The 72,089-nt window shown below is 42.1% G+C and overlaps 2 protein-coding genes across 2 annotated transcripts; both read right to left on the reverse strand.

Moving 5' to 3' along the window:
• Nucleotides 1-30,449: 30,449 nt before the first annotated feature.
• On the reverse strand, nucleotides 30,450-34,736 carry LOC117878031 (homeobox protein HMX2-like). Its single transcript, XM_034771882.1, has 2 exons — nucleotides 34,490-34,736; nucleotides 30,450-33,110 (listed from the first exon to the last, which is right to left on the reverse strand). The coding sequence occupies exons 1-2, from the start codon at nucleotides 34,734-34,736 to the stop codon at nucleotides 32,494-32,496; spliced, it is 864 nt and encodes a 287-aa protein (XP_034627773.1). The 3' UTR covers nucleotides 30,450-32,493.
• A 10,979-nt stretch (nucleotides 34,737-45,715) lies between these two features.
• On the reverse strand, nucleotides 45,716-48,280 carry LOC117878477 (homeobox protein HMX1-like). Its single transcript, XM_034772684.1, has 2 exons — nucleotides 47,980-48,280; nucleotides 45,716-46,305 (listed from the first exon to the last, which is right to left on the reverse strand). Exons 1-2 carry the CDS (start codon nucleotides 48,278-48,280, stop codon nucleotides 45,716-45,718), a joined length of 891 nt encoding a protein of 296 aa, XP_034628575.1.
• Between the last annotated feature and the right edge of the window lie 23,809 nt (nucleotides 48,281-72,089).

A 72,089-nucleotide genomic window follows, 5' to 3' on the forward strand; every position in this document is an offset into this window, starting at 1 on the left:
GGGCCAGAAGGTCGTGTTAACCTTGTGGTTTTATAGCAAAGTGCAGTGGGAGACAAAAAAGGTCCGATGTTTAGAAGTTTTGCACATGGGTAGAGCCAGAAAGTCTGGCTGCTATCTGTTATCCTAGCATTAGCAGGCAAAAGAAAAAGCGTTAATGGGGGTTTAAGGAAAAGATTGGTAACCTAATATTAGTGAACCAATATGTCTGTCACTTCTGTGTTCATTAGTTTGATCAATCTGTCAAAACTTTAGGAGACTGAATAATGGTAATAAACCTAGCAGTTCGCATTCAATAGCAATCACAATTCTACTTGTATATGGTCCATTTCAGAATTTACCATCTATGTTTTACTGTACAGTGTTTTGTCAGACGCTGCACTACTGCATATATCAGGTTAGGCTGACAAGTGGGTACTGAAGGAGGCAGAAAAAAAATTGTCTAATAAACTGAATATTACTGAGGGAAAATACTGAGAAATCAGATGTATCTTCTTCTGAAGTTCTTTTGGTATATACAATGCAACAGTAATACCAAAAGAAATAACTGTCTCTGTTAAATACAAACAATAGCAATAATGCTATGCACTTCTCTAGCATCTTCAGTCCAAGGATATCAAATAATTTAACAAACATTAACACATTTATTCTCCCAACATCCCTTGGCAGATAGTATTTTTACTCCCATTTCACTGATAAGGACACCAAGGCAAAGGGACATGCTTTCAAAAGGGAAGCCTACCTTTTGGCTTATGCAATTTGCACCCACATTTTCATTCCAATTAAACTGGTGGCATAAATCTTAGTATTTTCACCTTAACTACCTATCTGTTGGCACTAAATAAGAAGTTAAAGGCTCCACTACTCTGATATTTACTTGCAATTCATTCTGTAGCTGCACATTTTGCAAATGCCAATTGCACTTGTGAGATAAGTGGTTAGGCTTCAGCCCTGGAAATCTGTGGCATAATATAGGTCTCCTGAATGCCAATCTTCTCCCTTAATCCCAAAACCACCATTCCTGCCCAAAGCAGGAACAATAAATTGAAGCTGTTTCCATAAAACTTTTGTTGCTACCCACTTTCAAAACAAAATTATCTCTTTCACACTCTCCCGATTCCTTCAATCTGTTTCCCTGCATAATGAGCTTTATGACTCATTTTAATGGCAAAACCAGCCTTGAGCTACCTTTAAAAAACAAATGCAGGCAACTGTGTTCCTCCACTGGTGTACACATGGATGTTGCTGTCCAGCTGTCTTGGTCAGTGTCTGTCCAATATTTGGGATCATAGAGGATATTTACAAAAACACTTCCCCTCCCCCCCGACCTCTTAAAAAATCACAGAGGCTGTGATTCTATTTTTCAAACACCTCATTCTAGAGAGAGGGCTTCAGTACAGTCTGGGATTTCAAGAGTTAAAGTAAATGGGTGAGCACTAAAGAGTTAGACAAAAGTTTGGGGGTCTGCTGCTGCAAATCATTTACCCCGCAACAGGCAGGCATTAGGTGATGGGACTGGCAAAGTAGACTCCCAATCTGAAGAAGCAGGATGAAGTGACCTAAAGTAATAAGGGGTGGACAGTCCCCAGGTCCCCACACTTCCCATAAGCCATCTAAAGTTAAACAGTAAGAGAAGCAAAAAACATGTTGGAGGGATGATGAAAATGTAGCCTATTACTAAGCTTAGACAATTGAATTTGAGGATTTCCTCTCTGGTCCCACCATCCTGTAATCTCTGACTTCCCTAATTCTGCTCCCACATTGCTTTTATCAGGGGGTAGCCATGTTAGTCTGTATCCACAAAAACAACAAGGAGTCCGGTGGCACCTTAAAGACTAACAGATTTATTTGTGCATAAGCTTTCATGGGTAAAAAACCTCACTTCTTCAGATGCATGGAGTGAAAGTTACAGATGCAGGTTTTTACCCATGAAAGCTTATGCCCAAATAAAACTGTTAGTCTTTAAGGTGCCACCGGACTCCTTGTTGTTTTTGCACATTGCTTTTGTCTTCACTCAGCACTCCCAGGGTGCTTAAAACTTCCTTAGACTTTACAGAGATACTTTCCTGATCTTCTCCTAACATCTTCCCCTACCACTGCAATTTTTTCCTGTTTCCTCTGAGCCTCAGGCTGATTCAGCAACCTAGGTCACTTTCTAAGGCCTAGAGAATAGAGTATGGGCCTGATTCTCCTCTCACTGACACTGCTGTATATGAGGGATGACACTACTGAAATCAATGACATTTCTCCTTAGATGATGCTGATCTGCACATTTGGCTTCAGATGCTCTCTTATTCCCATCTCACAATGGGCCTGATCCTACAGAGTGCTGAGTGACTCCTGAAAGGTGCTGAACATCCTCAAAACCCACAGAGGTCCATGGACGTTCAGAGCACTCAGCACCTCACAAGTCTGGGCCCAAGGAAAGTGTGCTCATGGCTGTGGTATCTAATCTTTAGTGTCTGAGGGATAAATATGATAGTTCAAAATGGCTAAGGGCCCACAGTCTATACTTTAATTATTTGTACTGTAAATTGTCTGTTAGCTTAGAGTGTAAACTCTTTGGGGTACAGACAGTCTTTGTATAGCACTTGACACAATGGGGATCTGCTCCACAACTAGGTCTCGTAAGCACTACCACAGTACAAATAACACTGCTCTACAGCCAAAATGCTTCTGAAATAAATGTAGTCAAACTTTACTAATTCTGGGTCACTGAGAACGAAAATGATGCTTAAAATTGTTGATTGGCTCTAGTTTTCAAGATATGCTATTGGGTCAGTATATACGACCCTTGACTTGGGAATGGCGGAGGATAAGTGAGTTATAAAGGGAAGGGATCTCAATTTAAACCAGAAATGACTAAAATACATCTTTGACTGGATCTATGAATAAATCTATGACTGGGTTTGGACAGTACTTACTTTTTAGGCAAAACAATGAATGATGCAATCTGAAGCTGGTGTTGCGTCATACATGATATGAATTGCATCATGTTATTCCTAGAAGTCATGGATGATGCAATCATAACGAAGCTTACATCACTCTGCTGAACAAATTGCCCTATATCAGTTCTAGAAATCATACAGTGTCGTGCTCTCTTATTTATCAGTGTTTGATTTTGCAAAGGGATACATTTCTTTTTAGCCAAAGTGAGCAGAGATGCCTCGTACTTGTGTGAACAGTGCAGATAACTTCTGCTATGTTTCTGGTGAAGTGACTTTTGCATCACAAAAGTGCAGTATAACCACTATGGTTAAGAAAGCCTATCACCTTTATTCTGGCTGCAAAATTGGAGATCAGGACAAGAGGTGGGCCCCACACATATGCTGCAACACTTGTGCAACAAATCTTCGCCAGTGGTTGAACAGGAAAAGGAAATCTATGCCTTTTGCAGTGCCAATGATTTGGAGAGAGCCAACAGATCATACCAGCAATTGTTACTTCTGCATGGTGCCTCCAGTTGGGAAAGGTGTGTCAAAGAAGAAAAAGTGGACTGTGCATTATCCAAACATTCCATCAGCTATATGCCCAGTACCCCACGGAGAAGGACTGCCAGTTCCTGATGCACCAGAATCATTCTCACTTGAGTCAGACGAGGAAGAGGAAGAGGATGAAACTTCTGGTCCTGAACCATCAATGTCACAGGACCCACATTTTCTCCCATCCTCCTCCTCTGAACCACACCTCATAACACAAGGTGAACTGAATGACCATGTCAGGGATTTGGAACTACCCAAGAGTAAGGCAGAACTGTTGGGTTCCAGACTACAGCAGTGGAATCTCCTGGCAGGTGATGTTAGGGTTTCCATATTCCGTGACCGTCAAAAGGATCTTGTCCCATTCTTCTTCATGGAAAGTGATCTTGTAGCCTGCAACAACATTGATGGTGTGATGGCAGCCCTCAACATCGTTCACGATCCAGATGAGTGGAGACTGTTCATTGATTCATCGAAGACGAGTCTTAAAGCTGTTTTACTGCATAATGGCAATGTTTTGCCATCAATTCCAGTTGGTCATGCAGTCCATATGAAGGAAACCTATGACAACATGAAACAACTTTTGAGGTGCATAAACTATGACCAACATCAGTGGCAGCTTTGTGGCGATTTGAAGGTTGTTGCTCTCTTGCTTGGTCTGCAGACTGGATACACAAAGTACTGCTGTTTTCTCTGCAAATGGGATAGTCGTGCAAGAGATTCCCACTACATCAAGAAAGACTGGCCACTCCGACAGTCATTGGAGCCTGGGAGGAAAAGTGTTCAGCATCCACCACTTGTTGAATCAAGGAAGATTTTGTTACCACCCTTACACATCAAGCTGGGTCTGATGAAGAACTTTGTTAAGGCCATTGACAAAACACAAGCAGCTTTCAAGTACCTCCGTGGAAAATTTCCAAGGTTAAGTGAAGCTAAGATAAAGGAAGGTGTCTTTGTTGGTCGTCAGATTCGTGAACTTCTTCGAGATGATGCATTTGACCATGCACTGCGTGGCAAGGAAAAGACGGCATGGAAAGCCTTCCAGTTAGTGACAATAAATTTTCTCTGAAACAACAAGGCAGACAACTACAGGTTGTTGGTGGAAAACCTCCTCAAGGCATACAAAAGCCTTGGTTGCAACATGTCACTAAAGATGCATTTTTTGCACTCTCGTCTAGATTTTTTTTCCACCGAACAGCGGAGCAGTGAGCGACGAGCACGGCGAGCGATTTCACCAGGACATTGCAACAATGGAGAAAGGCTATCAGGGCAAATGGAGTCTATCAATGCTTGCAGACTATTGCTGGACAGTGACAAGAGATGCTCCATTTAATGAATACAAGAGACAAGCCAAGAAGTGCTGAGTAGACACTGAATAGGACTAAACAATGTACATAATAGTTTTTTGCCTTTTGTTTCATAATAAATTTTATTTATATAACCCTTTTGCTGATTTTTAAAGTGTTACATAAACAGGACAGGTGAAATATTATCATGTAAAGCAACCATAAACACATGAAAAGACCTAGGTTTACAATTTATGATTAAAACTCTACTATCTACACAATATACATAGACATAAAATGTAAAAACTTAAATATCTTAGAAACAGTAGCCAATCAGTTGTTTTAATTGTCATATTTGAATTCAGCACATCAAAATACATAATAAATAGCACATTTTATCTCTGAAGCAGACGACTTCTCAAAAATTGTAGACCAGTGTAACAAATAATTGCCAAGACTCAGGAAGACCCAGTCAAACTCCTATCCTGCTTTCCCTGGGGCTTCCTGGGTACATCTACACAGCATTTAAATACCCACAGCTGGCCTGGGTCAACTGACTCAGGCTCGTGGGGCTCGGGCTGCAGGGCTGTTAAATTGCACTGTAGACATTTGGGCTTGGCTGGAGATGAGGTCTGGGACCAACCCAAGCCCAAACATCTCTACCGCAATTTTTAGCCTTGCAGCCTGAGCCCTGCAAGCCCAAGTCAGCTGACCCAGGCCAGCCATGGCAATGCCTTTTATGGTCTTTTATTCCCATGTAAACATACCCACACAGGCCGGGAAGCAAGTAATGGAGCAGCCAGAGCTGCTTTCCCCTCCTTCCCCTTTCACTTAGAACTTCAAGGTGGCAGTGGAGGTACCTTAGTAAGCAACAACCCTGATTCAAACACTTCCATTTAAAAATTGCAGTGTACAGCCAAGAAGCACATTTTAAATTCACATTCAAATACAAATGTCTTTAACAGAGTTGCCCTTGAGGCTGGACTCCACTGAGGTATATTACAAAGCTAAGGGTGTTTAATTCTGCCACCATGAGAGGCCCCACTGATTCCAACAGAAGAGCAGAATGTTACTCAGTATGAGGAAAGGTGACAGAATCCAGCCTTCGGGAACCATTCACACACATGGATTCAAACAAGGAGCGAGGAATTAAAAGGACCTGACTTGGCTCTTTTCCATGAATATCTCAATTAACTCAAATATTTTTTTAAATACCATAAGTGCTTAGTCTACATTATGAATTAAATGCCTTGCGGGGGGGGGGGGGGGGGGGGGGGGGGGGGGAGAGGGAGAGGAAATCCTCACTAGAGTTTCATCCCACAAAGAAAAGAGTGACCCACCCCAAGCATAATGGTGCTAGTTGGTGCTACTGTACTAAGAAGATATGTTTAGCTTCCTAATTTGCTTGCACAGCACCTACAGTACATTAGTCTCTTAGTGAAACTCCATCATAACTCCAGGGCATTCAGGAAAAAGGAGGCAAGTAGTATCACATGACCCATACCATTGCTTATTTTGCATGGCCTTTATCTGTGCTTGACCTCAGCTTGGCCTGAACATTTACCAACTAACTAGAAAATGTTATAATAGCTGAAACTGGCAGGCAGCGCCTACATAACTCAGGAATTAACAGAAAAACTGACTTAAGGAAGGTTTTGACTGCTGATCAAAACACAGTGAAGGCACATGAGGGCAAGTCTGTGCTGCACAGGTTAGTTAGCCTATGAAACTCCCATTTGCTGTATGAAAAAGTTTCCTAATTCTATTTCTCCTTTAAAAAAAATCAAATTACAATGTTTGTATCTCCTTTTAACCAGTCACTATAAAAGAATAGTTTTGAAGAAAAATTATTGAGCAGGACTATATAGGCTGGTATATATATTAGATAGATAGATAATATATAGATAGCCTATTAAGTATCAGTTATCATTAAAATAATATGCATGCCATGCAGCATGGAAGGCCTCTGTAGCTCCAAACAATATTTATTTAGGGTAGTTGTGGTATCTAGAGCACAGCAATAGATGTTTATTTCAGATTACTGCTAAATAACTGTCCTGAATGGCGTGGAGTTGAGTGTCTAGGAGCTACACTTGTATAAGACAGAAAAGAGTCCCTTTCCAGGGTTGTCACTGCCCTAAGGAACAAGGTTCCAGGAGGCCAAAAATTAAGTCCCAAATATGTAAAAGGCCAGATCCTCATCTTCTGTAAATCTGTATCATTCCGCTCATGTCAAGCTACACAGATTTACACCAGCCCAATCAAGATCCAGCCCAAATAAACCAAATGCTGAACAGCAGTTGTAATTCTGACCATATAACACAGCTGTCTTTCTATGTCGTATTCCTTTGTGACTACTTATGCATTGTCAGTGTGGACAGAGCAATAAGCAAAGTTTCCATTTCTACGCTATACTAAAGAACTGTCCAAGCAGAACAGCAGTTATACCACCAGCTCTCAAAGTCCTTTTACAGATTCCACTCAGACAAAACTTCCACTGACCTCAGAGTCCCTATGGAATCTCTTTTTGGTTTGCATATAAAAATAAAACCATGGGCTGGATTCCTGTTCTGTTATTTGAAACTAGAAATATGCATAGACAAATGGCTTCCTTTTACTAGTCTGCTGATGTTTTTTTCTGAGATTGCTTCTTCTACAGCTATCTATAGCCTTCCAAGTTTCCCATTGGATCTCTTTGCAGCTCTCCTTTGTTCTCCTGTTCCTCAGAAAATCCTTGGATGGTAGCTTGACTCACCATAATTGCTTGAATCTCTTTCTTTATGAACATTTCCCGACACAAACACTAATTCGTATTATTTATTTATTTATTTGTATTGTAATAGCACCTAGGAGCTCCAGGGCCCCAGTGTGCCATACAAACACAGCATAAAAAGACTGGTCCTGCCCCAACACACGCTGCAGCAATCTTTTAACTCAAAAACACACAACAGGCAAACAGAGAGCTGGAGTCAGTGGCAGAACGCCTTTGTCAAATTGCTTCTATGGGATTTTAACATCTTCGTGCACTAGTTTGGCACACATTAATGAAATATCCTTGACTGAGGCAAATGATTGTCAGGGGGGGAAATGTCTTTTAGTTTCAACACTTTCCTTCTGCTGAAATCCCAGCTGAAACACAGATAATTTCTTCTAAGCACTCATCCAACTCAAACTTCCCCGTTTTATCTTGGACAACATTTTAGAGAAAGAAAAAATTTCTTTCCAAACCTTCCTCTCTGCTAGAAGGAAAATACATTCCTTTCTACAATACTAAAAACCCATTCTTCTCCCCACAGTAAGCAGAATTCAACATTCAGTGTCAAATTGGTTAAATTAGCATTGCATCCTGAAATTCACCCAGTCACCAGAGTCTGCTTAGGCCTGAGGGTCTCATTTTGAACATCTCAGATTCTAAGTCCAATTTCTTGCCTAAGTTGTGCACATATTTACCACAACTGTAAGCAGCAATCTGAGTGGGCACAAATGATCAGTTAGAAAAGTAACCGGGCATTTGGGTGTACAAGTGTCTCATTTACACACACCATTGTGCTAATTCTTTTTGCAACTTAGGAACTCAACTGTGCATATGTTTTGCCATACAAAATTATTCACACCTCATTCTGAAAACCAGGCTATTGGTAAAACCAGTCCTATCCTAAAACAAAACCCTTAAACTAAAAGGTGAGATTACGGTTCTGCTGCAAGAGGTATCCTCATTTCTGTTTGAGCAACTCCAGCTAGTCAATGGAACAATGTCCACATGATTTAGACAGGCAATTACTCCTGATGCTGCTACAAACCTATGGTTACCATTTCCCTTCAGAAACACTGAATCACTTATTTATAAGCTTAGCCAAGACAGTGGCTGCCTAATAACAAGTATATTCACAACCAAGAAGGATGCTCCGATGTGTTAAACTGATGCTTGAGGAACTGAGGGAGTTGTTGAATGTAGTTGCAGTATGCTTTAAGGACAAAAAGCTCTTCAAATTGCAACCATAATTTGGGGTAACTCAATAACTGGGCTAGGTGCTTTGATTAAACCTATAGGGCCCTGAGTTGGGACCCAGAAGAAGGGGGACCCAAGCTCACCCACATCTTGCACCTCCCTCCCTGTGCCCTGCCCCTCTGTAAGGGCAGAACCTCTAGGGGAGCAATTGGAGAATGTGTGGGTGATTGAGGTTGCAGCTGGGGCCCACTCTGGGAGGACTAGGCTGGCAGAAACTATAAGGCCATGACCTGACTACTAGGCCAGCTGGTCGTTGGACTTGTCTGCTATTTTCTGTCCACATCCTCTCTAGCTCTTTGGTTTGGGACTGAAATTGATCAAATTCATGATGGGGAATATCTTCAAGTGATTAAAGGCTAGATTCTAATCTCACTAGCGGCAGCAATTTTTGGGTCCGATTTCACCCAGAGTCAGATCTCACTCGCACCTGTGTACATCTGAAGTGAGCCTACTGACTTTTCTCATATTTTAACAAATTCACTTACGTACCATTTGGTTCAACTTTCTGTGAATATCTGCACCTTTGAGTTTTATTAGCATAAATGTTCATGGGAAAGGAATGTTAAAGCTGCAATATGCGTGGAAGCTGAATTCTCAATCTGCCTAAACAAGTATTCACAGATTAAGTCTGCAAGATGAACAGTCTTCCAGTCATGGACGGAAACAATATAATGTGACTCATCTTACCAATCACAGCTAATCAGTGCAGCTCCTACAATCACTCATAAAGAACTATTTGTGATCAATCCACAGAGTTACAATACCATGTGCAAAAATGCACTGAATAATTTCAAATAATGAATTTATTCCAAGAAACTCTGATCTGCTTCTAGGTATTCTATGAGAAGAAAAATCCTTTTGGACAAATAATTAGCTTGAATTATTATCTTGGTTATACTTGTGTCAATTTAAAAAAAAAAAAAACCTTTGCTGTAAAACCACATCTAGTATCTTTAGTCCATAATACAAAACTGCAGAAGGAGAAAGATGCAGGCAGAGACACTGGGGAAAGATGCTGTCTGTCACAAATTCCTAGACCATATAAAATCAGTCCTAATTGCAATAAAAAAGGAGCATTACAAAAGGGAAAAACAGTGATGGCAGCCACACGGCTGTATCGCACCCTCACATACTTTGCAGATCCTAGAATTTCATCAGCATAATCTGAATAAAAAGCGTATGTAACATTCTCTTCTAGTGTTACGGTTACAGCCAGTGTTCCGGGTGGGAGACTAAGCATCAAAAGAGAACTTGATGAAGACTGGTTAAGTGGCAGTTTTGGCTGGCAAACCTGACCGAAAATAGTTGTTCTATTCAATATACTTAGAACTAGCCTGACTCTTCCTCCTCCAGTAAACAAACTGTTGCCAAGAAGAGCTGCTAGGGAGGTAGTGAGAACTAAAGAAGGTGAGGCGTACTTTTTCTGCTGTGCATAAATTAACAGTATTATTGGTGATCCTTCACACCCCCAGTATCTACACACACAATCCTGATTCTCTAGATTGTAAACTCTTTAGAGCAGGGAATGTATTTTTCAGTATGTCTGTACAGTGACTGCTGTTAGGACCTCTGCAATGCATATAATATAACACCATCGTGATAATGTTAAAGGTATGTGAAGAAGGGTGGGAAGTGCAAAAGAAGGAATATACTTCTGAGTCTTCCAAGAAGACAGAAAACATACACAAACTAAAGGTGTGCGTGAGAGAAAGGATGGTCCCATGGGTAAAGCATTGACCCATTATTCGGAAGAGCTGCATTCAATTCCTTGCTCTGTCAGAGATTTCACATGTGACCCGAGACAAATCATTTAACATCCCTGTGTTTCCTCAGCTGTAGAATGGGAGAATAATACATTCTTTATCTGTCTCGTCCAGAGGTTCCTAAACTCTGTGCCATGACCTCAAATGGGGTTGTGCCTTCAGCAGATGGGGTCGTGGTGATCCCTACTGTGCAGAGGATGTCATTTTGCTCCTCACAGCATGACTTTGCATGTGCAGTGTATGTGAGGCCACAGTGTATGGAGGATGCCATTTTCCTCTACAGTGTAACCTCGCATGCACCATATGCATGAAGTCACACTGGGCAGAGGATGGCATTTTGCTCTTCAAAATGGTGTCCTCCCTACTGTCTGGAGTCCTGGTAGGAAATAATTAAAAAGAGGCAATACCTGCAAAAAGTTTGGGACCCCCTGGTTAAGTCTCATTAGGTTGTTAGCTTTTGGGGGCAGGACCTGTCACGTGTATGTACAGTGAATAACACAATGGGGCCCCCATCTTGGTTGGAGCCTCTATGTATACCAGGAAATAGTCGTTCAAATAAAAATAGTACAGTGATGCATTTAGATATATAGATTGTGACAAAATTCAGCTGTGTGAAACTTTTATCAGTGAGCCATGGCAGATCTACACATCATGTTGGCATATGAGTGGCTTTTATAAGCTAACCTACAACAAAATACCACCAGTTGCCATCCTGAGAAAGGTGCAGAGAAGAGGAGAAATTATAACTGTGCCATTGGGGCACCTACTTAATCAGACAGGTACTAAAAATGGTTAAACAAATGTACCTTATGGTGACTGCATGCAACTTTGGTAGATTTTTTCCAAATGAAGAATTTACGTGGAGGCAACTCCTCAGCTTCCCCTGCCCCAGACAGCATTAGGTCATATGCACACACTAGTAGGGGGATTTCAAGGTAAAAGTAACAGGCTTTATTGTAACAGATGGATAGCTAACACTACATTGAACTGGGCCCTCATTATGTGGTGCTACAGAAGAGTGCTTGTCCTAAATTTTTGTCTGACAAGTTGCACAGAAGGGATATAATGGGGTTGAGGTAAAAGAGAAGCTGGGTATCACAGAAATCAAGAGTAGGGCAGTGGGAATATGAAAGTATCTGGCTGGGTTATTATAAGACTAGGTGAGGAAGGATGGGCAAATGTAGGTAATGGGATTCTTCAAGGGTTCCAATACTCTCTGGGGTATCAGACAAATATTCCAGGGCTCATATGAATTGAGACTCTTGAGGTTCACCAGGCACTACCAGTGACTGAACTAGAGACATGAGAGCTGGCATCATGGCTCAAAGACTGAGCGCATTATGGAGAGGAATTATTATGAAAGTCCTATTTCATAATGGATACACCTGCAGACAAGGTGAGTGAGCAAACGAGCCCTAACACCATCTTCCAGCCTGTGTTAAGACTGCAAAATGAGGGCCAGATCCTCTACGGGGGCAAATCAGTGGAGCTCCATTTATTTTAATAGAACTATACTGATTAACAGCCTTGAGAACATATCTGATTTTTCTCTGATTTTCCCCATCAATTTTATCAGTCCCTTGAGAGGTGGCTCAAGGCAAGTTTAACTGTATATCCCATTTGTTGAGCTTGATTTCCACTGCAGAGAGTTTGTGACTATTTTCTCTTTTTTTTTTTTTCCAGGAAGAGGAGTTCTTTTTATGTGAAGTTTTAATTCTTTGCAAGCTGCTGTGTGTAGCTCTGATCTTTACGCAGTTCCGTAATGTCTTAGATCAGTAAAAGTAAGGATTTAATTAAGCCTATGATTAAGGAAATATTAAACAGAGACTGCTATTAAGGAAATGTGATAGTTAGACTAGTGTATGTGTGTTCCTTGAGCCTGGGTAACATAACAAAAGACATTCTTACTTGTGTTGCAGATTAGTCTCCTTTGTCTGACATGAAGATAAATTGTTCTTCAGGTTGTTTTAATCTATATGGATATATAGTAAAGCTTTTTTAAACCCATAAAATATGCCAGTATTTCTCATCTTAGGCCCCAAATCTGCAAGCACTTATTCACGTGCTTAACATGACTCACATGAGCGGTCCCATTGATTTCACTTTCATATTGATTTCAGTGGGACTACTCAGATGGTCAAGCTAAGCATGTGAATAAGTGTTTGCAGGATTGGAGCCTTAATCATGTTTTTTTGGATTTTTACAGACAGAGAATTCAGAACTCAGGTGATTAATCATTGGAACAAACTACCAATTAGAACGGTGGATTCTCCATCTCTTGAAGTCTTCAGACCAAGCCTGGATGCCTTTCTGAAAGTTATGCTTTAGCCAAACACAAGTTATTGGGCTCAGGAGTAAGTGGGTGAAATGTAATGGCCTGTGACATACAGAAGGGCAGACTTGATCTAATGGTCCCTTCTGGCCTTAAATTCTATGAGTCTATGAAAAATGTGTATTTTCATTCCTAAACAACATTCAATGCCCCGCACCTCTCTCTCTGTAGATATCGTTTATTTGCATTTCACACATACATGTATATTTATACAGAGTATATTACAAATTATACAATTAAGAGAAATGTTTTGTAAGAGATTCCTGACATCATGTGAGATTCTTTTCCATAGCAATTATATGTTTGTGATATTTGAATATGAAAGGCACATTCAGCAGATCATTCAATTAACAAAGGTATTAACTGCTACCTTTTCCCTCATTCATTTTTACATTTAGGGCTGTTGCTTACCCCCCTCTTCAAAGTTCAAACATTAAAAGGAAGTCCATTTCTCCGTGTACATTATTCCACCCTCATATGCTGCCCGTGCTCAAGAAGCTGCATGAGGAAGTGTTTTTTGCTGAGAAGGAGAATATGAAGGAAGAAAGAATGACCAATTATAAACTCGGTTGTCTTTAGATGAAAGAACCTTTTTGTGGTATTCTTCAATCTCTTGTTTGGGCTGTCAACAGCAATTTGATAAAGAATGTTCCTGTGTCTGACCTGTTTTTTCAAGATGGTAACCTATATTGTGTATCATCTAAACCCAGAGGATAATCATCTATTATACTCTGTATTGCAGTTCCTGCATGTTGAACTTAGCCTTTAAAACTCAGATAAATTGATTGATCATTTTGTTGAGCAAGCTGCTACTAACAATATTTTACTTAAGGGAAGAAAAATTAAAGTTTCTTTAATCTGATTCTTCCCCACCCCCAATGCACACTTCAGAGGCCAAAGCTCATGATAACAGTTTTGTGGTGAATGGTCAATTGTTACAAAATTCTAATTGGTTCTGGGTCAGTCCCTTTGAAATAGCTGCTGTGCTCTAGTAATTTTTTCAATTAATTCTTAACAACTGACAAAACTCTGGATCTTGTCAAAAATTGTTCAGGTTTTTATACTAGGTATGAACAAGGAGCAAGATTAGCTTGGATTAGGGAAGCTTCCTACATATATTATCACTGAAATTTCAATTGTAATTGAATTCTATTTTTTTTATTTGCTCCCAGGACAATAACCAAATTGTTTTTCTCTATATTTTACTGAGGAATTTTTCCATATGGACAAATTATAGAAAAGAATATGTATAGGCATGTTTATGAATAAATTAAGCAAAAGCAGCTAATGTGATGGAGTTTAGTTTTATAAAGTTATCAGATCTGAGATGAATTTGAACTATGGAATACAGTTCCACAGGGCTAGAACTTTGGATCCAGCCAAACTCTGCTCAGTGCGGGACCTAAGCAAGGTACAAAGAGGTCTGTGTGCCACTTTTACACCTTCGCTCCCACAATTCAGAGGCTGGCTGGAGGCTAGTTCAGTCCCTGGTGCAATTCAGAGCAGCCCCAGGGCTGATTTATGTTATGACCAGGTGCAACCATTCCAAAGGAGCTGTTCTAACAGCTGGGAATTAGTGGAGTACAGAAGCATTCATGCCACACCCCTTTGCCATACTAGAGGAATCTCCTGGCAACCAGTTATATCAGCTTTAAGCTTCTTCGTGCAGCAAAGGAGCAGCAAAAGTAGTTCATGATCTGACCACTCTATTTCTTTTGTTTGTAATGTAGTCCTATAGGAATGAACATTTCTCTGAATGGTTTTTTGTATTATGCTTTTCTTCTGCAGCAGCTTTGGAAAAAAAACTCATGCCTTGGCATGTTATCTTTGTTGAAATGTTAAGGTCAAGATAGCTGCAGTCCTTCAGTAAATCTGTTTAGATGGAGATTACCTCTCGTATATCTCAAAGTATTAGTGAATATTTTCACTGACAATTCTAAATTATCAATAAAAGATTGATAAGTTAAGACGAAGCCAGTCGATGCTCATGTAACAAGCATTTGCTACTTCTTTATGCAAGTGCAAAAATTTTTTTATATCTGGGGACATTCATACAAACAGGACATGGGTATGGCTCATAGGGCTAGCACAGACTGGCCTAATGGGTAGAGCACTGGACAGTAACTTAGAAGAGTTGGGTGTTAGTGCTGGCTCTGCCACTGGCCTGCTGCTTGACCTTGGGCAAATCACTTCACCTCACCGTGCCTCAGTTTCCTTGTCTGTAAAATGGGGATAATGATACTGGCCTTTGTTTTGAGATCTACAAATGAAAAGCATTGTATAAAAGTTAGGTATGATAACAACTTTTGTTAACCTGAAACAGTTTTTAAGATTTTTACCTTCAGGGGCCTCTCAGAAGATGGGCTTATCTGCAGGTCCTTCCCTCCTCCTGTATCTGTCATCGGGGTGATAAAAAATGAAACTAACAGGGTAAGATGCAAATACAGTAAGATTTATTAGACCAACATGGTCTTAAAAGCAGAACCCTTGTTACAAATAATAACAGAGCACAGGTAAATACAAATGGCACTAGTAATAACAAATGGCACAATTGTTAACAGTAAATGGAAATGGACTTGAAGTCCAGAGCCCACAAACCTGATACACTGGCATCTTTAAGACTAACAGATGTATTGGAGCATAAGCTTTTGTGGGTGAATACCCACTTCGTCAGTCTTAAAGGTGCCACAGGACTCTCTGTTGCTTTTTACAGATCCAGACTAACACGGCTACCCCTCTGATACTGATACACTGGGATAACCAAAAGACAATAAAAGGAAACTACAGTACCATCTCTCTCCTTGTCCTAGGCACAAACCCTGTTTGTCCCAGGAATGGACCCCGACTGTCCCATGGAACAAACCCCGACCATGACGAGGATGGTTCTGGAATCCTGGACAGAGCCAATGAAGACTGGAGACGCTGGACCACAGGAACACTGGAACACACTGGAATGATCACCAGATAAGTGGCTTCTCTCTTCTTCCTTCTGTCTTCCGTTCCCTATGCATTGTCCTGAGTGGTAGTATGCGGACTCGCAGGTGGAAATGGAAACGGATGCATGCAATGTATGACACCTGATGTCATTAATACCATACGCTACAATTCTGACCTAGCTGGACTCCTTCCTCAGGCTGGTAGTGTGGGAAACACTGGCTGTTTCTAGGATGGACAGCCTGAGCAGCAGTGAGGCTGTCACCTATATAGTCTGCTGTTGGTAGGCAGACTATGCAATCATCATTTGTTCTAACCACTCCCTGCCTTTCCTGCTCTAATTTGAAAAAGGCAAAGGGAGGGGCAGAAACCTCTCCATGAAGGTCATCCAAAATGGAGTCCTACTTGTTGTTTTTACAGAACAAGATGGAGACTAGAGGAGAAACATACCAAACCAAGATTTTTACCCCAACACTTTGCGCCATCTTTCATCAAGTGTGTAAATGCAGAGTCACTCCACTGAAATTATTACACTGACTCCATATTTACACCATTGTCATTGAGATCAGAATTTGGAGTCCAGACTCTCAACCCTTACTATAAATCATAGTCATTACTCCAACTCATAGTCATTACTCCTGAGAGGAATAATGAAAGCAATGATACAACTCACAGGAGTAAGGACACCTGATTCTTTCCATTTTGTCATTTAATTTGTGCTCGTGTAATGTAACTGAATCCAGAAAGATTGGTGGATGAAGATGAGCTGGTTTGAATCATATGTAATTCCATTGACCCAGATCCTGATAGGACATAAACTGGTGAAACTCTAGAACAATTCTGTTGGCTTCACTGGACTTATTCCTGCCTTACAGTGATGTAGTTGAGTGCAGAATCTAGTCTACTGCCTTTGGAAGAGGCCCAAGTTTAAGATCCATTTCCCAGACTCTCAGCCATGACACGTTCCACACTTTTTGTTCCAAAGTCAACCCTTATGGTGGTTTTTTGCTCATTTTGATCACTGTTAATTTATCTGTACAATTACTGGAATTGTCTCCATAACAATATGTGTCGTCTATGTTATTCTGAAGTATGTTTTGATTTAGCAACAAAAAAATTCTCCATATTGGCTACATTTAGAAAATAAAGCTGCCATTCCTTAGCCTCTAGATCCTATAATTACAATGTTGCTTTCCACTCCCTTAAATTCTCATTCTATTATTCATCTTTTTGTAGGGCCTTCCAAAAATGGTGGATATTTTACTTTGTTTCTCGGAGTTCAAATTCTTTACCTTCTTTCTGGTACAATCTGTACTTTACTATTGGTAAGAACTTTTTTAATGTCTTTATTTGCTTCACAGGAGGAGAAGGGCCTGATCCTGAAAACTCTTTTTTTGTATGGATTCCAATTGTGGGTCTGGGTAGCTTCCAGGATCAAGCACTTAATTACTTAAGGGATCTGATTTCAAATGGCAATATGGTGTCTTTTCAGAATCTACAAATTACATTAAATTCAGCTAGTAATCAATCTGATATTTACAAATGAAATTATTAATTGTTTCCAAAGAGGTTTTGTATAATCTCTCCAATAGTCATAATTTCTGCTTGAGAACTTAACACAGCTTGTATTACCTCAACTATTTATAAAAGTGTGTGTGTGACTGCTAATTCTTCAGTAGGATTGCATGAGGCATGAGTAAAAACAACATGAATTCTCACTCTGTCTCCAGATGACTAGAAAAAAGTATGGAGAACTTTACATAATGTTAATAGACCTACAACCACACTTCAGACTTCTTATTTCATGCTCCACAGAGCAGTGTGCAACTCCGTCAAAGTGCACAAAACTGGGTTATTCGGTGCTAATTCTGGCTAGTCATCTCCAGCTCTCTTTGTTACGTTTGCACATAGAATGTTGCACTGCTCCTCAACCTTCTTGTTTTGGAGCAAATCCATGGAAGGGATCCAAAAAATAATTAAAATCAATATTGATTTGGCATGTCTTCATTAGAGCTAATTCTGAACCAACACCTTGGATCCAATCACCCCTTCAATTTTGGGAATGTGCATGTGTGTGTGAGAGAGAGAGACATACAAATCTGTATGAAAACTCAGTTTTATACCCGGCCTTTAGCTCTACAATAAACCAAACTAAAACCCCAGATTTGAACATCACCAAACTTGAGGTATGGAGGAAGGCAGGTTTCTTAAAGATCAGAATTTTGCAAGTTGGCCTATCTCTAGTCCTTATTGATTTTTAAATCTGTTAATTTAATCTCCATCATTGGTCACCAGGATGAAATATTAGGGCTGTGAAATCAATATATCTCTTATATGATTATAGAATGTTTCTAATGTAATTCTTATAAACATATTGTAATTGAACACATATACTGTTGGCAAAAATGAGTTTCCAGATCTGTGAATGTTTAATTTTTGGATTTTCTCCAACCCAACATCTCTTTGTAGTCAGTGAGTGTGTGATGTACAGTAACATCGAGGATGCACTGTTGGATCCTTCAAGATCCTACTGATGAAATGAATAGGACAATGTAGATAATTAAAGTTAAGTGTGTACTTAAGAGCAGTACCGTGCCAAGGCCAGAGTGCTCAGCTCCTTCCAGGAGTGAGCCCTTATTCAGTGGTGTTATGTGAGAGAAGGGCTGATAATTGGTTTGGTGAAATCTGAGGGCTTGTCTACACACAGTGGCACCTCTACAGCTCTGCTGCTGTAGTGCTTCAATGAAGACGCTACCTACGCAGATGAGAGGGCTGCTCCTGTTGGCATAGGTAATCTACCTCCCTCTTTACACTGGAGGTCAGGTCGATTTAACTGTGTCACTCAGGGGATGTGGATTTTTCACACCACTGAGCGGCGTAGTTATACCAACCTCGTTTCCTAGTGTAGACCAGGCCTTAGTATAGAACTCACAACCGATTTAGGGTTTGGGCCCTGCTTCCCAACAGTCTGCCCCGAGTCTGTTATTCACACTCTTGAGTCATTACAGGCCAGTGTCACACCTATGCATCAGCAATCCTATGCATCAGCAATCACCAGGCTGCCAGCCACATGCAGGAGCACAAGCTACACCTTTTCTAGAGATGTAGCAAAGACGGGAAGCATCTGAGTCCTCTTCCCTCCCATTCCTCCTCTTCCCCTTCCCCCCCTTCCCCCGCCATGTTTCCAAAGGCACTAGGAAAGAATTCTTCCGTCCACCTAGCACTGTCTCTGCTGCAGGTTAGGTCGACTTAATTACACTGCTCAGGGGTGTGGGTTTTTCACACCCCAAGCTACACAACTAAGCCAACTTTATTTTCTACTGTAGACCAGGCCTGACTGACACACACAGTTCTAGCTCTCAAACTCTTAAATGACTTGGCTAACATTTGTGAAGTGGATTGAGGTCCTCAAAGAGAAGCTACAATCTTAGTGCAAAACACTTATCTTTGTGCTCATTTTGATTAGGCCACATCCTGACCCTGCTCTTTCCTGGACACAGAGCTCTGCAGCTGGGACCCATAACCCCAAAGCACTACTCAGATCCAGGGTGGGAAGACTGTTGTATTTCCCTGTGGTTCTCCAGCCAATTTAAACATTTATATTGCGGGAGAGCCCTAAAGATGACAACCAAGATTGGCCCCCTTGTGCTGGGCACTGTACAAACACATCACAAATGATAGTCCTGCCCTACCTTCTACACTCACCCATAATACTGGGCAAGTCTGTTGAGGGAAGTGCTACCTGATAAAGGGGTAAGGCCTTCTCAGGGTGCTGAGCAGCTCCCAGACTAAGGACTAATATTGATTATTTTTAGAAAATCAAGCTGCCATTCTGTATATATGGAGCCATAGCTTTGCAAGATCTCAAAACCATGCTCATTTGCAAGTAGAAAATGTGAGGTCATTGATATGTTAAAGGAGGCTCAGATACTATGGTGCTATAAGTGTGATAACTTTCTATCTAATTTAAATAAAATGTGGGGGAGGGGAATAAAAATAAAATGCTTTATACTGAGCAAAATAATAGATTACAATAGGTAATGTCTTGCAATGCAAAGCTATTGTAAAAAAAAGTAATGGGCATAGAGCAGTCTCTTGTAATATTGCCATTTTACACAGACTGGTTATAACATTATGAATATTGCTCGCAGTTTTGGTCCCTACATTCTGAAAAACACTACCAAAGAACCAAATGCATACAGAGTTTGAGGGGGAGCTCAGCTGATGAAGCCTGAGGATTAAAGAGCTGAAAAGCAGGTCATGATAACATTGTAAACATCACCCGAGTAGGAAGAAGCACGTTCATGCTGTCTGAAAGTGATCAAACCAGGGGCGATGGCCTAAAACCAAACATTAAACGATCCGAGCCACTCATTAGGAAAATTTTCTTATCAGACAGAGTGATTAGGAAGTGGGAGAGATGTAATGGAGGTAATTGAGACACCATCACTACAACTATTCAATAATAGATTAGATAAGTAGTGGGAAAAACATAGGGAAATATCCTGAATGATGTAGGGGGTTGGGCTTAATCACCCAGGAGAAGAATAATTGAAATTATAGATTTGTTCCCTTGTAACCTAGTAAATTATGGTGTCAGGTGCAAATATCACTTATGTTGAAAATTGGACTGGAATTGCACATACACTACAACTTATCTTAGAGCAACTCCTGTAGTACTAACATTTTATTTAAGGAGGTGACACCATACCCATTTCACTGAGCTTTAAATCTTTGTGTTACTTTGACTTTGTGAAGTCAGTGGACCTACGCTGATTGACATCAGTTAAGGAGCTGAGCCATCAAATTTGTTGAAAAAACATTCTAGCTGTGTCATCCCTATCATACTGGGAGAATACTAGGGATTCTGTAACTGCTACTTGTATTGTGAATTTTATATTTAATTCTATCCACTACCACTTTTGCACTTTAGTAAAAAAAAACTTTAAAATAATCTGCCAAAATTATCAGTTTATTTCTATGGGCCTTGTAACAAGAAGCAAAACCAGTATCATGGAAAATCAGTTACTCCTTGTGGCATAAGCTTTCGTGGGCTAGAACCCACTTCATCAGATTCATGAAGTGGAAAATACAGGAGCAGGTATAAATACATGAAAGGATGGATGTTGCTTTAACAAGTGTGAGGTCAGTCTAACGAGATAATTCACTTAACAGCAGGATACCACTTCATGCACCTGATGAAGTGGGTTCTAGCCCACGAAAGCTTATGCCCAATTACATTTGTTCGTCTCTAAGGTGCCACAAGGACTCCTCGTTGTTTTTGCTGATACAGACTAACACAGCTACTACTCTGAAACCTAATACCATGTAAAGAATCTTCAACATATTCCAGAAAGATGTATGGGCTTCAAGTTTTCTACCAAATGTTATTTCAGTTTTCCGGTGTCTTTGGTCATAACACACCTCACTTGTACAACATGGGACAATCCTTTTCCCATTGAATTCAACCAGTGTTGTGCCACTGCCTTTACTAGGAGCATCATCAGACCTTCTCTCAGAAGTGGTCTGATCCAAAACTCATTGAAGTCCAGGGCAATCTTTCTTGTGACTTAGTTAGCTTTGAATTGGGCCCTATTGGATTTGTTATATGTGCTCTTCATTTTCCAGGCTTGTTTGTTAAAGGTGTAGTGATCTAATCAAATCTGACAATACTACTTCAGAGAAGTAAGGGAAAAAAGATTAATATTGCAGTTTTGGAAATGCTGACATTTTAAAATCATGGCTTTGCATCAAATTGGGGAAAGATTTATACATTTCCCTAAAAGTGATGCAGTTTTGCATTTGTAATGTTTCAGATTTGTCACATATTGTGAAGTTAATGAGTCCAACAGAAAACATGAGAATCCATTGATCCTGACATCTGACCCAGGTCAAAAGATTACACAATAAAGGGACAAGTAGACATATTAGGGACTTTTCTCTATTGATTTAGATCAGAGTTGAGTGACATGATAAAGGAGACTGATGTCCTAAATATATCAACCATCTGTTAGTTTTGACAGTGATAGTTGTAGTTACTGTGTCTCTTTTTAAGCAGACAACCATTTAAATATTGAGTAAGTGCAAGATTTGGCTTCCAATTTTGAAAGACTGAATAAAGGGTAATAAAATATTTTAAATAACGGGGAGTTATTTTTAATTTTATTTTTAAAACGATTTTGTACTTCCAATCTCTACTTCTTATTTTCAGGAAAATACATTCATTTGAGACTGAAATTTTATCTAACAAAGAGTCAGCATGGAAACATTATTAAAATACATTGAACCCATTCGGCTTTCTGCTACCCTTATGAACTCCTGAATATTAAGGGATAGCTTCATTTTAAAAGTGGAATTTTGTAGGTTGCACACTGTAGGCTGTAAGCGCATGACTTTAAACATATTTATTTTTTAAATTATATGGCCATGTTCTCATTCATTATATCTTGGCACTGATCGTGCAATTTACAATTCACTGACACTTGCACAGAGCCTCACTGAAGTCAATGGAGGAGCAGGGTCCTCCCACACATTGTAAATTTCAGGATCAGGATCTTAGAAAAGTAGCTGTATAGCACAGGCAATGACTATTTGATATCACAGACTGAATTCAGATATTTAGTTACAAATCCACAAATTAAACGCTCTTTAAATACACATGGACATCCTACCACATAACATCTATCGTGCAGTTAGAGTATATTGCAGCTATAATTTGCACATTAATGACTCCCTAAGCAAACATTGAAGTTGCATGATGATGTACCATAACAGCTCCAAATCGTCTCTCACACATTATGTGTGAAGGTGATTATGATGATGGATAGATGATGGTACACAAAACAGAAACCATTATATAAATTGTGTGTGTGTGTAATTTCAGAGACTGTTATATAGACTTTATTCCTATTGTTAATCATTTTTCAGTGCCCCCAAATGTGCTTGGCACCTCATAAAACATTCTTTTTTTAAAATATACATAAATAGATCACCTGAAAAAGCAGTGCATAGTAAATTATTTATTCATGCAATTAATCTAAGTTAGACACAGTACTCCAGCTGAGGCCTCAGAAGGGCCGAGCAGTGTGGGACAGTTACCTCATATGCCTTACATACAACACTGCTGTCAATACACTCCAGAATGATATTAGCCTTTTGAGCAACTGCATCACATTGTTGACTCATATTCAATTTATGATCCACTATAACATTTAGATTCTTTTCAGCAGTACAACCCCCGACCCAGTTATTCCCTTTTTTGTAGTGATGCCTTTGATTTTTTTCCCTTCCTATGTGTAGTACTTTGCACTTATCTTTATTGAATGTCATCTTGTAGAATTCAGAGCTGTCCTCCAATTTGTCAAGATGATTTTAAATTCTAATCCTGCACTCCAAAGTGTTTGCAACCCCTCCCAGCTTGGTGTCATCTGCAAACTTTATAAGCATATTTTCCACTCCATTATCTAAGTCATTAATTAAAATATTGAATAGTACTGGACCCAGTCCTGACCCCTGTGGGACCCCACTATATACGCCCTCCCAGTTTGACAGTAAACCATTGATAACTATTCTTTGAGTATGGTCTTTCAACCAGTTGTGCACCTACCTTTTGGTAATTTCATCTAGTGATTATGCGGTCAATGACACCTTTGGAACCCATTCTCTTCAATGGGTTTACCTGAGTGTAGCTGGCTGGAATTTAGTAAACAATTTCCCCTTGTAATGCACAATAATAAAACCTAGCTCTTAAACAGCACTTTTATCTTTAGACCACAAAGTGCTGTACCAAGGAGGTCAGTATCATTATCTCTGTTTCACAGATGGGGAAACTGAGGCATGTGGATAGAAATGATTTGGCCAAGGTCACCCAGCAGACAGAGCTAGGAACTGAATCTAGGTCTCCGAAGCCCCAATCCAGTGTCTCAACCACTAGATTATAAAATCCAGCTCACTCTCTCTTAGCTGAGTTGGCTCTGCAGGACTAACTAGTGTATAAAACAGTAAAAACTTTAGTTTTCTCACTGATGTCAGCAGATACAGCTCTGAGTACCCACACAAGGCAGATCTGCTGGGTAAGAAGGGGTTTCCATAATCACTTCATGTGCTGTTCATGGTTAGAGGTGTGGCTGGCAATGGCTGAGTGCAGTAGAAGTGCTGCTCCTGTTTGGGTAGATATTGCTTGTCTCAATTGGAGTGAGTGTGGGTCTTATTCCTAATCAAGGACTGATCCTGACCCTAATCTTACTCAAGAGCTACGCTGTGGCTTTGCTGCGAGCCCCAAGTAAGAGAAGCCGACACTCCCCCACTCCAGGCTGGCTCAGCTGCACTGGCCAGCATGCTCGGGGAGCAAAGTTATGACCCCATCCACTTTCCACCCCTGCCCAATCACCAGCAGGGGACAGGGCTCCCCTCCCCACAGAGGTTGCTCTCCCCTTCTCTTTGTAACACATGATGCAGGTGGCCCACACAGGGGAGCTACGTGGTTCCTTTTGCCTGCTTAATCCCCTATATGGGCAAGTACCACAGGTCACAGCAGTGTCCCAGAGGAGTTCCTGTTAGGGTAGTACTAAAAAGTATAGCGAAAGAGAAAATAGGTGATAACAAAGGTGCTACTTCTCTCTTGGCCCAGTCCTGCCAGTCATCCTTAACTTTAAAGTCAGTGGGAGCTGAGGGTGCTCAGCCTGCAGGATTGGGCCATGTTTTCGGCCTTTCTCGTGTGTGGTCTCTCTGCCTTGTTCCCTGGCTTTGCACTTCCCAGGATTCTGCAGTTACTCCGAATCAATATTTACTGGAATTCTACATTTGCAAGGTCTCTCCAATTGTTTATTCTCCGTTGCACAAATACAACAATAAGTCCAGCCTCATTTGATTTTGTGATACAGCTGGAGGTTTGTGCTGAAGCCTTCGTATGTTTTTTATTAGTGCATCTGTCTTCCCTTCATGTTCCATTTTTGTCAAAGTTGCTGATAACACTTAGTGAGCTGCATTGAATTTTGTATTAAGAACGATATCCGTGTTATTGATTGGTTGGGAATACAGTGGTGACACACATTATCTTCCATGTTATCAGAAGATTATGTGATCACATTGCTGAATGCCAGAGTGCATTGTCATCTCCAGTTGCCACATTTTCCTATGGCCTGTTACTATGGCCAGTGTGATATGGTATGGAAAATTGCATGGGAAGATAACATATGTCAGCTATATTCTTGTAGACCACAGCTTATTGTTATGAGACATTTTTTAAATAGCAGTCCCCTGTGGGCATAACAATGAGTGGCCCCCAAGATAAACTCCCTTGTAGTACTGTAGATTATTTTTGTATAATACAAGATGATCATGTTTCTATTTTAAGCAGTTTCTGTTTACAGTGATTATCAAATAGTAGATAAGCTCAATACTATGCTACAAAATATAGTTGTTATTTCACATCAAAACCAATGTGACTTATTATTAGATTATGTATATTAAGCATAAGAAAAACAGTAAGGACTCGGTCCTGCAAACTGATCCATGCAGTGAGAACCCCTGCATGCATGCAGACCTGCACTGAATTCTTGGACAAAACCCTTTTCCGCCACCCCTCCAAAAGGCTTGGTTAAAAAACATGGGGAGGGAAAGAATGAATCATCATGCCTGAAAGTCTGGGAAATGAATCTTAAAACTATCATCTGTCAAAGGCATTGGGCCAGATTATGCTCTCAGTTACATCAGTATAAATGTAGAGTAATGCCATTGACACCTGTGGATTTACTCTGGATTTACACCAGTATAAATGAAATCAGAAAAAGGCCCCTCATTTTTGTAATCTCTCTCCATTAGAAAGTCTTTCTAGCCCACGATGATTTTGGTTGCCCTTTCCTGCACCTTTCTGTGTCGGTTATATCCTTTTTGAGATGAAATGACCCAAACTGTGCAATATGTGCTACACAGCTCTGCTGATTTGCCCCACCAAAGGCCCTGGCCCACTATTAAAAGAGACTGCCTATCAATGATTTATATAAAGGTTTAGGTAAACTATGGCCTTGTCTGAACAACTCCTGCATTAACCCTGTACTGAATTTGTTTTATTTACCATAAACTTGATTGGGGGGAGGGATAGCTCAGTGGTTTGAGCATTGGCCTCCTAAATCCAGGGTTGTAAGCTCAATCCTTGAGGGGGCCACTTAGGGATTTGGGGAAAAATCAGTACTTGGTCCTGCTAGTGAAGGCAGGGGGCTGGACTCAATGACCTTTCAAGGTCCCTTCCAGTTCTAGGAGATAGGATATCTCCATTTATTTATTTCAATTTAGCTGGATGTGAACTGGCATTTACCTTGAAAGTAGGAAATGGATTCTCCTCTCACTTAGGCTGATGTGAGTATAAAACAGATTATGATCTTATTTATGCTGATATAAATCAGGGGTAACCCCACTGAAGAACATGTAGTTATTATAGAAGTGTGGTAGCACAGAGAGTCCTCGTGCAGGTCCAGGGCCCTATTGTGTCAGTCGCTGTACAAATACATAGGAACAGTCCTCGCCTCTTGTCTCCTCTCTGAGAAGAAGCTCCATTGCTCTCACTTTAGACCAGGTTCTGCCCAGCCCTTACAAGCATGCATAGCAGTGGGGAAGGGCGTAAGCACCTTCCCTTTCTAACATTGCTCATGTAAGGGTCAGGTAGAATTGCATCATCTGCACCCAGAGGAGTGCAGGGACTGCTCCCCCCCCTACTCCCCCAGGGGCACATGGGCCCAACAGGGGCAAGGAGGGGTGAAGAGGAGGTAGGGCCATGTCTCTGTGCTAGTCCGTGGAGCTGGTCAGCTACACAGGGGCTAGTAAACTGCATCCCATACATTATGGGGGCATAGCTTCTGCATGCCCAGGAGCTCTGGGAAGCAGCCAGCCACTCTTGAGAGTAGAGGCTGCAGTTTGGGACAGCCCTTATACAGGGGTGGAGAAGTCTTTATTCACTCCCTTCGGTGGCCAGATAAGGCCACTGTCCATCCAGTCCAATCCAAAATAAATAATTTGCTCATTCTCTTTGTCTTAAGAATATGGGCCCATCCTGAAATCCCCTGACCAGGAAAAATTGCTACTAAAAACCAATAGACCTGGTGCTGATCTCATTTACACCCATTTTAAGCAATGTAACGCAGGTGATTTATTCTCAGTTTACACCAACGTGAGGTCTGCTCTCTGTAAGCTCAAAAGCTCGTCTCTCTCACCAATAGAAGTTGGTCCAATAAAAGATATTACCTCACCCACCTTGTCTCTCTAATATCCTAGGACTGACATGGCTACAGCAACACAGCATAAAACGTGTCTATAGATTGTTAGATTTTTCTGGGCAGGAACTTTTGCTTATTATGTGTATTTAAGGCGCCTAGTACGATGAAGTCCAGTCTCATTTAGGGCCTCCAGGTACTATCCTAATACAAATAATAGGCAGTAGTACAAAATGTACATGTTGTTTTTGTTATGGGGAAGTATATTATAAAGAATTCCCTTGGGCCTGGTCTGCACCTAAAACGTAGGTTGACCTAGCTACGTGGCTCAGGGCTGTGAAAAACATCACACCGTGTGCCATAAGGTAGATGTAACCCCCTGTAGCAGGGTGGCTACCCACTCCAGCCCTGACAGGGTTAAAATCAGCCTGGGGAGAGGGCTGGGAGAACAGCCCAGGCTGAGTGGGAAGCAGGCTCAGCAGGGGCCATGCCCCAATCAGGGCCCAGCTGGCCCTATAAAAGCTTGAGTCTGGAGCTCAAGAAGATAGTCTCTCTCAGCTGTAGAGAGAGAAGGGCCTGGCTGCAAGGGAGCAGGGCAAGGCAAGGCAAGGCAAGGCAAGGCAAGGCAGGCAGGCAGGCAGGCAGGCTGGCTGGCTGGCTGGCTGGCTAGCTAGCTAGCTAGCTAGAGGAGCTGGGGAGCTCCAACCTGAAAACCCCCCAGGCTGTGGGCCTAGCTGAGGGCCTAAGACCAGTACTGGGGCTGCAGAGGGGCAGCCCAGCTATAGAGAGAGGCAGCAGGTCCAGCCCAACCTTGCCTGTGATGAGTGGCATATACTGCAGTCTGCCCCAGGGAGTGGGGCTAGATGGTGACTGGCAGTAGCCCCAAACTGAAGTGAGGTGGGGTCAGTGGGTGGGGGTTCCCCTGAGGGGGGGAGACCCTGAGACTGAGGGGTTCTGCAAGGGGGGCAGAAACCCAGTGAGGGGGCACCGGGGTCCTGGGAGGGACACAGGGCCAGCATGAGGTAAGGTGGATAACTGACCTGCAGAGGGCGCTCCTGGCTGAAAAATGATTCTAATTGAATCTAAAAATGACTCTAATTCCCAGAGACAACCAGCAGGAGGCGCCACAGGGGTGAGTCCAACGCCATACACCCTCGCTGTAGACTCTGCCAAGCTGATGGGAGAATTCTTCCATCACACTAACTACTGTCTCTGGAGCAGGTGGATTTGCTACAGTGATGGAAAAACCTTTTCTGTGCTGTAGCAAGGATTCACACTACTGTAGTAGTGCTGTGCTTGTGCTGCTGTAGCCTTTGTAGTACCTCTCTGTGGAAGCAGATGATCTCTTCTAACCACAGATTTGAAACTGACCCATCAACTAAGACCCTGGGGTCATTCCTTTGTGTGTGATAAACTTTGGCAGCAAACTTTCAAATCCCAGTTGCAGCCACTAGTCAACTGTGATACATGGGGGGGGATTTTTGTTTGTTTTTAGGGTTTGTCTACATGGGGACATCCAGGAAAATTAATCTGAATTAACTAAAGGTATGAAGTGGATTAATTGAATCACCTTAAATCCCTGTATGGATGCTGTTATTCAGATGGCCTTTATTTGGCTTAATTTAATTCACTTTGGAAGTGAATTAAGATAAACTGAATTAAAGCAACTTTAATTCTCAGTGAAGGTATCCATGCAGGGGTTTAATGCAGTTTAACTAATCCATTTCCAACTCACACCTTTAGTTAATTTGGATTAACTTTCCTGGATGTCCCCCCAATAGACAAGCCTCATTTATTTAATAGTGGGCAGGAGGTGGATTTCCTCTCTCATCTAGAATAGTAGCTAATTATCCAAAATAGTAAAACTCTGAAATTTTTCCTGGATTTCCAAATCACTAACAAAAATAACAGAGACTCCTTCCTTAGGACCCAATCGTGCTGTGGGATCAGGCATTGGAATGCTTGAGAGATTAGTTAAGGCTGGTAGTATTCTAGCTTCTCTCTGTTGAATGTGGATCAGATTATTGATTAGGGTAGCATTTATGTCAGTGATGAAGGTAACTTTTTCTTCCTTTACTTACAGATTTTACTTATATTTTAAAAGAATAGCAACTTCCTTAACACAGGGTAACTAACCATTTTCACTTACAAATATAATTAGTTTAAAATCAGAAAGAAGCTCAGTTGCATTCAGCGTAAATTTTAAAAAGTTAGATGTTTATTTGTGATTCACACTTTTTGTTCTATCCCATACTTGGTTATCTTTTAATTAAAATAATTTAATGTAGAAAAAACACCTTGCAAGTGGAGAACTGGGTGTATTATATTCAATAGCATATTATATGTAACAGTATTTTTCCATTGATCCAAATAATTGCAGTTATAGCTTGAATAATAATTATGAAAAATACTATTTCAACTGCTTAGGTGTTTTAAGAACAGGAGTACTCGTGGCACCTTAGAGACTAACAGATTTAGGTGTTTCAGTCAACTATTGATCCTAGCACTAGCTCTTTATGGAATTCAGTAACTTTGGAATAAACTCATAAGAAAGCTGCACAATTTTGGACCTAACATAGGACCTACATTACACTGAAGGTCTGTGTTAAGTCTCCTTTTTATATATAAAATATATTCCTTTAATAATATTGGGTGAGATTTGTATTCAGTTACTGATGTGAATCCAGAGTAACTCCACTGAAAACAGTAGTTATTCCAGATTCACACCGGTGTAATAGAGAGTAGAATCCGACCCTTGCATAATAACTGGTTTAATAATAACCTTGGAATAAATGGGTCTTAATTATCTGAAAGGATGGTTTTAATGTATTGCCTTTATCTGTTTCAAAGACATTTGTTGTATCAATACTATGAATGGGTGAAGTTATTAAACTCAATTTTACTTCCATTTATACCCTTTACGTCTGATGAAAATACCATTGCTGTGACCTCTGGAAAGGATGGTGGACTCCTATTAAGCTGCCGCTTGGTACCATAGTAATGCCATGGTAATAAATGCTGTATTTTGCGTAGCTATTACATTAACAATGGAAAAGCTGAGAGATTCCCCGCACGGGCTTCTTACACTGAACAGATCATCTGTCACCTAAATAAATAGGCTAGATAGTTGCACAGTATCAAATTATCCTTATAACTAAAGGCATCATCGCTTCTTTAAACACCCATCGCCAAATCTCTCCAGATATGGGGAGATTTGAGAGTTCAAAAAAAATCCTTAATTTACTCAGCCAAATACACAGACAGAGAATGAAAAAAGAGGGTGGTCCCTTGAAGCCCCAGCCATAATTTTTGTGCCCCGCAATTGAACTGTGAAGGTAGAGAGAGAGAACTTTTGGTGCAGTGTAAAGAAACAAGGAAGATACAATCAACAGAACTGGTTCGTATGCGTTATGTTTAATAATATATAAATTACTATTTACAGTGTAGTCTTTGTATAGTTCTTGGATCGTGGTTTATTCCTATTATAATGATCTGAGATAGAGGCCTTCCAGGACTTGGCGTCTGTGAGAGAATTCAAGATTGGCAATACAGTTTGGAGGGTCAAACAATGTTCCCATTTTATTAAGCCAGAAACATGGCTTAGCTCCATAGCCACTAAGGAAAGCTGTGATCCTACGGTCAAGCATTCATTTGATCAAGTGTTTACTTAGCAACTTCTTTGGCGCTGTAGTCAACCAAACGATATTTCTTTTAATAGAATTTCGTGGTTTGAAAAACAAAACAAAAGTTCCACACGGGACTTTCTTCCAATTACAGTCTTAACCCTCCCTTCTTTCTTGCGTCGGGTTCTTTCATCACAACCCACTGCTTACATTTCACACTCGGGCTGGGGCACGTAATTACGCAGACACTTATCTAGTGCATTGACTAACTGACCAGAGAGGAATGAAGAGGAAAAAGGAAGAAAAGACGGCGCTTTGCTAAAAATAATATTAAAAAAAAAAGTTTTCTCCTGCACTTCATTTGTCAACAGCCGCAGCCTCACGATGCACTTGTCAATTTCACCTAGCTGTTTCCCTCTTATCTTTGAACGTTCATTTCAACAGGTTTGGAAAACTGTCTTTCTGGGTTTTTAAACATTTTTCTTTCAGTGCTATTTGCCATAATTGAGCGCACATTTAAGGTCTTTGCCTGGTTGAGGTTTGTAACTAAAATATAGATCTAATAATAGTTGCCGTCTATAATAAAAAGTTCAACTATCAAATCATACAGTCTTTATAAAAAAGTCCTGAATCACTGATGGCATTTAGTGCAGAGGAAGAAGTGAATTTTAATAATACCACAAACGTATTTCCTCAAACCTTTATTTAAAAAAAATCCATCAGACATGCGCTAAGAAATATTATTTTTACACTGCTTAACATTAACTGTATTGAAAAGGCATGCATTTTATGTTTCTGACAGAAAAGATTTATTTTCCACCCTTTTATATAGTAGAAGCTTGAAACCAATATATGACAATTCCGTTTAGAAATCTATAAAAAATATTGTTTCATTATTCTAGTATAGCAGATAAAAATGTCCTACATTTCTGAGGGCCCAATACAAAAATGTGACCAAGGGCTTGATTTTTCTTGGAGACGCTGGAAGAGCCAGTTTAAAACCCCAAGAACCAGAATTTAGTCAAAATGTCAACAACTAAATAGTGTTAGGAAATACCTAGTTTTCGAGAATTTACAGTCGTAGAATTCTCAGGTATAGAAGAATGTAACCAGGCCTAGTGCTTTAGGAAAGGCGTAGAGGTTTCTTGTACTCACAGCCTCAACCACACGAGAGAGAGATTCAGTGTGATGCAGGACATAGCATTTGCTACTGAGACATAGATCTATATAGCAAATGAATGGTCTCCAGAATTAATGTCCCATTTTCTTTGGTTCTCAACAACTGGATCTCTACTAACAAGAAAAATCGGAATTGTAAACAAGACCTTTGTAAAAATACCCTTTGAAACTTTAACAATATTTTAGAGACAAATTCGCCTTTCACCTGAAAGAGAAAGCCAGCTTGTGATCAGCCACAGCTAATGGTTGCTTGGATTTATATTTTTATTCGTCTAGTAGTATGGGTGTTTGCATGTGTTTGGATAACATTTGAACTAATCAAACGACAGCGTTTCTCTTTTATTAAGGGTTGCTAGAGCAAGGGGGTTATCCACCCCCTTCGCAGGTGCCCGGTGTGGGAGAAAGACGGATACTGGGAACATGCAGGGTTCCAAGTTAAATGGATCCCTGGTTAAAAGCAGTAGCTTTGCATAGGACTTTGCTTTTGTCGCGTCTTTTTAATAAGTTACGGGCTGAAACAAGTGCAGGAAGACACACCAGAGAGCGGGGTGAAGGGATCCTATTGACAAGCTGTGCGTAGAGCGGAACATGCCGACTTCATCAGCCGCTAACTGGAACAAGGCCGTTCGGCTGCCGACGTGGAGGGCGGAAAGGTGCGGGGGGCGCAGCAGGATGGGAGGGAGGTTATACATCCCCATCCAAAAGGCTGAAATATTTGCCCGGATTTGGGAAACACAGGTACGGGACGGTGCTGCCCGGATAGAGCAGGGGGAAGGACAGCGGCAGTAAACAACGACGGAGGAAAGTGCTGTCTTTGTACAGGGTCGGGAAGGCGAGCGAAGCCGCAGCTGCCGCCCCCTGGGGTAGCAGTTCCCCAGGCGGCTCTGCCTGGCCCGGAGCGGGGCCCTCCAGGTCCGCAGACATTTGTCTCTTGAGCTTATTGCGGCGGTTCTGGAACCAGATCTTCACCTGGGTCTCGGAGAGCTGCAGGGCGCTGGCCAGGCCGGCTCGCTCGGCGCTGCTCAGGTAGCGCTTGGTGTCGAAGGCGGACTCCAGCTGGAAAACCTGGCTCTTGGAGAAGATGGTGCGGGTCTTCTTCTTGCTGGCCCCCGCCAGTAGCTTGCTGCTTTTCTTGCTGCAGCTCCCGCGGGCCCCGGCGGCTCCTCCTTCCAGGTGCGAGGGGTCGGGGCCGCGGGGCAATTCCTCGGGCAGGGGGGAGCCCGCTCCTCCTCCTGCTTCACCGCCGGGCCTGAGGCCCAGTCCTGCAGCCCGGTCCGCGGCCATCCGGCAGGTCTCCTTTCCTGCAGTGGCAAAGCACAACATCAGCCCTCCCCGCCGCAGCAATAGCCCGCGCCCCGCACCCCCACGCCTCCGGCTCGGAGCCCGATGGGCAGCGGGAACTGCTGAGGGCGAGTCTAGTAGTCCGGGGTGTCTAGCAGCAACCCCCAGGGGGACCCCCGAGGAAGGAGAGAGGGCGAAGAGCTTCCCATGAGGGATCCAAGGGCACCTCAAGGGATGGGGAGCCGTAGAAGAGAAATTAGGTGTCCCAGGGTTTAGGACAGGGCCATAAGGCGGCGAGAGTGGGGTAGGGTACCCGGTATAAACAGCCTGAAAGACTGGGAGGACGCGGGGAGGGATAGTTATCTATCCCGCATTCATCACCATGGCAAAGTGTAACAGGAGAACCAGATGTGTGCAGTGTGAGTGAGGTATCTATGCAGCCACCCAGCCCACACTCGTCCCCATGGCATCCAAGTCCCTGGCTGTACATGAATGCACCGTGCAATATGAATGCTGTGGGTGGGTGGGTGGGTGAATGTACAGTGTGTGCAGTGTATTTGTGTAGGCGAGTGTGTGCAGTGTGAATAATGCAGTAGGTGTGGGTATACAGTATGTCTGTGTGTATAGGTGTGATGCAGCAAAGGTGGATGATGTGTGCGCAGTTTGTGTAGGGGGGACATGCAGATGTGCATTGTGTGGCAGTGTGCAGGGGTGTGTGCAGTGTGTTCAGGGATATGGATGCAGTAGGTGGGGGGTGTTTGCAGTGTGTGGAGGTGGGGGTGTGCAGTGTATGCAGTAGGAGTATGCAGTGTATATAGGGATGTGTGCCGTAGGCGGGCGTGCAGTAGGTGGTGATGTGTGCACAGTAGGTGGGGTGGGAGTGCAGTGTATTTGGTTGTGCAGTATGTGGTGGCATGTGTGCAGACGGTGGGATGGGGGCGCAGTGCGTTTGTGTGTGGTGGTGTGTGCAGTAGGTGGGGTGGAGGTGCAGTGTGTGTGTGCAGTGTGTAGTGCTGACTGTGTGCAGTAGATGGGGTGGGGGTGCTGTGTATGTTTGTGTGGTGCTGTGTGCAGTAGGTGGGGTGAGGGTGCAGTGTGTGGTGGAGGTGCAGTGTGTGTGTGGTGCTGACTGTGTGCAGTAGGTGGGTGTGGGGTGCAGTGTGTGTTTGTTTGTGTGGTGCTGTGTGCAGTAGGTGGGGTGAGGGTGCAGTGCGTGGTGGAGGTGCAGTGTGTGTGTGGTGCTGACTGTGTGCAGTAGGTGGGTGTGGGGTGCAGTGTGTGTTTGTTTGTGTGGTGCTGTGTGCAGTAGCTGGGGTGAGGGTGCAGCGTGTGGTGGAGGTGCAGTGTGTGTTTGTGTGTGCCAAGTCAAAGATACAGCCAGAGGCTCCAGTCTCTATACCCGGGTTTCTGTAGCGTTTACGGGGCTGCTGTTCCAAAGGCCCCTCCTCCTGCTCCTCTGGGTCCAGCCGGGAGCAGCGGGCTCTGCCCGGCTCCCGCCGCAGTCTGGGGCTCCTGGCCGAGTCCGCGCCGCCGCGAGACTTGCGCTTCAAGATGCTGTCAATGGCGAACGCCAGGCAGGCGGGGGGCGGCTCCGCGCCCGGGCTCACCCTCCGGCGGCTCTCGCAGCCCAGCGGCAGCCCCGCCATGGGGGACGGAGCGGGACGCGCGGCTGCCCGGCTCCTGCCTGTCTCTGCGCCTCCGACTCCCCGCCGGCTGCACCATCCCGCGGGCCTGGCCGGAGCCGCGGCGGCGCTGAACCGCCGGCCGGGCGGCTGCCAGGAGGAGCTGTACTGATTGGCTGCGGAGGGACGGAGGGAGGGGCCGGCAACGGGAGAGGAGAGGGAGGGGGAGAGAAACGGGAGAAAGGAGGAGAGACGGGGAGAAAGAAAGAAGGCGAGAACAGAAGGAGGAATGGCTAGAGGGAGAGAGAAAGGGAGGGGTAGGAGACTGTGGGAGATGGAAAGGGGGATGAGGGAAGGGGACTTGGAGGAGGAGAAAAAAGAAGGGAGTCAGGAGCGAGACAGTGGGAAAGGGGAGGATCAACGGGAAACAAGGGTGGGGAGCGGGGGGAGGGATCTGAAGGAGGGACCAGGAGGGGAAAAGGGAGGGAGACCGAGAAGGATCCTGAAGGAGTAATGAGGAAGATGAGAGATTGGGAGGGAGGCGAAGAGGGCCCGTGCAATGGGTCTGAGGGTAGAGACCTTCAACGGGCTCTTCTGGGACATTTTTACTTACTGCTGTGACCAGCCATTTCTGGCAACCATGGATTAGCAAGATGCAGGGATGGGTGAAATCTACCAGAGACAGGGAAATATCCCGACCTTCCCTTTGAAGTGGGTGGTGAAATTGTAAGCTTATCATTATAACTTATCATTAGAAAGTTTTTCCTAATATCTAACCCAGTAATTCTCAAGGTTTTGTATGGGTGACCCCTTTCACACAGCCGGCCTCTGAGTGTGGCCTTCCCCCGGCCTTCCCCTTCCCCCTTATAAATTAAAAAAACCTTTTTACATTTAGCACTATTATAAATGCTGGAAGTGAAGGGGAGTTTTGGGGTGGAGGCTGACAGCTGGTGACCCACCCATGTAATAATCTCGCAACCCCCTGAGGGGTCACAATCCACAGTTTGAGAACCCTGATCTAACCTAAATCGGCTTTGCTGCACATGAAGCCCTACTTTCAATGGACGTGGAGAACATCTTGGACGAGAACCTGTCTTTAATTCCTTATATCCAGGCTACATCTAAACCGCTCGGATTTTTTCTGCATAACATCTGTAAAACAGCACCGTTCCTATCCATCCACATCCACCGTTCCTATCCATCCAAACACCTGTCCAGGCTCTCACCATTACAGATCTCATCCTTCTCTTTGGCCTTGCCCCACTGTAAGGTAGGTGGGCAATGTGACTTTCCTTGCCCCATTCATATCCATTCAGAATGCTGCACAAAGATGTTTTCATGGCCAATCTCTTTGATCATGTCATCCCCCTCTTTGAATCCCTCCACTACTAGCACCCCCTTCTCTATCACATCAGACTTCAGCTACTTGTATTCACTTTCAAGGCCCCTATATCTGTCCTATCATCTCGCATTTACTATTGAGTTATCAGCTCCTACATCCAACCTATGTTGCCACTTTGTCCATTTGTTACAATTTCAAACAATTATCTTCATATTTGCTCCCATGCTACTGGTAACGCTTTGGAGGAGCTCCCTGTAAATCCACAAAATTAAGGTTATCCTCCTTTCACACACACACACACACACACACACACACACACACACACACCCTTAAAACTCTCCTTGTCCATGATGTCTAAAAAAAAAAACTTGACAATGGTTAGGCTGCTGGTGTGATAAGCAGATACTGGTCAAATGCTTATCATGCTGACCAATATCACCGATCCCATTGTTGCCTTGTACTCCCCTCCCCCTCTCCCCATCTGACTGTATTCATCTGTGGTCTCTTGTCTTAAATTGTAAGTTCCCTGTGGCAGAGGCAGGTGGGTTGTTTTTTTTTTTTGTTTTTTTTTGGTTTCTCTTTGTACAGTGTCTATATCCTGGTCCTTGAGTAGGGCTCCTAAGTGCTACCGTAATACAAAGAGGAAGCAGAAGCAGCAACAGCAGCCAGGAATGGGGCTCAGGGAAGGTAGAGGAGACAGATAGTGAAGGAAGGTGACATGGGTAGAGTAAATCAGAAGGGGGAAGGTTGGTACAGGAAGGATACAGCGGATGGCAAAGTTATGGGAATATCATAGAGAAAGACAAAAGGCTATGTGGGGAGAGTCTAAGTGAAAGAAAGATATACAAGGCAGGCAGGGGAAAGATGGGGGAAATGAAAGAGTTGGGATAGGGGTTAGGGTAGCCCAGAGAGTGAAGGAGGGAAAGTGGTTAGTAAAGAAAACAAGATAGAATGGATGTAGAGGAAGGAGAGGTGTAGGAGGAATTCATGCAGAGAATGGGGTGGAGATCAGGGTGTAAAATGAAAATAAAGGGCAAGAATTTAAGTGAGAAGAGCAGGGGGCAAAGGGGAGAAGGGGAGAGGAGGAGAGAAGAGAAAGCAAAATACCAATAGCCACCAAACACTCTCTGAATATTCTGTCTCAGTAAATGTAAACCAGCTCGGGCAGGGACTATGTTTTTGGTATTTGTCAGTAGCACAGTGGAGCCTAGATCTATGATTGGAGCCCGTATGCACAATCAATATAAACGTATGATTTTAATACATACCAGAGAGATGAGATGCAGGGAAATAAGGGGGGAAGAGTTGGCCTGATTTACCTCCCACAGAAGTAAATCAGGAGTAGCTCCTTTGAAGTGACTGGAGTGATTTTCCTCTTCTCATGAGTCTCCTTCCCCTTTACACCTGCAAAACATCAGGCCTAATATATAGGATTTCTCCACATATTCTTGACTGGGAAGTGCAACCACAGAGACCTTCTCATTTGCTGCCCAAGGGGGTTGGGGGCTTCAGTTTACCAAAAAGTCCTCAGAGATGTCTGCAGATTGAGAGAGTCTATTTTTAAGGACAAAAAGCAAAAGTCTCATGTAATAAGGTGTTTGATATGTGACTTATAAGAGATTTAGACAGTGTTTGTGCCCTTCTGTATACTTAAGGGGGATATTAATGCATACAGCATATTTTCTCATTCATTCATAAGGACATTTGGAGATGTTAGTGGTTGTGATTAGAGATTTCATATTCCAGATCGATAACCCATTCATACTTAAACTTCACTATTTTGCGTCGTTTATGTGTGCATGTGTGGGTTGCGGAGGGCTTTGTGTGTGTGGTGGAGGAGTGTCCGCGGTGTGGGGAGGGCAGAGGTGTGTGTATGTATGCTGTGAAAGCGAGGGGGTGTTTGTGTGTTGTGAAGGTGGTGTGTGGTGTGTTATGGAGGGGGAATTGTGGAAGGATAGTGGGTGTATTGTGGAGGGGTGTGGGTGTGTTGTGGGTGGATGTTTTGTGTGCTGTGGAGGGCTGTGTGTTGGGTGGGGAGTGATGTGCAGTGGAAGGGTAGGAGGGCGGGTGTCTTGGGAAAGGGCCTGTTTGTTATTCCTTAACGATTTTTCCACACAGGGCCCTTCAACATTGCAGCTTTTAACAGTTGTCTAAATTGTTCAAGACAATTTGTCCCGTTAAGACAGAAAGCGTACTTTTTATTTTATTTTGTGTGTGTGCACTTCTCCATAATTGGCTGAGTGTTTAAAGAGGCCCTTCTTCTCTGATACTCAGTGTTTCAACCATGAAAAGATGCTGAGGGCAAATTCGAACCCCCTGAATAAGGGCTGATAATAGAACTGCAGACAGGCTCTTCAATACCCAGGTGCCATAGGTACCATAAGCTAAATTAAGGGCATCTTAAAACTTCCTTCATCTTTAAAGGCTACGATGGTTCTTAGAAAGAGTGGGGTTAAGACATTTTCATGACAATTAACTTCACTTTATAAATAGATACAAGATTTTAATGCTTTCGTCTGCCAGAGCACTGTACGTTTTCCACCAGGTGCCAAGAGCCAATCTTCTGTTAACCTGCCTTATTCGCCTTGCATCTAATTCGACATCTCCTGTGCAGTTTGGTGAGAAGAACGGGAGATGAACCATTAAAGAAAATAGCATGGAGGGGACGGGGGGAGTGGAGAGAAGATAGTAGTTTTATTAGTGGTAAGAAATTTTAAGACGAGAAGGGGGAATAATCAGTGAATTTCAATATGAGTGAAGAAAACTTCGCCTCGCGAGGACTCTTCCCACTTTGATTCAAATTTAGATTGTTTTTTTTCCCTCATGTTCATTTATCAGTCACAGTCCCTGCCGCAGAAGAATTTTCTAATGACATTATAGTCAGCTAGGTCTATTTACCCTAGAAAACATTTCAAGTGTACTGGGGAGGGGGGAGAGAGAATTATTGAGCTTCTGAGTATTATTTCAATATCTTATTTAAAGAAAGAAAACAATTTGAGAGAACAGAAAGCAAGAAGGAAATTGGGTGAATTTCAAGAAGGGTAAATAACTTTTAGCTAGTGTCACCTATTTTACACTCAGGTAAAGGTTAAACCTTCAAGTACGTCAGCAAAGGAAACAGAAATATAATGATCTAACGACCTGTTGACCATTCATAAACTTCAAGCTAAATGAAAAGCAAAGCGGCAATGTGTTTTTTTTTTGTTTTTGTTTTTTGCTTTATTTTAAAAATGTATCTAAACAAGAGTATGTATACCTTACAATAAGTGGCCCGACCCTGCACCCATTTAAATCAATGGGAGTTTTACCATTGATTTCAATGGGAGCAGGATCGTGCCCTGAATTATCAGTGAAGGTTCTGCTACCGCTCTGAGCTACCAAAGGTGAACAAGAGCTAGACAATGATATGATAGCACCGTTTCAGTGTACGTTTGTATTCCTACCTCTCCCTCACATCCCAAGCTGGCTGCTGTTCAGAAACTAGTTTATTCCATTGACATGTTGAATACAGTGTCTGACCGCCCCGGTTGCCCATGCAGGCAGTCGAATGACTCACTGGCAACAAAAGAAATATAGATCCTCGGAATTCCCAAAGGGATGGGATCCTCTTTTGAATCCAGAAACTAGAGGATACCAAGCTATGAGACAAACCCTGCAGCTCTTAAACCAAAATCCCCACTTTAACTTCAAATTTTGTGTGTGTGTGTGTGTGTGTGAGAGAGAGAGAGAGAGAGAGAGAGAATTCTCTGCAAGGAAACTGCCTATAGAAGAAAGTTAGATTATCGAGACACTATTTCTAAAGCTGTGTTGCGAAAGGTCACTTGAAGTATTTGTCTGGATACATTTTCTTATTCGTGTCTAGGACTTGGGGAATTAGGTGGACCTGTGGTTACTCTTCCAGACCAATAATGTGAAAACTGTGTAGAATTTTCCTGTGTAGAATTGTTGATTAAAACTTACACCACGGTTATTTAGGTTAAACTCACGTTTTCTGCAAGCTGTAAGCAGGGCACAAGAAGTAACCTGAGGATCTGCTTTCAGAAGTTGTGATTTCTGCGGCTGTCAGCCCTCAAGCTTTTTACTTATACAGCTTCTCCTGTTCAAATGGGGATATATTACTCCCTATTAAATCATTATTGTTTTACATCAAAAAACGAATCTATTCATCTCAGCAATTCAATTTCTATTACCCAGAAGATTGTTGCTCCTCTCCAGAGGATGTACAATCTTTTCTATTAAAAGCAACTACTTGTTATATTGGGAGTGTTGGGTGTTTATTTATTTTGGGAGGGGGGTTACGTCTATATTTTATTTTTATTTTATTGTCAAAGCTGCCTCTCTTCAGGTCTGTACCTCTCTAACGATTTCTTAAATGGACTGTATTTGAAGAGGGGAACGTGAATACTTTCTGCACATTAAAATACAATCTCTCAAATTCCTATTTGGTAATTATTTTCAGTAGCTAATAATTTTAACTAAATCCTGGAATTTCCTGGGAAAGCATTACAAAAATCACCTCACGTACATTGTACTTCTCTGGCACAACCATAATCTCCTACACTAAGAAGTATTCACAATCAAATTTCATTAGAAACTAGATATCCTTTCTGAAGTAACCGTCTTCATTTTTTTTCTCCTTGGTATTAAGTATTTTTATACATTTTGCAGTAAAATAGGCCAAAAAAGGAAAAGTTCACTGTTATTCGTAAATGACAACTCAATAAAAAACAATGCATAGTCCAAAAACCTGGAATTCTCTTCACATCTTCGAGTGAGATTCCCAAAATGCAGCCCTGTAGTTAGATTGGTCAAAAACTTGAAAGTAAATAACAACGCTTTTTGTTTGAAATATTTATGAATGTGATCTGAGTGACTTTAGGTAGTTAAAAAGAGCTCTTTCCAATAGTAAAATAGAAATTTGGTTACAACCGCAAGTCTGAGTCTTTTCTTTATCTTGCTTTCAAAATCCGCAAATCTTTCTATAGCAAGAAAAATGAAGATCGACAGACAGACTTCTCTCCCCATCAGACACAGCATCATCTCTTGTGTCTCCCTAGTGCAAACTTTTTCCTTTCCTAGAACATGCACTACATCAGAAATATTCTGGGAAAGCAAAGACAACCACGAGGTTCCCTTTTATGAAGGGAGGGAGAAGAGACCGGAATAAAACAAAGGCGAAAGGTTTCGAATTCTTAGTTTCATTGGGTGCACAAAAATATGTTTGGGGTCCCATAAACGTGGGAATACAATGACCAAAGCACAATAGTTATTATATAAATATATAATTCTATGGGACGTTTTCGAAACTATAGGAGAGGTGTCAAGTGCCATCAAACTATTCGAGTTAATAGGCATTTGGGGGACACAAGAAATGCAGAATCGGGCCATTCTTTTAAAAAATTCTCAATCCCCATTCTAAGCATTTTTTTTTTTCAATCTGCGGGAAGTTCAAAGCCATCGACTAATTCTCCTTCCTGGAATCCTTTGTAGACAGGAGATGATGAATGAGTTTAAATCTACTAGGGGGTTCCCTAATAAATCAATTAACGTTTGATAGGAGACACCATCTCTCCCTCTCCCCCATTCCAACCAATTCGACAAGAAAAAAAGCTTAACACTGCGGATACCCTATAGGAGTTTCATAATCGCACAACATTTTCCTATTACCGAAATTAAAATGCATTGTCAGTGAAGGCAGAGGGAGGGGGAGGAGCCCAGAATTGTTATATGGAGGGAAGTAAAGTATTTATATGTCTGCCCTGAACACCATGTTAAACTTATTTTGAATTGGAAGGCAAGTGAAATAAAGATTCGCGTATCCAATTTCAAGTGGCTCGCACTATTCCAAGTACAATTTGAAATGCCTTTCTCGAATCGATGTCGAGCTGGAGCATGTACGCAGCCCCCATGGCCTGCATGTTTACAGAGAGAAAAGAGACAATCTAATAAAAGATAATGCAGTATAAAAGAAAAAAAATCAATCGAAATATAATTGTTCGACGCTAGAGCCAACGCACATATGAGATTTATCCAGTATTGATTCGCATGAATATTTTATAGCCAGGCATATAAAAAGTTATAAGAGATTTTAAGACTGTGAGCAATAGTATCTGCAGGACTAATCGCTTAACAAGATGCTTTTCGAGCTATTGATCATTTTCAGCTTAAGCGTAATTAATGGTCAGATCTATGGCAGTTATAGAAGGGATTTAGTTCACCGAGGTCAGCTCAGACGGGTTTTACTTTTGACGGGATTCTTTGTACACATCCAACAAACTCAAGTTTTCTCGGTGTTCTGCGTGACAAAGTACTGCGTAGCTTTGCCTCTTGAGTGCCATCTAGCCAAGCGGTTGTAGCACTATTCATTACATAAATGTCAGCAGCCAAGGATTTATACTGCATAATAATATTACAGCTGTAGTATAACTGGATTTATTTTAAAGCTGTTTTGAGGTTGCTTTGAGCTACAAGGTAGCAACGTTTGTCTCTATACGTCAGGAAGAGCCCTTGCTAAATAAATATCGTGTGTCAATGAAGTCATGATATAATTCTTAGTGCAGAAGAATGACAAGGTGTTAGCCGTACCGTTAAAGTCTTAAAATATAGACTGGAAACGTTCGCTTTAAATCCATGGAGTTTTTCTGGGGTAAAAGTTTTGTATTATCAATTTCCATTTAAAACAGCGCTGGACAGTGGAGAAGAATAAAAACAATTCTAATGATTGCCAATGTTTTATGCTAGGCGTCTCTCTGAACCCTGTAGCTGTTCTTGTCAACCAGTGCAGTGACAAATCTCCCAATGTAAATAAACTAGAGGGGTGTGTGTTGTTACCTGCAAGTACAAACTCTTAATAATGTAATGCAAATCAACGGCCAGATATGCAAATAAAGCATAAGTAAGCAAGTTTTTCCTTATACGAAGTCACGTGTTGTACCTTTTAATATTTTACTATGAGAATAGCTTCAAATACAGTGTATGAAAAAAATCTGTTTATTGATGTACTCAGCACGTTTTTAAAAAAACAAACTAATGCCAAAAACACATTTTTTAAAAAAATCGGATCGATCATGTAGGCCTGCCTTCAACAAAAGAATATGGAGTAGAATCAGAAGTATAGTCATCATTTCATACATTAGTGAAAAGAAAAGCCATGTGGACAGTGGCAGGTGGTTAAGTAGCTCGATGGATTACAATCCACTCTGATATGATTGTTGTGAATCATAATTTCCCCCAATCGGGAACACTGAGCGATTGGTGAAGTTGTACATAACAGGGGGAATCATCTGTCTGTCTGCCTCTCTTCTTCCATCTAAACCTGTGTCTCCAACGTAATCAAAGCAAATATTGCGAAATAATAACACATGTTGCATAGGCAATAAATAATTCTCCCCACCCCCCAACAATAATGTCTTTTTCACACTAAATAGCCAATGTCCATTCCGATTTGAGTTCTTCACAGCTGGAGTTTTTTTTATTATCGACTGCATTCCAAAACCTCATCGCCTCAACCTCCCCGCTACCCTCCTCTGTAACCGAGAACAATATTTTAGCCTAATTCCCACCAACGTGGCAGGAGATTTTCATACAAGTATTCAACTGCCATGCAAATGAAAACTGGTGACGATCTCTTTGAGCTAGTAAAGGGAGTTCACAAGTATTGAAATAGGGGCTACCATAAATATTTCGCTAAATTCTAATGGAAAAGAACAATACGAAAAGTTAGCATTGTCTCATAAACCGGATTGTCTCTTGATGCTGCTAGTGTTCTTAATTCATTTGGGGCAAATGGCTCAGAGGGTTATGTTTTAGGCTGGAGAGAGCAAAATATCGAAAAGTTATAGCCAAGAACAAGGCATTCTTCCCGGTTCTGTATCATGGATTACTCTCCATTATTATTTGATCTCATAACAAGAACTAAGAGTAGCTTGTCGAAAATATAATTTAAGATCATAAATAAGAGTGAACACTCGCTTTCTTTCCAGAGGAAAGGGCCACACATGTATACTTCAAAATACACCCCGGATCTATGCTCCCTACACAGCCATATAGTGCTCCGAGCTGGTAGATTAAATTACATCTGATTATACCATAATATACAGGATCAAAGCTTGACCTTTCCCCCAAACTGAGTTTTACAAAGTCTTTCCTTCCCACCCCTTTTTTAAATCCAGAACATCGGGAATCCCGGAATCCCAGCCTTCAGGAATAATAACTCATCCAGTATTCATTTTAGCAGTGGATAGAGAGAGAAAGAAAAAAATAAAACAGCTCTTAAAGGGGGAAATCGTTTAGGCATGCATAATACTTGATATAATATCACATTACAGTTTAGCTTGTGTAACTAAAACTACAGTTTCCCAGGCTGTGGCCATTTGATTTGTTTTAATTGCCCGTGCCAACAATTCATCAATTACACAAAACTAGCGAGAATCTCAGCTTCCCGTATGAAACAGTGAAGCTGCGCTGTGTTTTCTTTAGATTCGTCAGGAGACCAAAACAAGTGGTAAACAGACCCTTTGGTCGTCATGGGGTGTTAAAATACAGTATTTTAAAAAGTTTTTAACCGACTGTTCTAAAGGGGAAGGAACTGTACCTCTGATACAAATTGTTATTGAGTGAAGTAGTTGAAAGGTTTTCTGCGGAATTGTTTCAAATAAAAAAACCATGCATTTTTAGAAATAGTCAGCAGGTATTTTATCATACGCTTTCGACATTTTTAACAAAGAAGGTCATCCAAATATGGAAAATAAAAATGATCTTTACTTATTAAACAGGCAATATCAAGTTTGTGGAGAAATCGCTGGGACTGGATAGAGGGCATCCGGTAAATGCTTGGAAAGAGACAGACCAAAATTAAAAAGTAATGGGTTTTTAAAGAATAAAATAATACAGCCGAGTGACCAAAGAAGGCCAAATCCAGCCTCCTATTCCTGCTAGTGTGGGTGTGCCTAATTGATGGGCTATGCCCTTCTTACAACTTACTGTGACCAAAGAGCCTTCCAACTTCCCAAACACTTGACTCTTTCGTCTAAACCTTATAGTTTTATGAAATGTCGAAAGACGATTTGGGGATAGATTCTGAAGCCCTTTCTCAACCTTCATTCATCTTCCATCCCAGTAAGATTGCAGGATTTAACCCAAAAGGAAGGTGTGGTTCCCCCCCCCCCCCCCGCCCCTGTATTAAATTGTGCCATTGTCATCGCAGAATTTGTAACGTTCTTTACATTCTTCTCATGCTCAACAAAGACTACACGTTAGGATTCGCTAAAAAGAGCATTTAGGTCAAGGAAAACGAAAGTCTATTTAACAAATCGAATCGTCGGGGTTATTATTTCTGCTGTCTAAATCTACGATTTTTAAACGGACCATTTGCAAGGTGGCGTGGAAAGACTCAATTCCACATAACTGTGTTTTCTTTGGGCACGTGACAGGCATAGACATCCTGGTGACAGACACCGTGTTGATTGTTTTCCTTCTCTTGCTTTTATAGTTACCCCCAAAGTATGTTTATTGCACGTTTTAAAATTCAAAAGCATAAAATCAAGAAATGTATAAGTCGAAATAAGAAGTATGGAGGAAGGAGGGAGGAGAATGGGGCTGAAAGGGAGGAGGGGAAAAGGGGGGGCAAAGCCGGGAAAAAGGTCCTTGCAAAGATGGATTCTCAAACGAGTCCTGTCATTTGCGATCTCAGAAACGGGACTGAGGCGGCAGGGAAGGTGGCCAGGGGGTAGCTGACAGCGTTAGAAAACCCCACCAGGGGAGGAGACATGTGAGGCAAGGTGAAGCCTAAAGCACTTGCAGGCGAGTTTTCGTGGTACAAAATGGGCACCCTTACTATCCTTTGAGCCGAGTGGGAGACGTTGGCCGCTTCCAAATCCGCAGCCAGTTGTCTTTTCCACTTATTCCTGCGGTTCTGGAACCAGATCTTCACCTGGGTCTCGGTGAGGTGCAAGGAGGCCGCCAGGCCGGCCCTCTCCGAGCTGCTCAGATAGCGCTTCATGTCGAAGGTGGACTCCAGCTGGAAGACCTGACTCCGGCTGAAGACCGTGCGGGTCTTCTTCTTGCGGCCCGCGGCTCTCTGCTCAGCGGAATCCGGCTCCTCGGCTTTGTCATCCTCCTCCCTGCTGTTGCTGCCGCAAGCAAACTCCTCTCTCCGCTCTGCTGAGCCCAGCTCGTCTGCCTGTTTCCTGCAGCCCCCTGGCCTCCCCGCTGATGACTCCTCGGAGATCTCGGGAGAGTCTCGGTCACTGGCTGATGGAGAGAGAGACAGAGGAACAAGGGTTGTTTCTTCCGTAGCCACACACACACACACGCGCACACCGTGTCTGGCTCTCCAGACTCATCGCTCGGATATTAATTATGTAATACATACAGTATAATAGAATATTTATCATGTTCATATATTTAAAAGACTCCCACACTGATTTGCACATACAAATGAACTCTAATTACCACTGAGGGATGGGACACACCGCAGCAAATAAAGCAAACACGGAGAGCTGAGAATGTGGTGTCACAGCGCAGTTGCTTTCTTGCGCTCCCTCTCCTTCCTGTTTCCACGTCCAACCCTATTTCGCCAGATGAATATTACAGGGAATCATCCTTTGCAGCACATGACACGGATAAATATTTTCCCTTCAGAAAGAATCATTGTCCAGACCAATAAGCACTCAGCTACACAACTAAAACTCATTAGGTTAAGAAATTATGCAAACAATAGCCTATAGTAAAAGAAATTACACATATGTCTATCACTGGCTGAAATTACAGATATTTCCATCAAAGGTAGAGGAGTATTTCGCCCCGTTTGGAGCTTGACTTATTTCGTATTTCGAAACTGAATGCATTAGACAAAATGTAATAATGGAACTCCTAAAGCTGCCTTCTAAAAATAGTTCAGGTTGGAATGAAAATCTTAGACTATCCAATGGCGTCAGGTGTTTTTTTTGTTTGTTTTTTTTTTTTTTTTTTTTTTTTTTTTGTAAAAAAAGATCTGTTTATAGAAAAGAAAAGGGTTTACGTTGGCTGCTTCCAGGTGTAATTTTGAAACAAGAGCCTAGGAATTAACACACCTTTGGTAAAAAGGGACCTGCTAGGATGTACAAACACATCTTTCACGTAAGTCACAGTCATGGAAACGCTAGCATATAACCTTCCCCTCTAGTCCAGAGGCGTGTGCTAAGTAACAGTTTTTTTTCCAGTAGAACAGCTGACTCCAGCCTGCAAACTTTTTCAGATGTTAGTTTCTGCACTAGAATTTAAATGTCTGCTCCAATGCTATTTGGTGCATTCAAAACACGACGGTGCAGGCCTTAGGTACTAGGGGATTGCTTTTACAGAATAATCGCTATTTTATTCCTGCTCCAGATTATTCTATTTTTTAAAATATGGATTTTTTTGAAACCAGCCCACAGGACTGATGCTCAACGTGTGTGTGTGTGTGGAGGGAGGGGGGATTGATATTTGAATTATAATTTATAATTTTTCTGAGAATTGTTCTGGGCAGATCTGGTTAGAAACAATGAGCCAGTACGAGAGAAGGGATTTTAAGAAGAGAGGAGTTGGAGCTCTTGCTTCCGAGTGCTATTTTGCCATTCATTCCATTCTCTCTTTTTGTGCCTGAGGGAAGAGTGTAGACTCCCACTGGAAATCCATTTCTGAGGGTGATTGTGCAAATATTCCAATACAGGGGAGAAATGAACATGACATTATCTGGGAACTAAAACCCCTCTGGTCCTCTAGTATAGGTCTGACACATAAATACACAGTGCAGCCCGCACTGAAAGCTGCTCCCTCTCTCTCTGCAGGGAGACAGGTACACCCAGAGATGGCTACAGGGCTGCCTTTTGCTCTAGCCGAGTAAAGAGCATTTTGGACCCCAGTGGGCTGCTCAAGAAACAAGTACAGAACCGCAAGGAAACTTACTGTCTGGACTGGTGCATCCTATAAAACTAGCATGAGCTCTTCTGTACCACTCCATTGTACTTTCCCTGAGAGGATAGGTCTGTGAACTGAACCCAAAAGGAGAGACTTGGCAGCAGACCTGCGCGCAATGGCTGCCGGCTATTCCGCTGTGCGACCGCGTCTCTTTGTGGCCATCCTCCGTGCTCTCCTGCGTCCTCTCCTCTCGGCTCTCTTTCCCCTCGGTCCCCAGCAAATTCTCGATAAAAAAAGACGAGACCCTGGCGGAGGCAGAATTGGTGGTGTCGGTGACTTCGTCCGGCATAATGGGTCCAGCTCGCAGGGGCAGAGCAGTGGGGGCTGGGAATTCTCGCTGGCTAGATCGCTAGTCAGTTTCCAAGGCGAAAGGGATCTCTCGCGCTGCACGAGCAATCGCCTCCTTTCTCTGCGGAACCCGATGGACGCTCTCCTGGTATAAAAGGATTTTTTTTCCCGGAGTAATCATTTCAGATCGCTGTTTGCCATCATTTCCTGCCAGCTAGGAGAGGAGGGGAAGGCGGGGTGCCCATCCGAGGCGCCAGATTCTGCGCGAAAACGCTAATCACGAAATAAAAATGTCATGCAAGTTAAACGTTTTACAAGCGAGGAGTAATTCTCCGATTGGACGAGCAGCCCGGCAAATGGGATTAGTCCGGGGAAAGCAGGGCAATTACTTGCAATGAGTTCAGTGGTGCTGGGGTCTGGGCTGGCTGTGTGTGTGTGTGTGTGAGTGCGCGCTGCCTCGGGGGCTTGGAGAAGCCTTGTCACTCACAGGCTTTTTATTTAGGTCAATTAGGGAGCAAATCAAAACGCAGAGAGCGGGAATGCCAGGCTCCAACTCATGGGTAGGAGGGATGGTCAGGCCAGCATCCCGAACCTCCCATTGGCTAGATTGGGCTCAGAGGGCAGCCCAACCAACCAATTCCCGCCCATGTATTGTAATAATAAGAATAATGAATAATTGGTGGATGAGGACATAAATGAGAGCAAGTTAACAAGGACCCTCTCCTTCTTGAAACATCCCCCTTTAACCTGCTCCGTCCTCTTCCAGGTTCTTTCACTCCGGACGGATCCTCCGGAATCAGTTGGGGATTATTTCTTAACATCTTTCCCCCCATCTCCTCCTTCAGAGTTGAACCCAGGATGGTTGTGAATTGCTCAGAGCTCCTGCTCTCGGTTAATTTGAACAGGAGGGGGTGGGGAGAAGAATGATCTCCCGCCCCCTTATTTATTCTAGTGTGGGTAAAGATGCTAACCCCTTTATCAATACAACAAGAAGTGTCTGTTTCAAACATGTTTGCCCCGGACAGGTCCCACTGCAAGCCATCCTGGCTGGTGGGGTGATCAGGAGGTAGTAGGATGACCCATACCTGAATGAAAGGCCGGACAATCCAGTGAGCATGGCCTGGGGGTGGGTGGGATGTGGACTGCATGCGCTAATCCCTCTCTCCCACCTCTCAGGGCCATGCTTCTTTCGATGCATGTGCTGGTTGGTTTCAACCTTTGTCTGTATTTTTTAACCTTGACTCGATTTTAAATGGCAACCATTCAACGTAACAGAGCCCGGAGCTCCGAGCGACCCGAGCTTCCTAGCCGTGGTCGCCTGCTTCAGCCTGTGACGGTAGTTCAATGTGAGCTCTTCGCCATGGCCCGAGGCGCGGGGCTGCTGCCGCTGCCTGGCCAAAGCGCGCTCGTGTGAAGCCCGAGTGCTGCGGGAAGCGTGGCCAGTTGGGTTTCCAGCAGCGCCAGCCTCTCCGAGCGCTTAAGCACATCTATTAAACTGAGAGATGCGAGACGATGTCCCTCCTAGCAGAAAACCGATCGCTCCTGACATTGAGCGCTACACGATTCAGCGAGGGTGGAATTCCCCATTCAGTACAGACAGCAGTGCGCGTGTGTGTCTTTCAGCTGCCACTTTGACATAAATATATCGGTGTCTTTTCCACTACTCCGCTACAAGGAAAGGGAACTCGGTGCTGTTTGCTGGTAGATGTTAGTTACTTCACGCGTCTCTCCTTCGGACTGGGTGGGCCAAGTTTTCAGAGAGACCAAGACGAGACTTCAGACCTAAGATCCTGGAGCTTTAGGTAAGTAAATAGACACCATGCAGGGTGCACACGTGAATAACCCCCTGGCACAACCCTGTTGTGCATGAGGTGGTTTAATACAAGCTGCTGATATTGACCAGAGGGCCAGCTGCCCCTTGTTAACTAACCTATGGACATCATAAAAAGATTGGTAGTTGTGTTGCAAAATAACAATGTAGGGGTCTAAAATCATCGCTCCTTTCCTTACCGAGACTGTCCTTTTCATATTGGATGAGCCCTCTTACTTTAAGTTTGCAGCAAACTGGACAGGCAATTATTTTTAAAGCCCCGCCTCCTCACCCCAGACCTCTAGTACCTTGAAAACATCTATTGAATTTCACCACTTGGCACAGCTATTTAATACATGGCAGGAGTTTTGAGACATTTACCACTGTTTAGAGAGAGAGAGAGATCGTAGAATCTGATGTAATTTGGGAGCATATACTGTTCCAAACCCTGCTCCTCATTGTCCTATTGCCTTCATTGCGCCTGAGTAAAACGGAGGATTTGGCCTGTTGCGTTAGATTTTATAGAGCTTTTTTCTGTTTGGAAAGATATAGTTAGGGGAAAGTCGTTTATGCTTCAGACTCTGATATTTTCAGCTGTTTCCATAAAATCCCAACATAATTCGAAAATATACAGTCCTTAAATGGAAATTGTTTGCTTCAAAGCTCAGGTGGGGCCGGGCTGGGAATACTGGGAAATTATGAGTAGGAGTCAAATACATTCACCATCTGTTTTACAACAATTATACTTATAAAATCACCATTATTCATGTTTTGTGTGACATCTACATGTGTTTAGTTTACTGGATATTTCATTTTTTCCATATATAGTTCCTAGAAGTCTATGTATTTATCTATATGTATTTATGCATATATAAAGCTTTGTATATATTATATTGTATTTATTAACACATGCACTATAATATGTATGCGAATGTTGTATATATATGTATGTATATACCTATACACATATTATACTGTATATGTACATACAATATCAAAAACTACACACACACTACGGAATTATATATTGCATATTTATGGAAAGAGAAAGTGTGAAAGAGAAAATTTACTGGATATTTCATTATATATATTCAGCAAATTCTACATATGTAATATATGAATAATGTAATATGCTAGATGTGTGTGTTTGTTTCTAGAATAAACTATGGAATTTGGACACTGGTTTACATTCTTCCATTATTAGATAATCATTACATAATAGCGCTTACGAAGAAGACAAATCTCTTCACGAATTTACTTGTATTCGTTACTTCTCACACTGATTTTCTAATCATATGTCAGATGTCGTTTGAACTTGTCCAATGACTCACTGAAAGCTTCTGTTATTCTACAGATGGGTTCAGACATCAAAATTACATGGCATGCAAAATTCTTCTTACCTAATCACATAAATTCTCATTTAAGCGCAGGATGCATTATTTGAACAGGAATCATGCGTTTGTTGTTCACCTGTTGGACTTTCTACCTGAAGTGTTGATTCCTATTTTCAGATTTATCTTAACGGCGAATTAATTTCGTGGTGTGCTGAGCGAATACGGATTTTTGCCCTGTGCTTTTCCAAATCTAGCTAGCACACTAACTCTCACATTTTGCCAGTTCCAAGACAAACCTTTTCGAGACGATACCTAACAGTAAAGGTTTAGAACTGCCGCTAAATATATAAGAAGCACATGGGGAGTAAACGTCTGACAATATTAAAGGTCGAAAAGTACTTTAAAGTGTTTGACCTGTAGAGCAGATTATCGAGTAAAGTAATTCTTCTATATTCCGCTTTCCTAACGTTTTAGAGGCTTTCCCTGCTAGGATCAACCATATTGGCTTGATTTTACTCTAAGCCACGTTTTTATTGGACATATCTCTTGCAAGCTATAAGGGCAAGTAACTCTTCAGTTAACCAGTTCTCACCGTGTCATCGCTCCCCGGGGATCTTTTCTTTGCTTACTTCGGGAAAGAACCATTGTGACTTAGAAATTCCCTAGTTTAAACGGGTGGTTAGTGCCTGCCCGTCTGTGCGTAGCACTGGAGTGAACATCCTGCTTTGTTTGCACAAGAGGAATGAAAGTGGAAATGCAGTGTAGCCTGCCCCACACAGCAACCGTGACCTCGCGGCTTCCCGGCGCGAGGAACCATGTATCGCCCATGTTCCAATCCCTGACCGATGGATGTTTAGACTCTAGAAACGTTCCCACAAGGTGTATGAGGGTCCTGGGTTTGTTATGCAATATTGGCTACAAAATAGGGAGCAACAGGAAGTGTAAAGCTACGCAAAACTGTGTGTGGAAGGGGCTGTACCTTAGCCGTTAACAATAAAGAGAGAACATAGTATTCAAAGGTCTGAACTAGGTTGTGAACAGCCAGGTTACTCTGTGGGGGAGTACATTTTGGAGAGCAGGGCTACTTTCTGAACCAACTGGGCCACCTGTGACTGCAATGTTATCCTGCTCCCAAGTCTTTTTGATGTTTCACTTGTCGGACAGTACCAGTGACATGGAAGCCTCGTTTATGGAGCAACCTCTGCTCTTCTACTGGGAAGGGAGACCGCAGTATGTTTTGAGCTGGGTCTCTGTAGGAGGCGCTTAGGCCGGTGATAATGAGTCGCTTCTCTACTGTCCATGCCCAAAAGTAGTGTTGACTATCTCGCTGGGTCGCCGCCACTCCTCTAGTAGATCAGAGGCCACGTTGTGGGTAGGGAATGCTGGTCTGTGGGAAAGTGCTACCACATTGGCTATTAAAAAAGAAAATCCTTTTGCAGCCAAGTTCACTCTAACGATAATAAAATAATAATAATAATAATAATAATAATAATAATTAATAATTAATAAAACATCTTGTGTCGAAACTGACGGGGGCCTCCTAGCCGAGAAGATCATAAATGCCAAACAACACAACAAACGCTGGCTCCCGCGAAGGGCACAGAAACAAGGCACTGAAATCCGGGGGAGTGTTGCCATCGGCTCCAGCGGGAGCAGGATCGAGCCCTACACTTGAAGGCGGGGTAGATAAGCACCTGTAACCCAACGATGAGCCGGGAACAATTGTGATTTCTCTGGAAAGCAACCCGAGTAGCGGGCTCAGGCCCAGCCCCTGCCGCTGGGTGAGCCCCAGGGAGATCGATGGCTGCGCGTAGTCCTGTTGCAGCCATGAGGCTAATTGCAGAGGAAAGGGGCCAGAATCAGCGAATCTAGCCCTTGGTGAGCTAGGCTGGGAGGCCTTTACATATGTCCCTGACCGCGCGTTGGGATGGCTGTAAATTACACCTCATGGAAGAACCTTAAACTGGTTCCGGTCTATTAGCTGAAGGATCCGTGACCCCGCACTGAAAGGCGCTCCAGCCAGACTTGCTTTCTCCACCCACTGAAATAATAGAGCCGCAGCACTGTCAAGACGCGTGTGCGGGCTATTAGTTCCTCTCATTGCTCAGCAGTGAGGCCCCGATCCCGCGTAAAAGTCGAAAACCATTCATGTTTAGTTTGTACCCATAACACTCACTACTGCTTCCACTGAAGTCAATGGGGAACCTCCTGTGTACTTCAGTGGGAGCATGATCTTGCCCGTAGAAATAATCTTATTCGTAATTCAGGTTTCTGATTTTCCTCTTTTAACTTTTGTTTTAAACCTGGAAACGATAATATAGCTTATGGCATGGGATTCGGAGACAGTGATATAGATAAACTTGCTGCTTTCTGCTCACTTAAACTATAATAAAATATGCTTATTCAATACAACAGGACAGCTATTTATAATCAGTTTCTCTAAGGCAGGTCTACACTACCCGCCTGAATTGGCGGGTAGAAATCGATCTCTCAGGGATCAAATTATCGCGCCTCGTCCGGATGCGACAATCGATCTCTGAATTGACGCTTCTACTCCACCAGCGGAGGTAGGAGTAAGCGCCGTCGACGGGGGAGCCGCGGAGGTCGATTTGCCGCTGTCCTCACAGCGGGATAAGTTGGCTCCGATACATCGAATTCAGCTACGCTATTCGCATAGCTGAATTTGTGTATCTTAAATCGACTCCCCTAGTGAGGATGTAGCCTAAGTTATAAAAATAAAAAACCCTAATAACCAGTAGATGGGGGAAAGACTGGAACTGGAATATGAATACGTCAGTGTAACCATGCCTCAGTGGGTCACAACTGAGAATGCCAAATTCAGGACAAACTGTTGAGAAATAGGGCAAACACAACCCAAAATTGGTGGTTAGTCTCCCATAAGATATACCAAACCAGCCACAAAAGTAAACTCCTGTTTCACCCCACTGGCTAACAAGAAGTCATAAAAGCAGTTTCCTTGGGTATTCAGGTTCTTTTATCACCACCAAAAACACTGGATTCAGAGATGAGTGGTTCTTTACAACCAGTCTCATCAAATGAAAAGTTCTTCTGATCCCAAAGGACCAGCCACGCACCCAAGTCAATACATAACTTAGATCTTACCTCGAAAATCACTCTGATGATTTCTAAATCTAGAGCTTTATTGAAAGAAAGAAAGAAAGAAAGAAAGAAAGAAAGAAAGAAAGAAAGAAAGAAAGAAAGAAAGAAAGAAGAGAGCTAAAATTGGTTAAAGGAATCAAATACATACAGTAATTGCAAAGTTCTTGGTTCAGGCTTGTAGCAGTGATGGAATAAACTGCTGGCTTAAATCAAGTCTCTGGTTGCTTCCAAATCATTGGAAAGACCTCAGTCCCTTGGTTAGAATGCTCCCATTAGTATAGTCCAGAGGTTTGGGCAAGAAAGAGACAAAATGGCGGTGTTTCCAGGGCCTTTTATAGTTTCTGCCATGTGGAGGGAATCCCATTGTTCTTGCTGTGGAAAATTACAGTAACAAGATGGAGTTAGGAGTCACATGGTCAAGTCACATGTCCATGCATTTCCCTAGTCACAGCAGGAAATTCCATAAAGTGTAGATAGGTATCTCCCATGGTCCATTGTCAATTAAATGTTCTTTTGATGGGCCACTCAATTTGAATAGTACCTCCAAGATGTGCTGGCTAGCTACCTTGTGCGCGTTACCCCAGGGGCAAACATTTTAAAATCCAAGTATAGAGCCAATACTCATAACTTCAAATACAAAAATGATACATGCATACAGATAGCATAATCATAACCAGTAAATCATAACCTTTTCATGGACACCTCATTTGACAGCCTTTGTACAAGATTTGTTGCAAATCTATAACAGTGATTGCAACAATGATCTATATGGTCCTATTTTAATCAGATAATGTCACAGTCCGAAATGAGATTTAAATGGTTAACCATATGTAAGATACACAAGAGACACCGAAAATAAAAAGAAAGAACATTGCTTGAAGAAAAAGTGAAGAGGGTAGGTTAAGCCAAAAACAACACTCAGCCAGGGCCGGCTCCAGGCACCAGCTTGGCAAACTGGTGCTTGGGTCGGCCACTCCGGACAGAGGCAGCAGATCCAGCTATTCGGCAGCAATTCGGCAGATGGTCCCTCACTCCCACTAGGAGCGAAGGACCTTCCGCCAAATTGCCGCCGCAGATTGCGATTGCGGCTTTTTTTTTTTTTTTTTTTTTTGGTGGCTACTTGGGGTGGCCAAAACCCTGGAGCTGGCCCTGCACTCAGCATATAATTCAGGGGAAAGATTGACTGATGTATTTCTTTGCTCTTCGGAGACTGTGGCATGTCATACAGGATTTGTGCTACCAAACTGTTGTGTTACTGGAAGGAGTAAAACTCTTGGATAAATTCATACAGTTTTTCAAGCACATAATAAGCACTTGCTTTCATTTATTAAAAAATTTATTAAAGTGAATGTTTAAAATGAAATATACACGAGTTAAGAGGCAAGGTACTGTACATCTGGGGTCAGGCTTCGGTTATGGGGGGTTACGGGTATCGTTTGCAATGATGAAAAGATACATACATATCGCATAACCTGCATAGACCCAGATTGGGGTGCAAGGGTTTTTAAAGTGTCAGTGGATAAGTGGGCTCGGGTATGCCACCCATGGAATGAATAAGGATTCCAAGTCAGTATTGGTGTAGCGGATAAGTACATGGGTGGGGTGCGTCCCTTGATCCGTCAGGGAAGGAAGTGGGTTATTTCCCTGGTCGGTGGTCTCAGTTACTCAGTGTGGTATTGACTGTGTCCTGTGATGTGTTCTGTATAAATGTCTCTGGACCACCTGATGGTGTCGGACACCATGAGCTGTCTCATGAGCCGGGCGTAGCCTCAACCGACTCCGCACGCTTTCAGAACCGGCTCGTTGTGGGGGTCCCATGAGCCCAGGGCTCCCACAATCGGGGCGTGTAGCTGGACCTTGTAGCCCTGGGCTCTCAGGGTCTCGGCCAGCGGGGTGTACTTTGACGCCTTCTGTGCTTGGGCCTCGTGGAGGGCTGGTGACTGATTTTCAAAAGGCACCCTGACATCTACAATGAGGATCTTCTTCTTTTCTGCGTCCATCAGGACGATGTCAGGTCGCAGTCTGCTGTCTGTCCTGGGGATGGTGGAGTCGAGGGTGATCTTCCCCAGGGACGGCGGGATGGCTTTCACCAGCCAGTTCTGGATAGCGTTGTGGTGGTCCCACCATGCTCTGGAGTGCTGTTTGCATCCACACAGGACGTGGGGCAGGGTCTCGTTTGCGTAGTCGCACTTCCTGCAGCGCTTGTCCCAGTTGCCATGGCAGCTGGCTCTGTTGAGGGGAACGCAGTTGAGTTGGGCCCTGTGGACGAACCGCCAGTCAGTGAACCTGGTGAAGCTGCCATGATTCAGTCCAAGATGGGATATTGAAATAAGGATAGTGCAGGAAACAAGGCTATAAGTTGTAAGTTTCCTAAATATATAGCTCTTAAGTTGAAGCCGAAATAGAAGATAAGAAAAATTCAACACTGCCATACTCAATCGCTACTTGGTCTTAATATAATGAGTTGATCTTTATATAATGCTAACAGTGCACCCTCTATTTGGTTCCATAGTGACCATCATTAAAATAACATTCATGATGAGCTTCAGAAAAAGTTTTCTGGCATAACTAGCTCTCATCAAGGGGATGGACCATCTTCTGGAAGCAGTGTGTGTGATGTCAGGAACATGATGTATCCTTTCCACTGACCAATTTTGCAATCAGGTACCAAAAGCTACACTGGGTCTGCACTATTTCATGAAATCTTGGTGAATTTAGGGGTTGTAGATTGTCCAACAAACTTTGAACTGGCAATAAATTTTCAGGATTGTTTCCCACATCTGCTGAATGATACAGACCTTTCAGCAGGCTTTCTTTATAGGGCATGAATTCCATATAACTTTGTCTGCAATTTTTATGGAGAAGATAAATCATCTCCTTGCATTCTTCTCGGTAGCAGGGAACAGAGGAAAGTCTTTAGCTGATCAGCATGGCCCCAGCTATGTCCTCTCTTGTAATAAAAAGGTGAGGGAAGGTTTGTGTGGGTGTGTGTGTTTATTCACAATTTTGACAAAACAGAGGTGTATCTAAAGGTAAACTTGGTTTCAAATAGCCGTATTGCAATGATTTTGTCTCTAACATCTCAGGTGAAAACTGTATATAAATAAAGAAAACTAGGAACAAATCTACACCGTGGTAGTTTATGATATTTCATTAATTAATAAGAACACTACAGGTACACAACTGGCAACATTTCCTCTTGAAATGATACAACTTTTCTGGATATGAAATTAAATTTAAAATTCCAAGCAGAAATAATTATACATATATCCAAACTTTCTCCCAGGAAATAAACTATTCATATTCAGGAAGCATGAATCAGATACAGCATTATTATTGGCTAGATCCAAGCTCATTGAAATCAATTCACTACAGTGGGTTTTGGATTAGGCTGTATTTGAATCACACAGGTTAACATTATTCATGTTCTTTTGATGTCCTTACAGAAAAGTCACACCATCTCCCTAGTCAACATATTTAATTTGTTGACTCCCAAATATGGTCATCAACAAAAAAACAAAACAAAACATGGGGTTCAGCTATAAAAAATACTGGAGCCTTAATTCCCAATAAAAGAAATTCTGATTACAGATTCCAAACTCTTTTCTGATGTGACTGGTCTGATAAGAGCTAAGATATACATTTTTATTCTTGTGTTTTAGAATTCCATTGGGCTTTCATACTATCTGCAGAAATCTCTCCTTTTCAGAGACTGAGATAAACATCACAGTTCTAGTTAGTTCTTCTTAAAACAGAAGAAGCAGACCTGGTGAGGGGTGGCTATTCTTTAACAGGATTCTAAAACACTTGGGAATCTGGAGAGGATGAATACATGCTGTTTGGAATATTAATGCAAAATAAATTAATTGAATGTCTCAGAAGAATCTCATTCTAAGGTGGTAATCCTAACACACCTGTGCTACATTCTTCGCTCTAGGTTATGACATGGACTATGCACATACAGGGGAGTAAGAATTCCACCTACACCCCTTCATGGACTACCTGTCCCTTGGGTCTGGGGCAGCAGGAAGCAGAGCTAGACCCCATCTTATTCCTTTCCCAGAGCAGGTGGGTGGGGAATGGGCAGGAGGAGGGGCAGGGAACTGAACAGCCTTGACTCTACTGCCTCAATGACCAACACAGCAGAGCCAGTATGGTGGTGGTACTAATTTGCTACTGATATAGGTCATCAGTAAATTACTTCTCCCCAGGGGAAAGATGGGGAGGGGAGCAAAGAGAACTGTAGTTACCCTTAGCCAAAATTAGTTCCCAGGTATATGCTGATCCTTGCTTTGGGCTGTATCTTTGTGACAAAGTAAGTAATTCCACTTTACAATATAAAGAAGCATGATATTTATTAATAAGACCAGTTAAGACTTTTATTATGACAACTTACTGTATTACTGTAGCACTTAGAGGACTCAATGAGATCAAGGTGCTAGATGCTTTACAGACATGGTGCTAGATGCTTTACAGACACATAGTAAGAGACTCTCTATCCCAAAGAGCTTACAGAGTGATTAGACAAGACAGGAAAATGGTGGGAGGAAAGAATAGAGGTGAAGTGACTTGGCCAAGTTCACACAGCAAATCAGTGGCAGAGATGGAACAGACCCCCACCTCTTTTGACTCACAAGTCTAATGTCCTACCCACTAGATCATGCTGTCTCTCTAAAACTGCTTTTAAGTGATGTCATATTACATTTCCACTTATTTGCACATTCTAATTTTGTTTGATCAAAATAAAATATATTTGAAGTAAAGGAATCATTGTAGGTTCGCAAGTGATTTATGCAGGAAATGGACACCAGTAAAGCTTTTATAGCTGTCATTGAGGCAAAAGCGCAATGTGGAAAAAGTAGTTTACCAGATCCTATCAAGTATATTTCACTCTGTTATCAACCATGACAGACAATATTGAGGCGTATTAAGAAAAAAGATCACTTTTCAAGTCTGCATACTGTCTAGCTGGTTGGTAAAACTTTGATGAAACAGTATTCCACTGGAAAATGTAGTTCAAAATCAAAATGCTTCAAAAAACTGAGGTGATTTTGTGAAAATTTTATTTAGGAGAAAACTGAGTGGGGCTAGGGGGAATTTGGCCATGTTTCATTTTCAGAATGAAACATTTCAGTTTTGAAATTACTTTTCATGTTTGAATTTTTAAAATGTTGTATTACATTATAATACTATCTATCTATCTATCTATCTATATATATAAAGTTGAAATCTAAATTAAATGCTTCAACTGATCCATTGTAAATAAATATTTATTTATCTTAACGTTATTTCATGGAGAATTCCACTGCTTTCAGGTTTCATTCAAATTGGAAATGTCAGATTTCAAAATCCTTCACAGAGCAGAATTTCTGTCCTCTGCACAGCTGTAACTGAGCACTTTCACTGCATTCTGGGGCTAAAGGAGACTTTCAACATGGCTCCAGAGTCTGAAGATTAACGTTTAGCCTTCTAAAGGAAGCCTTTGCTTTGTCTTTTCCCCATCAACTTCTGAATGATTTTAGAGTGGAGGAAAGACATTGTAACAGATAGCAATGGACCTATGAATTTTTTGGTCTGTAAGTGTATGGCTACATTGGCTTCTTCCACTAAAGTACTGAAACAGAAGAGACTTGTTAATTTAGTAAAAATTCATATCCTCCTTAATCTAATTAAATCAGGGAGTTCAGTCTAATTCTTAAAGAGGGCTATGTCAAACTGTCCTACAGTGTCTCAAAAGCAGGGGTCTCAAACTCAATTTACCTTAGGGCCAGTGCCAGTCCTGTGGTGACTGTACGTCGACATAACTTAGACTGACTTAATTTCATAGTGTAGACTTGCCCTTAGATTTTACTAATCAATTATCAAGTATAAACTCCTCAGCACTGTAACAGCCTTAACATGCAGTCACAGACAGTCCCTTTGGGTACTCCAATCTGTCTTGCCATCTAGGTAAGCTTACCTTTGTGATAGATAGCCCCTGACATCAAGGATCACAGCAATATTTAGGTTACTCACAGTCCCAAGGTACCAGTCATTTATCACAGGTCAATTGCACTTCAGATCCCACACCAGACACAACTCTTGTAGCCAATCCTATAATTAATTATCTACAGATTTATTAACTAGAAAAAGGAAACGAGAGTTATTTACAAGGTTAAAACAGGTAAATGTATATACACACAAATGAGTTCCAATCTTTAAATTTCAAAAAGTAACAGAAGCTTCTATAATATGCAAGCTCTATATGTCCTTTAGGACTAACCCAGGCTAAGAATTTGGAATCTTTTGCTTATGCCTAGTATCCTTGTTCCCTAGAGTCCAAGTAGCATAAAGATACAGTGGAACCTCAGAGTTACAAACACCTTGGGAATGGAGGTTGTTCATAACTCTGAAATGTTCGTAACTCTGAACGAAATGTTATGGTTGGTCTTTCAAAAGTTTACAACTGAACATTGACTTAATACAGCTTTGAAACTTTAAAAGCAGCATTTTCTTTTGCATAGTAACCATCTCAATTTAAATGAAACTAATACAGAAACATTTCCTTACCTTGTTAAATCTTTTTTTAAAAACTTTCCCTTTATTTTTTCAGTAGTGTATGTTTAACACAGTACTGTACTGTATTTGCTTTTTGTTTTGTCTCTGTGGCTGCCTGATAGTATATTTCTGGTTCCAAATGAGGTGTGTGGTTGACCGGTCAGTTTGTAGCTCTAGTGTTCATAACTCTAAGGTTCTACTGTACAGTTCTTCCTTCTTAGGGGTTTTTATTCCCTTATCCCCTTCTGCTTTGAGCTTCAAACTCAGCTGATGGGAGGAATTCACTTGCAAGACTTATCTTCATGGTGGAGGGGAAGAGTAAACAACAAAGTCTTTTGTCCTTTTTAACGGGTTCCACTCTAGTCTGTCAACTATAGACCATAATACCACATAACCCCTTCTGTTGGAGGTCAGCATTTTGCACTACTCAGTTTCTCTCTCCTGTCTAATGATTTACACAGTTACAACGCAAACACTCAAATATTACCTTATAAAATGGGATACAGATATTATAAGTGAGATTAATGCATGCAGCAACTCACAAGCATTCCATAAAGTCTAAACACTAAATACATTCTTATAATTCTAATGCCTATTTTAACAATATTAACATAGAGTGAACAAGACTGATCCAGCTATGTACTTGTCAGTGTTCAGTTGAGACATGGGAACCTCGGTATGAGCTGGCACCTCATTTGCCAGTGTCACGGGCCCATTTTTAATTTTGTTCAGTCTGCCTGAGGACTCCATAATCCACCCATTGTGGATTTACCAAGGAGGTAAATGAGATATTCACACATAGATCAGAGTTAGATCAACACCCCATTATAATTTACATAAAAACTATTTTAGAGATATTTTAGAGAGCTATAAATTATAGTGTCTTTAGCCCCATCCTCTTTGATACCATGAGTCCAAATGTGCAGATTCTAAGGGAGAGAAATTATAAGCAATACAATTTAGAAGCCTCTACAAATGATCAAAAGTGGCTTTTCTACACCAAATGTTGCATTTGTAAGGTTCACTATCTTGTTATTTACACACAAGATCTAGAAACATGGGATCTATGGCAATGGAAGGGACAGATTCCCAGCTTGTCGTTCACATAAAGCAACAGTTTTACCATAATGGGTGGCCAGATATCTGATCTTAAATCTGTCATTAGTCCAGGACCAAACGTCCAATGTGTACGCAATTTTGGGGTATTACATTTGGAGGCGGGGAGAAAATATTTTTGTGTTAAAAAAAACAACAACTGTGGACATTTGAGTGAGCTCTGAGGTTTGCAGTATTAGAAATAATCCTGACAGAAAGAGATAAGTGGTCAGTGCATGTGATTCAATCAAAGATGCATGAAAAATGCAATTTAACAAATGGTTCTGCAATTTATTTCATGAATGATACCACTCCATCTGTGGAGGTCGCTACCTCTAGGGAAATTAAATTCACACTAAAACTACATACATATATCATATCAAGTATATTCACATGGAAATTACATTGGCACATAGTGTCAAAGTGTTGTTGAAATTTCTCTAGTAGCATTGGCTCTAGTCAAAGATAATGTAAGTAATGAATTAAGATCCTAATGTAAATCTTGGGAAACCCCAACCGTATTAGCTTTCTTGTACTGAATGATATTGTTATCAAATCTGATTAGCGCTACAGAACCCTGAAGCATTAGGAAAGCTGGGTCAAATACTAAATGAACTCCGTGGAAAAGCTCAATGTTTGTTTTTCTCCGAGTTACATAGCCATGAACTATCTTCAACAGGATCTGAACGTAACTCTGCTGAAAACCCACATGGATCAGCTTTTTCTCATAGGATTCTCATCTTGTCTTTGCAAACTTATCAAATTGCGTTAGGACAGTGTGACCAGGTTCCAACTGTAATTCCTTAGGAAACATGCACACGGAGGCCTACATTTTGACCTTGTGAAGATGTATAAATTAGACCTGGAAAATGAAGTGAATCTCTGGTTGTGACCAGAACAGAATCTATGTGGTGTGTGTGTGACTTGCTGCAGGTCAGATTCCTTCTCACACTTCTGCTAAATCAGTGTTTTATCCATTAATAGGTCCTCATATGCGTCTCGCTACTTACATATCTCTGGAGTTGCCATTTGCCTCTTTCCCTCTGTTTGCTCCACGAAAGGCTTTCTAATGATTTAAATAATAGAATACAATATAAAGCTAAAGAGATTGACTATATCCATCCTGCACAAGGCCCAGTTCAATTGGTTTTGCATGGGGCACCATGCAGAAGCTGGTGAGATAGATTTCACCCCTGGCAGTAGCACAGCCCTTCTGTGGCTACTATCCCAGTAAGGAGGCTGAAATAGTTGTGCCTCTGGATCCAAATAGCCAAGATCCCATGGCCCTTTCTCTATTCTGTCTCAAACACCCCATGTGATCTGACCTTCCGGGGTCACCATGGATCCCCCGTCTCGGTGCACAAGGCTGTTTTATGCATCTGTACAACCACAACATTGGGATAATGTGGTTTCCTAGGATGACAGGAAGAAAGCAGACCCTGCAGTCCTTGGTGTGCAAAGACAGCAATTGTGCCTAGCTGTTATGTAGGATCTGCAAGGAAGAGAAGACTGTATATATCCTGCATCCATACAAGGACTAGGCAGAACCTGGCTCTGTAAATATCCCTATATTTAGAGCTATATCTACATCTACATTCTTATACCAGGCTAACTCAAACCATACTGTGTTGCTGCTTGGAAATGCAGACGTGAAGGGATATCTGGTTCTAATAAACAGATCACCTTATGGTGCGGCAGGTTTCAGTTTCCACAATAGAGTGCATTTGTGCTAGGAGTGATTTAAGCCATTTGGGACCTTCAAAAGCACAAATCCTTAGTGAACCTTATTGAAAATGACTACGCGGGCTGAAAAAAATAAGGAGTAGAATCTAGAGGGGTGATCCAAGATCACACACATCAGAAGAATGGAAATGAAGTATTTTCTAAAATGTTGCTCTTTCTCACAGTGTTGGGTGTGACACACATACCCCCATTCCTTTGAGATATTAAGTCATGCTAACATTGGTACAACTGTCTGTTTGCTGTGTAAGACATCATGCTTAGCTAAAGATATTTGCGGTTTTTTTAAACAGTATGTTTTTTTTTTAAAAAACCCACAAGCAATGTTAATTATTGCTAATTTCCTGTTCCATGTTGCTGATTCCCAAGGAAGAAAGAATAATGGAAAATTTCTCAGGTACACCTGGTGGGTTTTGACTATGATGTTTCACTCTCCCTCTATGTGCAGAAATCCCATAGGAAGGGCAGAGTATCAGAGTGTAGATTGGCTGTGTAGACTTGAAAGGAGGAGTTTGCCCTTGGGTCCCAAACTGGAACGCTTTCTGTAGATCATAGTCTCCCTAAAACATATGTATTTAATAAATAAGCAAACAACCCCTCGGACTCCAGTAGGGCTGCAGTGGTGTGAATGAGAACATTTGGCCGGTTATTTCTTTTTTTGGCATTTATATTCTTCAGATCCCATTCACTCTCCATCAAATTATAATATGTCAACATCTACTTATTTTTTCCAGTGTCTAATGGAAGTGAGGACATGGATGAGAGTAAGCCTCCTGAAGCTCATTCCAGACCAGAGAGAAAGGATGTTTCCATAAAAAAACTGGACTGAACACAAAATAGAGAAAGCAAGGAATAATCCTGCATTATCAGGGAGGTGATATAGATGAACTAATAGGGCTTTTCTATTTTTCACTTCTATGATTCTTTCACTCTGTACTGACCAGCAGAGAGAAGCATAGAAAACAATGGGCCAGGGCTGTGTGAGCTGAGGAGATGTAGAGAAAGGTAGCTCTAAGTTACATTTTTAGTCCTCCAATCCAAAAGCTGCTGGAAGATAAAATAGCCGCTGGTGTAATTCAGAAGAGTCAAAGCACTGTGCACTCTGGCCCCATCTTCTCCCCCGCTGGCATGCCATTGACCTGTGCCTCTTTACACACCAGGATTGTCTGAGGCAGCCCGAAGTCCCCTTAGCACCATTGACTTAGGCAGAGCCAAGAAGCTGGCCCCTTATATTTGGAGTGGAGGAGAGTCCAGCCTTTGTTGATAAAGGACCTGGTTTTTGAGGTGCTGAGCATATCCTTTGCTCTTTGGAAGACCCCCAAATCCCACTGCAGTAAATGGGATTAGAGAGTCCTCAGCATCTCACAGGAGGCACTAGGTACCCCTGAAATCCAGGTGCACATTCCATAGCCTCAGGATTGTTCCAGATCCATTACTACTCCTAGAACCTCAGGCCTTTTCATTCGCAGGGTTTCAGATAACGGAGATGCTGCCTCTCTGGTGTTGACCTTGCCCCAGTGATCCATGATGTTGTCACTCCCAGGTTGGATTACTGCACGGGTCTCCACCAGGGCCGACCTTTAAAAACCTCTAGAAGCTTCAGCCATACTGCACAATCAACAGGGTGCCTCTTGAGTGGGGTGAGCCACTGTCTCAATGAGCACATATTGGCAGTGCTCCATGCTTCATACTTACTGTCTGATGGCTCCCTGGTGCACTTCAAGAGGTAGAAGATTTCTGTCCCCACTTCCTTGTTTGTGCAGGATGGATTGGATGATCCATCAGGAGATCTTGCCATCACCCTGTCTTCTGTCATCCCTAAAAAATTGCTGCATATTGCTCCATCAAGAGGACACCACACACAGACTCTTGTCATCCATTCCCCGCCCCCACCCTCTGAGCTTTACCACTGAGTTCATTTAGTATTTGACCCAGCTTTCCCCATGCTGCAGGGTTCTATAGCACTAATCAGATTTGATAACAATAAAATTCAGTACAAGAAAGCTAATCCATCTGGGGTTTCATAGGGTATCAATGTATTCATTATAACATGATGTGAGGTTGTGATTATGGCATAGTCTGCCCAGCTTTTGGACAGAAATGTGGGTGGAATACAGAGGTTTTGGTGCATTTTGTGGCTGAGAATAAAAGAAGTAGAGATTCCAGTGGAACAACTGAACTCCAGCATAATTCTAAGCATGAGCCATTAAGCCCAACAACCGTACTCAGAGCAAACAGATTCCTTTAACAGGCATTCAATTCAGCAAAAAAAATGTGCTAGCAATGAAATATTTCCATTAATTTATCCAGAGGGAGGACAGTCATCTGAGCATTTCCTGGAGCAGCACTGGATTGAGAAGAATCTTTTATTTCATAATAAAGGTGGCTAAGGTCAATTTAGGTAAAGCTGGTTTGTTACCAACTTTAGCCTAATTGACTTGAGACACATTTATTCCAAAATAAATCTCCTCACACAGACATGCTTTTAGCTAAAGCAACTCAAGTTACTTTCATTCTGAAATAGGAGTGGCTATACACAGATTTACACCCAAATCATTTTGAGGAAACCAGTTTAGTTAAATTGGCGTAAGTTTATGTGTAGACCAGCCCTCAGAGAGCAGAACCCTACATCTCTGTCCAGGGACCTAACCAAACCCCCCAAGGGTTAGATTCTGTGCTGCACCACTTACAGGCACAACAGAGAACTCACAGCCCAAAGAAGGATGGGGACTACAGTGGCTTTAAGCAACCACGCTGGCCTCCTGATCCTGGGACACTCTAGGGGCTGGAGCAGCCCTGTCACAGGGCTGACCTTGGAAGGGAGTCAGATCCCCAGCCTATGTGTGACAGGCTCCTCTGAAGGGAAGGAGCCAACCCTGGTCCACTTGGGCATAGTTAGCTGCCTAAGTAGCGGGAAGGCACCTAATTACGTAAGGAACACCTGGGCCTAATAAAAGGCTTAGGAGAGCTCAGATGGAAAATAATTCCTGAGAAGAATGGAAGCTTCAGTAGAGGGGAGCTCCTAGGGAGTCTGAGCTAGGCATTAGTGCTCTAGGCACAGGGCAGGCAGTAAGGTTTTCCCACAGTGAACCATGGTTCCTAGGGCTAACGTGGCCACATTTCAAGGGGGCTGCTAGGGACTCTGGGATGTCGCCCAGCACCCTTAGTTCTAGCACCTATGTTGACATAATTACTGTCCCCATTGTTATTCTGTGGGACCCCACGTATCCTCTTCGCCTTGAATTCTGAAACCATATCCTGATTGTGAAGCCAAAGGTAAGTCGTTCCCCCATGAATGGACCTATGACAGACCTGGGAGAGATCTGGGCACAAGGGGCTGCTGGTGGAACCTGGAGACTTTTCTTTGGGGGCATTTAAGTTTTATCTGGGCTCTAAGGTAAGAGCCTTTAAATCCTTGTACAGGTACTCCTGTCAGAAGGCTTCCTTATAGGGAGATATACTGCTGTACAGTATTTGGCTTCTCTTTGACTGAAGCTCACTGAAGTGAGCTTGTCCCCTCCATAAGGAGAAACTGAGGCAGGCCACAGCAGAACCACACTCAGCTAAACGGAGTGATTGGAATCCCCTTCTACAGGCTGCCACAGTGACTTGGACAGTCCTGGGGGCCTGTCTAAGTTAGGGCAGTCTTCACTGTCTATAGCAGGGGTCAGCAACCTTTCAGAAGTGATGGGCCGAGTCTTCATTTATTCACTCTAATTTAAGGTTTCGTGTGCCAGTCATACATGTTAACGTTTTTAGAAGGTCTCTTTCTATAAGTCTATAATATATAACTAAACTATTGTTGTATGTAAAGTAAATAAGGTTTTTAAAATGTTTAAGAAACTTCATTTAAAATTAAATTAAAATGCAGAGCCCCCTGGACCGGTGGCCAGGACCTGGGCAGTGTGAGTGCTACTGAAAATCAGCTTGCATGCCGCCTTCGGCACGAGTGCCATAGGTTGCCTACCCCGGTCTATAGAATGAGTCACAGCATTTCCCAGAATCTCCATAGTGCTGCATATGGCAACCCTCTGCCCCTAGCTTGCCCCTTTGGAAGGCATCTTTGAAGCTGTCTCCATAGTGTTTGAACTGGGGGAATTCTCTCCTGGCTGGAACCAGGACTTTCAGGGTTTCCTTGTGCCACTCTGGCCCTTTTACCAGGAATAAATTGGCTTGAGCTTAGAGGGAGGAGAAGCTCACCCCGATTCTGAACACAGTGAGTTAAAAATCTGGATCTTTTCCTGACATTGCAGTGTTTGGAGTAAGTGTTTGGATTCAGCCCATGGCAAGACTTTGTTTCAGCTTAGAACTGAGTTTAGGTCCAGAACTGGGGTTTGTTGTGGGAGTATGGATTGGGCGTATTTCTCTTCTCTTATTTCATGTGAGGTTCCTTCTTCACAGAAAGTTAATTCCTTTTCTACACCAAGGAAAGCTGGCTATGTATGAAACAACATATGTAGAAATATTACGGGAATAAAAATGCCAAAATTAGTCTAAACACTATTTCAAATATAAAATATTACCATCACATTTACATATTGTTTCAGTCATGGGTGAACTTGTGATAAATCCCTGAGAATAGGGATTTATAAGGAAGAAATTAAGATAGACCCTGAAAGATAATAGAAATATTTAGAATCTTATGTTGTGAATTGATATAAAAAACAACCATGAGGTGTCTGGATGGAATCATATTTGAAAGAGATTAAAATCACTTATGATTTCCCTCCCTATGACTTAGTAAAACTGTCATGTAACATATAGTATTGCAGTAGCAGGTTAGTTTATTCTGTTCCAAAATGTTATGCACATACCAACTCACATTTCATAATCTATATGTTTTACCCCAGAAGTATGAAAGTGAAATGCAGTAATATAAAAACATCCTCCACACACAAAGCTTACATTACACTATCATAAACATAATACTGCCTGTGAAGAAGCTAGTTGGAACAGGACCTAGTTAACCTTATTATACTGCCACCTAGAGGCACGAAAGCTTATGCTCAAATAAATTTGTTAGTCTCTAAGGTGCCACAAGTACTCCTCGTTCTTTTTACATAAATATCTTTATTCTAAGCTAAGAGCTCTGCAAAACCTCAATGTAGGGCCTACAGACTTACATCAGTGTCAAAGTGAAGGAGTGCAGGGTTGGGCCCACCGTGTTACTTATTTCTTAGAAATAAGAAAACTGTTTAGGACAACTTCTAGCTGACTGCCTACAAAGGTTGTTAGCACAACATTCATGTGACTGACCTCAACTAAAAACAATTGTTGTGGACGGGTTCAGATTTTCCTAACAGTTCGGTATTGCTCAATCCAAGTACATGCTCAAGTTAGATCTGTACCTTTGCCAAATTGTAACTGACAAACAAAAAAGTTTGGCTCAAGCAGTTGTTCCTATTTAGTTTTAATAGCTAATAGTCACCAAACTTCAAGGATAATTAAACTGTTCATTGTTCTCTTGTGTTTAATTACTCAGATATTGATTTTAACACACAAGGCAGAACAGTAAGTTTAAACACTTTAAATATGAAAGTAGGAAACAGACATGGCTCAAAATGATGTAGATGGCTGGAAGATATAGCTCAATTACCAAAGTTAAAGAAAGCTTTTTCCCAGAAGAATGACTTTTTGCATAGGGACCTTCAACTCTCTGGCTTGTGTCCCCACAGATGTAGCAACTTACTGTTTCCAAACGCTCTATGCAAGCTAAGAGCCCCTACTTGGTGTGCTGCCAAACCAAATTATTTCTATAACGATGGAGGCTGGTTGTGCAGTTAAGGCACTGGACTACCACTTGGGAGGCTGGCACTCTGCGGCAGAGCCAGGAACTGAGCCTCTGTGACCTTGGGCAAATCATTGAATCTCTCCGGGCTCAGTTTGCCATCTGTAAAATTAGACTAGTTCTACTTTTTGTCCATTTACACTGTAAGCTCCTTGGGCAGGGACTGTATCTTAATCTGCATTTGCACAATGGGCACTGATCACAGCTGGGATATTTAAGTGGAACTCAAATATAACTAACATACAAATGGGCCCACATGGGAAAATGCCTTTTTTAAAAAAAACTTCTAACTCTTAAAAAGGGGACTACAGGTTCCTCCGTCATAGATTTTTAACAGTTGGAGGCTCAGAAAACTCATGACCTCTTACTCGCAAAGTTTCCTTAATTTTTCCTTCAAGGATTTGTTCCTCTGACACCCTTCCCCATGGATTCTAGGCTAGCAACCCGAAAAACAACAGATGTTCCAAGATCCATGTGGCTCTCAGGACACCTCTAGATGTACAGCATATTCCCCCCACCCCGCCCCAAAAAGGGCTCCTACTTCCCTCATGACATCTTCAAGATCCACACTGCCACACACTCTCTGCTAGGTCCACATCCTCCCCTGGGGAGCAGTGGGATTTGCGGTCGGAGAAGGAGAGTGGCGCCTCTTCCAACCAGCAGTAATTGCAGGGCTGATTGCTGCTATGAAATCTGCCAGGCCCTGGAGAGCACCACATTCCTTCTCATGTTATCTGGCTATGTAATAAAACTGGTCAACAAATGCCAATTATGTTTTATGGGAAATCTCAAAACAATTTATTTGAGAAAAAAGAAAAATCCTGTGAAACTGTTTCAGGTTTTTTTTGCTGGAAAAGTGGACATTCTTCACCTTTCAAAAACTCTTTTGGGAAACGGGTTTTATACGGAAAAGAAGCAGCTTCAGTGTAGCAAATCACAGGAGACACCCTCTGTCTCACATTCTACTGCAGCAGGAGAGTGTCTTTGTGGTGGAATGTTGGGGCCATAACCTTGGCAGCTAAGCAACATTTTGGGAAGGATTGTCAGCCCAAGTCAAACCCCGAGTTTCAAATGAAAATCCCCAGCTGCCCCATTTCAGATATGTAAAGTTACCTCTTAGCAGAAGGAATGCTAAATGTTGGCTTATTCAGGGCAAACTGTGAGCAACAGAGAGACAATATTTTCCAGGCACTTCTCTTAAGACTCATAGCATGGCAGCAATGGATTCTGGGAAGGAGAAGTATCGAGCAGAGATGGGTGAACCAATTAGGATAAAGTAAAAAATGGGCCATACCTTTGACCTCAAGCCAAGCCTTTCATGAGATTCCAACAAGATTTTGTTATGGTTTATCCATACATGATGGCCATCTGTACCCTTTCAGTCAGAATGACCTTCATTTTATAGTAAAAGGAGCAAATCCAAGAAAGAACTAAAGTAAGGTCCACTTGGGGGAGTGCCCAGTGTCTGTCTCCTCTGCAACAGGCTGCATATGGCAACAGAGAGGGGGAACATCTCGTCATTTAAAAGTGCAGTGCAAACTCATAACAGAAACAAGCTATTGTATGTATGCTATGGTTTAATTAGCCTCTTTTGTTTGTATGATTGTGTACTACTTAGTTTCTACCAAAAGCAGGAGTGTGGAAGTACCTGATATCTGGGATAAAGGCTATGAACTCTGGAGCAGTGGATTAGTAGTCTAAGATTCATAGGTTTTAAGGCCACGTGGGACAACTATGATAATCAAATCCTGCATAACTCAGGTCATAGAATTCCACCTGGTAATTCCTGAAGTGGAAGGAATTATTCTTCAGTAGACAGCAGTGAACACTACTGAGTCCAGTACCTTGTGGATGAAGTGCAGCATATATTTTATCAGAAAGCCATTTTATCTCAATTTGAAGATTTCAAATGATAACGATTTCCCACTTCCCTTGGCTCCCATGGTTCCAATTACCTTCATTGTTAAAAAATGGCATCTTATTTCTGATTTGAATTTTTCCCAGCTCCTAGCCATTAGACCTTACACTATGGTCTGCTAGCTTAAAGGGTTCCTTCATGTCAGATATCTTCATGTCAGATACCCATGGAACATGATTGAATCACCCCTTTGATAAGTTATGCAGCTTGAGTTCCTTACATCTCTCATTGTAATATATGTTTTCCAGACCTCAAATCTTTTTTGTAGCTCTTCTCCATTCAGAATTCAAACATCTAAGACAGACCCTCAGATGTAAATCAACCTCAACTTTAATGGAACTACACCAGCTCACATCAGCATCTGACCTCTAGATTTTCTGGAACCAAAGATTCCAAAATATTCTGGGTCAACTCACCCTTTATCACTATAGACCAAGGACTCTACTGTGAGAGCTGGCACAGAGGCAT

This window comes from Trachemys scripta, chromosome 5 (genome assembly GCF_013100865.1).
Source record: "Trachemys scripta elegans isolate TJP31775 chromosome 5, CAS_Tse_1.0, whole genome shotgun sequence".
NCBI lineage: Eukaryota > Metazoa > Chordata > Testudines > Emydidae > Trachemys > Trachemys scripta.

Excerpts from the sequence above, each read along its gene's own strand:
- LOC117878031 (XM_034771882.1), bottom strand. The coding sequence starts at position 34,736 with ATGGCGGGGCTGCCGCTGGGCTGCGAGAGCCGCCGGAGGGTGAGCCCG. Across the intron at positions 33,111-34,489 it reads TAAACGCTACAGAAACCCGG|GAAAGGAGACCTGCCGGATG; the intron begins GTATAGAGACTG and ends TTGCCACTGCAG.
- LOC117878477 (XM_034772684.1), bottom strand. The coding sequence starts at position 48,280 with ATGCCGGACGAAGTCACCGACACCACCAATTCTGCCTCCGCCAGGGTC. Across the intron at positions 46,306-47,979 it reads AGGATGCACCAGTCCAGACA|CCAGTGACCGAGACTCTCCC; the intron begins GTAAGTTTCCTT and ends TCTCTCCATCAG.